The sequence below is a fragment of the Cnephaeus nilssonii genome (genome assembly GCF_951640355.1).
Source record: "Cnephaeus nilssonii genome assembly, chromosome: X".
Classification (NCBI taxonomy): domain Eukaryota; kingdom Metazoa; phylum Chordata; class Mammalia; order Chiroptera; family Vespertilionidae; genus Cnephaeus; species Cnephaeus nilssonii.
This window is the reverse complement of record NC_137071.1, coordinates 93,041,720-93,102,667: the sequence shown is the minus strand read 5'-3', so window position 1 is coordinate 93,102,667 and position 60,948 is coordinate 93,041,720. Positions and strand designations below refer to the sequence as shown.

The 60,948-nt window shown below is 39.8% G+C and overlaps 1 protein-coding gene across 1 annotated transcript; it reads left to right on the top strand.

Annotated features, from left to right (window-relative positions):
• Nucleotides 1-370: 370 nt before the first annotated feature.
• Nucleotides 371-44,573, top strand: FMR1NB (FMR1 neighbor; the record flags this gene model as incomplete). Its single annotated transcript, XM_079764592.1, has 5 exons — nucleotides 371-692; nucleotides 28,210-28,350; nucleotides 29,719-29,815; nucleotides 42,967-43,118; nucleotides 44,557-44,573. 5 exons carry the CDS (start codon nucleotides 371-373, stop codon nucleotides 44,571-44,573), a joined length of 729 nt encoding a protein of 242 aa, XP_079620718.1.
• Nucleotides 44,574-60,948: the final 16,375 nt, after the last annotated feature.

Here is a 60,948-nt window from a genome sequence, read left to right as displayed (position 1 = left end):
GTAGTGAGCAACTGTAGTGACCATAGATACTACAGTGCCTTTCATAGGACTGAATCTGAGTAGGAATTAACAGTCAAAGCTGGAGTCTGAATTCCATTTATCCATTTTGTTGATCTATGACAAACTGCCTTGATCCTGGCACAGTCATCAGGCCCTATTCATTCATTCAACAATTAACAAGCACTAGAAAGGCCAGGCCCTGAGTGGGAGAGGGGGCACAAGATATCCTGCTGGCCGTTAAAAAGGGGCGGGGCCTAAAGGCTGGCATGTGCTGCGCAGGGGGTACCACGCATGCGTCAGCGCCCAGGCGCTTGTTGCGTGGAGGGCTGTTGGGAGGGAGGCATCGTCTGAGCTAGTCAGACGCGGAGCCATGCCTTCAGAAGGGAGATGCTCGAGAGGGAAGACCAGGCCGAGGACCAAGGCTTTGAAAGGGACGCGCATAAGGCTGGTCAGATGTGATGAGTCCTATGCTGCCGAAAACCCGGTGGTGGGGTCGCATCTCAGCAGCAGCACCGATCGTGGGCGCCATCCCATCATGGCTGCCACACCTCAGCCCAGCGGGCAGGCGTCCCTGCGCGGCCTCAGAGCTGAGAGGCGCAAGTCTCTGATGAAAATGTGGGCCGAAAATCGCTTGGTCCTTTTCCTGCTCACCATCCTTCTCATGACGCTGCTGTGCTACCATTTGGGTTTCAGTGAGTAACCTCTCTGGGGAGGCCACCAGGGCAGGGGTGCCCAGGGGCCCCATAGCAGCCACCCACGAGCCTGCCCTCCCCCCTCTACTCTACAGGCCTCTCTCACCCAATCTCCCTTCATAACCATACTCACTCCCCACAGAAAGCCCTTCTGTCCTCAACTTTACCTCACCAAACACTGACCTCCCTCACTGCCCCGCCTTTTTAGAAAAATTGAGGTGAAATTTATGGAATATAAATGTAACCATTTTACAGTGGACAATTCGGTGGCTACCACCTCTCTTTGGTTCCAAAATATTTTCATAAGTCCAAATGAAAATCCACACCCATTAATAATGTGGTTCCTCCCCATTTTCAAATCCCTGGTCACCCCCAAACTCCATTCTGTCTCTATGGATTGAGCTAGTCTGTGGACATTTCATAGAAATGGTAACATATACTATTTGTCCTTTTGTGTCTGGCTTGTTTACTTAGCATACTGGTTTTGAGACTTATCCATGTTGTAGTTTGTATCAGTACTTCATCCTTTTTATGGGTGAAAAATATTCCATTGTATGGCTGTACTGCATTTTGTTTATCCATTTATCACCTAATGGACATTTGGGTTGTTTCCAGTTGTTGACTATTATGAATATTACCTCTGTGACTATTCATTTACAATTTGTGCCAACATGTTTTCAATTCTTTGAGTATATACCTAGAAGTGGAAATGCTGGGTCATATGGGAATTACATGGTGAATTTTTTTGAGGAAGTCCTAAACTGTTTACCAGTGTGAGTAAACCATTTTACATTGTCACTAATAATGTATGAGGATCCCAGTTTTATCAACATTTGCTATGACCTTCCCATTTTTTTTATTTTCACCATCCTAGCAGGTATGAAGTGGCAGCTTAAGATTTTCATTAGTAAAATGTCTCATGCTCTTGAGCATTTTTTCATGTGCTTTTGGACTTTTGTATGTCTTCTTTGGAGAAATGTGTATTCAAGTTCTTTGACCAATCCTATCTAAAAATAGAGTAACATGTAAATTACCATCACTCCGCCACGCCCACGATTGGGCGGCGGGAGGCTGAGGGGCGGGACTCGGGGTGGCCTATCCGGCCATTGAGAGGCACGGATCCGCTGCCACTGAGGGGGGCTACCCTGCTGTTGAGAGGCGTAGGGGGTGGGACTCCCACCCCCTGTGCCTCTCAACGGCCAGATCTGCGGCCCCTGAGGGGGCCTGCTGCGGACACCCAGCTGCGCCTCTTAACAGCAGGGTAGCCAGGTGTCCGCAGCAGCCCCCCTCAGCGGCCATTGAGAGGCACAGGGGGCGGGACTCCCGCCCCCTGCACCTCTCAACAGCAGGGTAGCCCCCCTCAGCTGCCGCGGACCATCAAAAGTGGGGGAGCTGGGTGCCTGTCTGTTCCGGCACCAGGCCTTTCAGAAGCCTCCGCTGAGCCGGAGGCTTCTGAAAGGCCTGGTGCACCAGTGGACAGGCACCCAGCTCCACCGCGAAAAGTGAAAGCGTGTAGGGGACCCTACACGTGCATGATTCAATCATGCACTGGGCCTCTAGTAGAATATAACATTCTATTTTTTATTTTTGTTTTTATTAAATATATTGTACTAATTCTGGTTAATAACATATAAAGTTCAGGTGAGCAACATTATGACATCTGTACACTCTATTGTGTGCTCATCTGCCAGGGCTGCATGGCAGACCCTGAATGACAGATGAATGATTACTCTGACACATGTTTCTGTGAAAGAGAAGGATAAGGGGCTGTTTTGCTTTAGGAGCAAAAAGCCCTGTTTGCCTGCCTCCTTAGGCTTTTATTGTCACAACAGCTTGAACTAAAATTAACCTCTAGATACAATCAGCAGGGTAAGCATCCTTGAGAAAGCACCTGCATCTGTAGTGTCTTTCAAACAAGGACATTTTGAAGTCTAAACATAAAGATTCTAGTAAAACACTCAGGAGTTTGGACTTGTTTGGAAAAGTCAAGGCAGGGTCTGCCACCTTTGGCAAGGTCCTCCAGAAGCCTCTGACCTTTCAGAGAATCCTCCGTACAGACTTTTCAACCAGGTCCCATGCTTTCCCACATCTCCCCCACCCCTTTTGTTTTGCTGGCTGTAGAAGACAGAGGGAGTTGGAGAATTTTCTGCTTTGGAATGTCAGGGTCCGTGAAGCATGTTTACTGCTCCCTTGAAAAGGAAACTTTAAGAAAAACTTAGCCCTCTATTCACATAAGTATATGTGTTCTAAGATTTAAAATAATATGGCTACTTTTCAGATTAATTCAGGTGCTCTATTTATCAGATTTATTATTCAGTATACAGACAGTCCTCGGGTTACCTCAGACTCGATGTACATCATTTCATGGTTACGTCGCCATCTCCCATTTATTTATAAAAAAAAAGTTCTGTCATTTCGATGTATGTACATATGTGCTTTATGTTTTTTATTATTTATTTACCACAAGTAGAGGTCAGGAATTGTTATCTTTCTTTTAAATTTTTTTTACCGTTTCACTTCATTACTGCTGTGTATGTGCTCCATGTGAGTGATGTAAGTGCTTATGTAGGTGGGTTCCAACTTAACAGCGAAAATCTCGTTATGTCGCACTGTAGGAACGGATCTCCAACGTAACCCGAGGACGTACTGTACTTATAATTCCTTCCGTGGCCCCTCCCCCCAGGTGGCCCTACCCCTGATCAGCCCCCCACCCCAATTGGGGGTAGGGCTGGCTGGCCAACCTCCTGTGTCCCTTCCCCCCTGCTGGCCTGGCCCTGATTGGTCCCCATCAGGGCAGGCCTTCCAGACCCCACCAGTGCATGAATTTGTGCACTGGGCCTCTAGTACAAAATAATATTGAATGTAAACTGTAATTTAAAAAAAAAATAAAGATTTATTTCTATGTTTTCTTTTCAGAGTTTTATGGTTTTAACCCTTATGTTTAGGTTGTTGATACATTTTGAATAATTTTTTTTTGTATGGGGTATGTTGGGGTCCAATTTCATTCTTTTGCAGATGGATATCCAGTTGTCTCAGTACCATTTGTTGAAACATTCCCCATTCTCCACTGAATAGTCTTGGTACCCTTGTTGAAAGCAATTGACCATAGGTTTATGTGTTTATTTCTGGACCTTAAGTTCTATTCTGTTGGTCTATATGTTTATCCCTACATCACTACCATACTATTTTGATTACTGTAGCTTTGTAGCAAGTTGAGAATTTGGGACATGTGAGTCCTCCAGTTTTGTTCTTTATTCATACTGTTTTGAGTAGTCAAGACCCCTTGCAATTTCTTATAAATTTGAGGATCAGATTTTCTATTTATGTAAAAAGGCCATTGGAGGTTTTTTTTGGGGGGATTGCATTGAATCTGCTGATCACTGGGAAGTACTGGCATCTTAACAATATTAAGTCTTTCAGTACAGAATATGGGATGCATTGTGTCCTGAATTGGTAGTGTGGTTTTGTGCAGTAGGTGTCCTGAATTGGTAGCATGGTTTTGTGTAGTAGGTGTCCTGAATTGGTAGTGTGGTTTTGTGTATTAGGTGTCCTGTAGGCTCAGTGGTTCAGCCTACTTAGTCACCTGAGCTGAGCACTCTAGTTGTGTCCCTGTGTGCACTGTTTTGCTGTAGTTGTAGTTGAGCCTTGATTGATTTTGGCATCATTGGGAGGAATTGACCTCCAGGCCAATTGGCTGTGAGGACCAGCTGTGACTACAGTGGAAGAGTTGCTGTGCAGGAGATACCCCTATGGAGCAGGACATGCTTCAGTGGGGCTTTGGTGCTCACTGAGTCTTCCCCTTGAGTGTGTCACTAGTGGATGTGTAGAGTTGTAATCTGGTATGTCCTAAAGCTGTCCATTGGATGCACTCTCTGGGGACTCTCGGGAGATGCAAAGTCAGCCACTGTCTGGGGCTACCTGACAGGAGCTACAGAGCAATCTGCAGATGGTTGCTACTTGTGTTGGGCTTGGAAGTGTCAGGTGAGGCCAAGCTGTGCAGCAAGGCAGGCTGGCGCTAGTGCCGGGTCTTGGCCTCTTATCGATAGGTATGGGGCATGCTGATGCCAGCTGCTGCTTGTCTGAGAGATTTTAGGAAAGTCTGAAGATTGAGTCAGGACAGGCCATTCATATGGAAAAGCCACTACACACAGCTTTGATGGGCTTGAAAATTGAATGGGGAAGGGTCTCAATGAATCACCAGGGCAGAACAAACAGTGTAAGCCAGGCTGATGGGAACTCAGATATGGCTGCCAGTTAGCTCTGCAATGGGGGAGGTCTCAGCATAGGAATAATGCCCCCTGAGAGCAACCCTATCTTGGATAAAGCTGCCCCCAAGTTCTTGCTCAGATGCCAGATAATCCAGTTCCTCCTAATATGTTCCTAGATCCCCCCAAACCACTGTCCCCACACTGGAGCTCAAAGGGAGTGAGTCCATGCAAGCTCATGCCATCCTTTTAGAGGAACTGCCTGGGTCTCCATGTTACTCAGCCACAGTCCCCGCTGGTTTATACAGCCTGAAGTTACGGGGACTTCTCTTTCCAGTTCTGGATCTCTGGGCTCTGATGTGGGGCTGGGACCCTTGCTCCTCATGGAAGACCTCAGAAGCTGAGAAATCCCTACTGATTAAAAACATGCAACACAGGGGTGTCAGACCAGCCCATTCAGTGCCTCTGCCCCTCCTACTAGTCTCAATGTGCTCTCTTCTTTACTTCTTTACTTGTAGGACTTCCATTCAGCCAGATTTCAGGCAATTCTGAATTATGGTTTTTCTGTATTTTAGCTGTAATTTTGATGTTGTTGTGGGAAGCGGCGAGTACTGGGTTTTACATACACCACTATCTTTGTTCTCTAGTTTTTGGAAGAATTTGAGAAGGATTAGTGTGTTAATTCTTCTTTAAATATTTGGTAGAAATAATCAGTAAAGCCATCTTCACCTGGACTTTTCTTTGTTAGGAGGTTTTGATTTACTTGTTAGAGGTTTTCGCTGAAAGGTCTTCCCTCCCTAACCCCCTTTCATAAACTATTACTAAATCCTCTCACAAACTCTCATAAAGGCCTTTTTCTCCACTTATGAATGACTTCCCTCCCTCATTTCTCCTAAGGCCTTCTTTTCATTATCTCTCATCATATAATACTAACCTCCCTCACCTCACCACTCAGAGTACTAACTTCCATCATCTCCTCTTTTAATGCTCTTCTGCTCTAACCTTACCTTGCTAATCCGCCTTACCTCAACTGTAAAATTTGTTTCTCCATCACCTCCCTTTTTTTGTTCACTTCCCCTCACAAAGGTCTTCCCTTTTTTTCATGGATGCCTTCCCTGTATCCTCTGCCCTCACAATTGACTTCCCTCTTTAAATTCCTCCCTGAAAGGCCTCCTTCCGTCAACTCATCTACTCACTCACCTCTGTTCTCAAAGAACTAGCCTCATTTATTTATGTTCACAAATGCCTTCCCTTTGTCACTGTACTTCACAAATACCTTCTCTCTCTTACCCTTGAATGCCTTCCCTCCCTAATCAATACTCCAGAAGTTCTTCTTAATCTTCAGTCAAGGTTTCTTCATTCTTTACATCCCCACAATGACTGTCCTTTGCTCACATTACAGGCATTGTCTCCAGTTACTCAAAAGCCTTCTTCCTTATCTCACAAAACCCTTTACTCCCCTCACTCAAAAGTTTCCACTCCCTCATGTTCCCTTAAAAATGTCTTCATTCTCTTTCCTTCTCTCACTAACTTATCTTCACCAAAGCCTTCCCTCCCTCAGTGAAAATCCTTCCTTATTTACCCTTTTCTAGGCCTTCACTCACCTCCTTTCAGTTTCCTCTTTCAGCCCTATAAAGGTTCCCCTTCTTCACACTCACAGGTTTCTCCTCCCTTACTATTAAAAGATACTCTTTGCTTTTCCCAAAAAAGTTTTTTCCTCCTTCTGTTCAATGGTTTTGTTGCCTCATTGTCTTCACTCAAAGTCTTTCCCAACTCCTCCTACAACTCTTTCTTGCCCATCCCCCAAGAAATACTTTTCCTTTCCTTGCTCTCCTTAGCTTCAAGATGGCATTCTAAAAAGGGCCTACTCTACCTTACCTCTGCCTTATAGCCTGTCCTCCCTCTGAACCCCCTCGTAATGGTATTCTATCCCTGCATCTGCTTAAAATCCTTGGCTTTCTCAGTCTTCCTCACTCGAAACTCCAACCTCAAGCCCAAAGACATTCCATCATCTCCACTTGTGACTCAGTGACTTCTCTCTCCCTGTTCTCCCAAGAGGTCTTCCATCCCCCATCCAAGGTACTCCCACAGTCAAAGAAGGAGGCAAAAATTGGGCAGAGGAATTATAAGTAAAAGAAACAGAAATCTCTATATACTATATCACAACTATTTGGGTTTATAACTTTTTGTGAGGGGTGGAATTGAAAGTTAAATAAAGTATATGCTATGTATTATTTTATTCAACCAAATTAAATGAGTTAGAAAATATGATTTCTTCTCTTCAAAAATATTTTTAAGAAACATCTAAATGAACATTTACAAACCATATTACTTTAAATTAAATTCAGATTTTTCTACTATTCATCTAAAATACCAAAATATTTCTGAATTACTTTTACTATATTTGTAAATATTAGTTACAAATACAATTGAGAGCCTTACAAACAGAGCTTTCTCATTCTCTAAAAATGTAAGTTAAAATATGAATCTATAAATTATACATTATTTATTTTAGTACATGAATTTTTCATTTTATACTTCTAGTTTAAATAGAACTCTTACAAAAAGAGGATACTGTTATTCAGTAAGATTTATTTACATGAGAATTTTTTCAATATAAGTTTAACATTTCTCCCCCACCCAGAAATAATCCATGATTCATTCTCTATATTGTCAGATTTCCTAAATTATCAGGAGTTAATACATGACTGGATGAATTACATTTCATTTTTCATATAAAATGATAACTTATGGTGTTATGGGTTGAGTTGTGTCCCCCACAAAAAATTGTAGTTTTAACCCCCAGTACCTCAGAATATGACCTTATTTGGAGATTAGACCTTTATAGTGGTAATCAAGTTAAAATGAGGTGGGACCTAATCCAATATGGCTGGTATTCTTATAAAACGATATGAGTGGTATTCTTATAAAAGGGGGAAAGTTGGATACAGAGGTTGATATTTATATGCATAGACACAGGGAGAAGATAGTCATCTTTAGGCCAAGGAAGGAAGCGTTCCTTCATAGCCTTCAAAAGCTAACCAACCTGTTGACATCCTTATTTTGGATTTATAGATTACAGAATTGTGAGACAATACATTTCTGTTGCTTTAAGGAAACCAGTTTATGGTGCTTTGTTATAACAAGCTTAACATACTAACATACACTGAGAGATAAGATAATTTGGCCATGACCCTGGTGAAAGCAGGGATATAGTCCTAGAGCTAAAGTTCCCTTTCTCTTTCCTAGACTCTTCTGAGTTCTTTTAGATTTAATGTCACCAAGGTGAGTTGAGGTTGAGGGACCTGAGGTAACTCTGAGATAGCTTCAGTTTGTATTGTCATTTGGACTACCAAGCCACATTGCTTTTCAGCTTATATTTACCCAGAAGACATATAGACTAGTGGCACATGGGATGAGGAAATGAGCAGACTGGGAACTGGGAGTTTGATCTACCTTCTCCACCAATTCTCTGTAGCCTATTGGGTCAGTCTTTATTGCATATCTTTTTCGAGGAGATTTTTAAAAAAGGAGAAATAAAGATCGACTAATAGGTAATATTTTCAGAATGCTTTGGCTTTATGGAAAAACCAGATGACTAGTTTCTGTATCATTATATTAGAACACTTTATTTATGTCTTATCTCTGGAGAATGAATGAGGCAGTAAACATAGATAGGTCTGCCTGCCTTCCATGTACCTCATTAAGCACTAAGCTTGCTCTTGCTTTAGTCATTTTTGTATTTGGTGTAGTTGAAGGAGCCCTGAACTAACAGTTAGGGGACCCAAGTTGTCTTGATTCTGCTTCTGACTTTATGTGTGTGTGTAACCTTTTATAAGTCACTTTACCTCTTCAGGCTTCAATTGCCATATCTAAAAATTGAGGAGATTTCACTAGATGGATCTTTCCCCTGCCTCAGTCATTTGTATAACACTTTCACGACTCTTGGTTATCTTAATGCTACTGGTTATTCATATTTTTAAAAAACTGCCTCACATTTTTATATAAATATTTATCTTAAAAGGAAACTGTAGCAAAGTTATAAGTGGAAAACGAGTCATATTTGCTATTAAGAGAATTATTTATAAAAGTAAATATTCTGGGAACAAAGTAATGTTATTAAATTTAAAAACTTACAAACAATAAAACAAAAAAACCTCACAGGATAGAGAGGAGATTAAAAGTAGAAATGTCTTGGTATATTTGATCATAAAATTCCAAGTAATGCTTTGGGAATAAAAATGAAAATTAAATGCCTACAAAATAAACAATGAAAGATATGTGACAAATATTTACTTCTTTTACATTATACTAAGCACTTCATGTATGACTTCATTTAATCCTTACAATACTCCAAAATAAATATTATCCCCAATTTGCAGATGAGTAAACTGAGGTAGAGAACTTTACTGAGTTGTCCAAGTTCACCAGCTAGCATGTAGCAGAGCCAGGATGCAAATTAAAGTCTATTAAAGGCCAAAGCTCAGAAATGGTAGAGTCCAGGTAGACCTTCAACTTACTAAAGCCCCAGCAGACTCATTTCCAAGCTGATAACATTAGCCATTACTCCCATCTGTCTCCTACCCTTTCTTTAATACTGTTCTTCCTCTAAGAGACCTTGCTACAGATCAGGGTTGGCAGCATAATTTGCAAAATGGAAATGCTGGGTTTCTTGTACAAAATTTGTTAAGAATCTCAAGAATATTAAAGCAAATTTGGGGCCCTTCTAGGAACCAGACTCAGCAGATTGCACAGGTCTCATATCCATGAAAGCTGCAAATTTCAGTCTTTTTTTCCTCTTTGAAATGTAGTTAGATTTTCAGTCTTTACTTAAAAAAAAAATTATTAGGGTAACATTGGTCAACATTAGCATGTAGGTTTCAGGTGTGGGTTTCTATGTTACAAGATCTATATATTGCACTGTGTTCCCACTGCCCAAAGTCATATCTTCTCCCATCATCATATATTAAAACTCCCTTCTCCCTCCCGACCCCTTCACTCTACTAATCACCATACTGTTACCTGTGTTTATGAGTTTCAGTTTTATATCCCACATATGAGTGAACTCATATGGTTCTTAGCTTTTTTGGACTGATTTCACTTACCATAATGTGCTCAAGGTCCATCCATGTTGTAGCAAATGGTGCTATTTCATTATTTCTTATGGCAGATTAGAATTCCATTGTGTATATGTACCGCATCTTTATCTAGTCCTCTATTGCAGGACACTTTTGTTGTTTCCATGTCTTGGCCACTGTGAATAATGCTGCAGTGAACATAGTGGTGCATATATCTTTGTGAATACATGGTTTCAAGGTTTTAGGATATATACCCAAGAGAGGGATTGCTGGGTCATATGGTAGCTCTATTTAAAAAAAAATTTTTTTTTAAATTTCTTTATTGATTAAGGTGTTCCATATGTGTCCTTATTCCCCCATTACCCTCCCATCCCCCCACTCATGCCCTCACCCCCCTGTTGTCCGTGTCCATTGGTTAGGCTTATATGCATGCATACAAGTCCTTTGGTTGATCGCTCCCCCTTACACCCACCCTCCCCTACCTTCCCTCTGAGGTTTGATGGTTTGATCAATGTTTCTCTATCTTTGGATCTGTTTTTGTTCATCAGTTTATGTTGTTCATTATATTCCACAAATGAGTGAGATCATGTGATATTTATCTTTCTCTGACTGGCTTATTTAACTTAGCATAATGCTCTCCCATTGCACCCATGCTATTGCAAATGGTAAGAACTCCTTGTTTACCACAGTGTAGTATTACATTGTGTAGATGTACCACTGTTTTTTAATCCACTCATCTGCTGATGGGCACTTAGACTGTTTCCAAATCTTAGCTATGGTGAATTGTGCTGCTATGAACATAGGGGTGCATATATCCTTTCTGATTCGTGTTTTTAGTTTCTTGGGACATATTCCTAGAAGTAGGATCACTGGGTCAAATGGGAGTTCATTTTTAGTTTTTTGAGGAAACTCCATACTGTTCTCCACAGTGACTGCACCAGTCTGCATTCCCACCAGCAGTGCACGAGGGTTCCTTTTTCTCCGCATTCTCACCAACACTTGTCATTTGTAGATTTGTTGATGATAGCCATTCTGACAGGTGTGAGATGGTATCGCATTGTCATTTTGATTTGCATCTCTCGGATGATTAGTGACTTTGAGCATGTTTTCATATGCCTTTTGGCCTTCCTTCTGTCTTCTTTCGAAAAGTATCTATTTAGGTCTGTTGCCCATTTTTTGATTGGGTCGTTTATCTTTCTTTTGTTAAGTTGTATGAGTTCCCTGTAAATGTTGGAGATTAAACACTTATCGGTGATAACATTGGCAAATATGTTCTCCCATGCAGTGGGCTTTCTTATTGCTTTGTTGATGGTTTCTTTTGCTGTGCAAAAGCTTTTTATTTTGATGTAGTTCCATTTGTTTATTTTCTCTTTAATTTCCATTGCCATAGGAGCAGTATTGGTGAAGAAATTGCTTCGGCATATGTCTGAGATTTCGCTGCCTGTGGATTCCTCTAGTACTTTTATGGTTTCCCATCTTATGTTTAAGTCTTTTATCCATTTTGATTTTATTTTTGTGTATGGTGTAAGTTGGTGGTCTAGTTTCATTTTTTTTGCATGTATCTGTCCAATTTTCCCAACATCATTTATTGAAGAGACTGTTTTGACTCCATTGTATGTTCATGCCTCCTTTTTCGAATATTAATTGAGCATAATGGCTTGGGTCAATTTCTGGGTTCTCTATTCTATTACATTGATGTATATGTCAGTTCTTGTGCCAGTACCAGGCTGTTTTGAGAACAGTGGCCTGTAATACAGCTTGAAATCTGGTATGGAGATCCCACCCACTTTGTTCTTCTTTCTCAGAATTACTGCAGCTATTTGGGGTCTTTTTTTATTCCAGATGAATTTTTGGAGAGTTTGTTTTAGATCTTTGAAATATGCCGTTGGTATTTTAATGGAGAGTGCATTGAATCAATAGATTTCTTTGGGTAGTATGGATATTTTAATGATGTTGATTCCACCAATCCATGAACACAGTATGTTCTACCATCTGTTTATGTCTTCCTCTATCTCTTTTTTCAGTGTCCTGTAGTTTTCCGCGTATAGGTCTTTTACTTCCTTAGTTAAGTTTATTCCTAGGTATCTTAATTTTTTTGGTGTGATGGTAAATGGGATTGCTTTTTTAGTCTCTCTTTCTGTAAGTTCATTATTGGTGTATAGAAATGCCATAGATTTCTTGGCATTAATTTTGTATCTTGCTACATTGCCAAATTCATTTATTAAGTCATAATTTTTTGATGGAGTCTTTAGGGTTTTCTGTGTACAGTATCATGTCATCTGTGAATAAGGACAGTTTTACTTCTTCTTTTCCAATTTGGATGCCTTTTATTTCTTCTTCTTGTCTGATTGCAATGGCTAGTATTTCCAGTACTATGTTGAAGAGGAGTGGTGAGAGTGGGCATCCCTGTCTTGTTCCTGTTCTTAGGGGAAATGGTTTTAGTTTTTGCTCATTGAGTATGATGTTGGCTGTGGGTTTGTCACATTATGTTTGTCATATTATGTTTTATTATGTTGAGGTATGATCCTTCTATTCCCACCTTGCTGAGTTTTTATCAAGAAAGGGTGTTGGATTTTGTCAAATGCTTTTTCTGCGTCAATTGATATGAGTATGTGATTTTTATCTCTCAATTTGTTTATGTGATGTATCACGTTTCTTTTTTTTTTTTTTTAATCAATAAATACTTTATTTATTTTTTTTTCAATTTTTTTATTAAGGTATTATATGTGTACATATCTTACCATTGCCCTCCCCACACCCCACTCCCATATATGCCCCCACCCCCCAGAGTTTTGCATCCATTGGTTATGCTTATATGCATGCATACAAGTCCTTTGATTGATCTCTTATCTCCCCCACCTCTCCCTAACCTTCCCCTTGTAATTTGACAGTCTGTTTGATGCTTTACTGTCTCTGTATCTATCTTTTTGTTCAAGTTTATAATGTTCTTTATTATCCATAAATGAGTGAGATCATGTGGTATTTTTCTTTCATTGACTGACTTATTTCACTTAACATAATGTTCTCCAATTCTTCCCAGGTTGCTGCAAATGATGAGAATTCCTTCTTTTTTATGGCAGCATAGTATTCCATTGTGTAGATGTACCACAGTTTTCTGATCCAGTCATCTGCTGACGGGCACCTAGGCTGTTTCCAAATCTTAGCTATGGTGAATTGCGCTGCTATGAACATAGGGGTGCATATATCCTTTCTAATTGGTGTTTCTAGTTTCTTCGGATATATTCCCAGGAGTGGGATTACTGGGTCAAATGGGAGTTCCATTTTCAGTTTTTTGAGGAAACTCCATACTGTTCTCCACAGTGGCTGCACCAGTCTGCAATCCCACCAGCAGTGCACGAGGGTTCCTTTTTCTCCGCATCCTCGCCAACACTTGTCGTTTGTTGATTTGTTGATGATAGCCATTCTGACAGGTGTGAGATGGTACCGCATTGTTGTTTTGATTTGCATCTCTCGGATAATTAGTGACGTTGAGCATGTTTTCATGTGTCTCTTGGCCTTCCTTCTGTCTTCTTTTGAAAAGATTCTATTTAGGTCTGTTGCCCATTTTTTTATTGGATCATTTATCTTCCTTTTATTAAGTTGTATAAGCTGCCTGTAGATGTTGGAGATTAAACCTTTATCAGTGATGCCATTTGCAAATATGTTCTCCCATGCAGTGGGCCTTCTTGTTGTTTTGTTGATGGTTTCTTTTGCTGTGAAAAAGCTTTTTATTTTGATGTAGTCCCATTTGTTAATTTTCTCTTTAGCTTCCATTGCCCTAGGGGAAGTGTCAGTGAAGAATTTCTTTTGGCATATGTCTGACATTTTGCTGCCTGTGGATTGCTCTAGTATTTTTATGGTTTCCCGTCTTATGTTTAATTCCTGTATCCATTTTGAGTTTATTTTTGTGTATGGCGTAAGTTGGTGATCAAGCTTCATTTTTTTGCATGTATCTGTCCAATTTTCCCAACACCATTTATTGAAGAGACTGTCTTTATTCCATTGTATGTTCATGCCTCCTTTGTCAAATATTAATTGAGCATAGTGGTTTGGGTCAATATCTGGATTCTCTATTCTGTTCCATTGATCTATATGTCTGTTCTTGTGCCAGTACCAGGCTGTTTTGAGAACAGTGGCTTTGTAATACAGCTTGAAATCTGGTATTGAGATCCCTCCTACTTTATTCTTCTTTCTCAGGATTGCTGTGGCTATTCGGGGTCTTTTTTTATTCCAGATGAATTTTTGGAGAGTTCTTTCAAGGTCTGTGAAATATGCCGTTGGTATTTTAATGGGGAGTGCATTGAATCTGTAGATTGCTTTGGGTAGTATGGACATTTTAATGATGTTGATTCTACCAATCCATGAACATGGTATGTTCTTCCATCTGTTTACGTCTTCCTCTATCTCTTTTTTCAGTGTCCTGTAGTTTTCCGTGTATAGGTCTTTTACCTCCTTAGTTAAGTTTATTCCTAGGTATCTTAATTTTTTTTGGTGCGATGGTAAATGGGATTGCCTTTTTAGTCTCTCTGTCTGTAAGTTCACTATTGGTGTATAGAAAGGCCATAGATTTCTTGGCGTTAATTTTGTATCCTGCTACATTGCCGAATTCATTTATTAAGTCTATGAGTTTTTTGACGGAGTCTTTCGGATTTTTTATGTACAATATCATGTCATCTGCAAATAAAGACAGCTTTACTTGTTCTTTTCCAATCTGGATGCCTTTTATTTCTTCTTCTTGTCTAATTGCAATGGCTAATACTTCCAGTACTATGTCAAACAGGAGTGGTGAGAGTGGGCATCCCTGTCTTGTTCCTGTTCTTAGGGGAAATGTCTTTAGTTTTTGTCCATTGAGTATGATGTTTGCTGTGGGTTTATCATATATAGCTTTTATTATGTTGAGGTATGAGCCATCTATTCCCACCTTGTTGAGAGCTTTTATCAAGAAAGGGTGTTGGATTTTGTCAAATGCTTTTTCTGCATCAATTGATATGACTATGTGATTTTTATCTTTCAATTTGTTTATGTGATGTATCACGTTTATTGATTTGCGGATATTGTACCATCCTTGCATTCCTGGGATAAATCCTACTTGGTCATGGTGTATGATCTTTCTGATGTACTGCTGGAGCCGATTTGCTAGAATTTTGTTGAGGATTTTGGCATCTATGTTCATGAGGGATATTGGTCTGTAATTCTCTTTCATTGTGTTGTCTTTATCTGGTTTTGGTATTAGGGTGATGCTGGCTTCATAGAAGGAGCTTGGAAGTGTTCCTTCCACTTGAATTTTTTGGAATAGTCTGAGGAGGATAGGTTTTAGTTCTTCCTTGAATGTTTGGTAAAACTCTCCTGTGAAGCCATCAGGCCCCGGGCTTTTGTTTGCTGGAAGCTTTTTGATGACTGCTTCAATTTCGTCCATAGTTATTGGCCTATTGAGCTGTTTAGATTCTTCTTGATTGATTTTTGGAAGGTCATATTTTTCTAGGAATATGTCCATTTCCTCCAGATTGTCCAGTTTGTTGGAATAGAGTTGTCCATAGTATTTTGTAACAATCCTTTGTATCTCAGCGGGGTCTGTTGTTATTTCACCTCTTTCATTTCTGATTTTGTTTATTTGGGTCCTCTCTCTTTGCTTCTTGGTGAGCCTGGCTAGAGGTCCATCAATCTTGTTTATCCTTTCAAAGAACCAGCTCTTGGTTTTGTTGATCTTATGTATTGTTTCTTTGGTCTCTATGTCATTTATCTCCGCTCTGATCTTTGTTATTTCCTTCCTTCTGGTTACACTGGGCTTTTCTTGCTGCTCTTTTTCTAGCTCTTTGAGTTGTAGGGTTAAGTAATTTATTACCATTGTTTCTTGTTTTTTGAAATAGGCCTGTAGAGCTATGAACTTCCCTCTCAAGACTGCTTTCGCTGTGTCCCATAGATTTTGGATTGTTGTGTTTTCATTGTCATTTGTTGCCATGATGTTTTTTATTTCTTCCTTGATCTCTCTGGTGACCCAGTCCTTGTTTAATAGCATGCTGTTTAGTCTCCATGTGTTTGATTTCTTTGGATTGTATTTATTGTAGTTGATTTCCAGTTTTATGCCACTGTGATCTGAGAAGATGCTTGATATAATTTCTATCTTCTTGAATTTGAAGAGACTTTGCCTGTGACCCAGCATATGGTCTATCTTTGAAAATGACCCATGTGCACTTGAGAAGAATGTATATTCTGTGGCTTTGGGGTGAAATATTCTGAAGATGTCAATTAATTCCATCTGGTCTAGTGAGTCATTTAGGATTGCTGTTTCTTTGCTGATTTTTTGTTTAGAGGATTTGTCCAGTGGTGATAGTGGGGTATTAAAGTCTCCTACTATGATTGTGTTGCTATTAATCTCTCCCTTGATATCCTCCAGGAGTTTTTTTTATGTATTTGGGTGCTCCTATATTGGGAGCGTATATGTTTACCAGAATTATTTCTTCTTGTTGGATTTCTCCCTTTAGTATTATGAAGTGGCCTTCCTTATCTCTTGTTATGGCATTTACTTTGAGGTCTATTTTGTCAGATATAAGTATTGCTACCCCAGCTTTTTTTTCATTTCCATTTGCCTGAAAGATATTTTTCCATCCCTTCACTTTCAATCTGTGTGAGTCTCTTGTTCTGAGGTGGGTCTCTTGTAGACAGCATATATATGGGTCGTGTTTTTTTATCCATTCAGCTACTCGATGTCTTTTGATTGGAGCATTTAGTCCGTTTACATTTAAAGTTATTACTGAAAGGTATTTGTTTGCAGTCATATCTATTTTTGTGTCTGTATTCCTTCTTACCTGTTTATTTCTTCTTTTTACAGTATTCCCTTTAGCAATTCTTGCATTGCTGGTTTGGTGGTAATAAACTCCCTGAGGCTTTTTTTGTCTGCAAAGCTCCTGATTTCCCCTTCAATTTTGATTGATAGTCTTGCTGGATATAGTATTCTTGGATTCAGTCCTTTGCTTTGCAACACTTTGTATACCTCCTTCCATTCACTTCTAGCTTGTTGTGTTTCTGATGAGTAATCATTTGACAATCTGATGGGTGTTCCTTTGTAGGTAACTCTCTGTCTCTCTCTTGCCGCCTTTAGGATTCTCTCTTTATCATTTATATTTGCCATTGAAATTATGACATGTCTTGGTGTGGGTCTTTTGGGGTTGATCCTGCTTGGGACTCTCTTTACTTGCGTAACTTTTATCTTTCCCATATCCGGGAAGTTTTCTGTCATTATTTCTTCAAATAGATTTTCTAATCCCTGCTGCTCTTCTTGTCCTTCTGGCAGCCCTATTATACGCATGTTACTTCGTTTCATGTTGTCCCGAAGCTCCCTTAGGCTTTCCTCCTGCTTTTTAATTTTTTTCTCCAATTGCTGTTCAGCTTGAGCTTGTTTCTGTACCTGATCTTCTAACTCACTAATTCGGTCCTCTGCTTCTTGTAATCTACTGTTGAAACTTTCCATGGTGTTTTTGATTGTAGCTATATCACTTTTCATTTCTTCCTGATTCTTGCATAAGTTGTTGATTTTCTCATCCATCCGATGTATAAATTCCATGACCATTACTCTGAACTCCTTTTCGGTCATGTTGCAAGCTTCATTTTCACTAATTTCCTTTCTTGGCGACTCCACATTTTCTTTCCTCTGTGAGTTATTTCGTTTCCCCATTCTGGCTATTACCAGAAAGCTCAAGCTTCTGTTTGCGTGGACCTGGGCCGTGTGCTGTGGGGACTTCGCTCCACCCTAGTTTCACTGAAGTGCTCTGACACTAGGACGTGTGACTGTCTTTGGTTGGTGGGAACCAAACTTGCCCAGGATCAGTGTCCCCAGTGTTCCGTGTGGTCTCGTGTGCACATTTAGAATCAGGGGCCCTGTCTGCACCACACTGTTGGTATGTGCCGAGAATGAGATCCTTAGCATGTGCCAGGAGTCAGAGTTTCCCTGTGTCTGCACCAAGACTCGAGTGTCAAAGTCTCTGTTGCCTTGTGCGGTTTCTCGTTGAGAATCAGGGTTCCTGTGTGTGCACGCACCAACAATTGGGGTCGCTGGCTCTTAGTGTGAATGCGCTGTGAGTCAGGGATCCTAGGCAGCTGTGTCCAGCGTGCCAAATTCCCTGAAGTGGGGCTGCGTCCTGTGTGTGCTCTCTCTACTGAGCCAAACCGGCTAGAGCGCACATTCTTAAAAACCTGAAGGTGAGCCGGCTCAGTGCACTCTCCCAAAGTCCCAGAAGGGGGGCGGAGTCCGTCCTGCGCGCCAAATTCCCCAAAGGGAAGCCCCTCAGTGCACGCTTTTAAGAATCTCCGAAGGGGGAGCTGTGCCCCGCGAGCCAAATTCCCCCAAATTCCCCGAAGGGGAGCCCTCTGTGCGCACTGACAGATTTCCCCGACGGGGAGCTGCTTCTGTCCCTTGCGCGAGCGCGCGCCAAATTCCCTAAGAGGGAGCGCGTCCCTGCGCAAAGCTCGGCAGCTTGGGCCAGGGGCGGATCTATCAGTTACTATGGCGCTGTCTGTGCGCGCGCCTGTGAGCAGCTTGGGCGAGGGGCGCGTCTATCAGTTACTATGGCGCTTTCCGCACGCCTGTGGGCGCTCAGCAGCTTGGGGGAGGGGCGGGTCTATCAGTTACTATGGCGCTATCAGCGCCTGCAAGGAGGGGGATAGGCTCTTTGACTCACGGAAATCTGCCGGGAAGTCTGGATTCTTGTTTGTTTGTCTGAAGCTGTGATAGCAGTTCTCTGTCCCCAGTGGCTGCAGGGTCCTGGTTTGTGTCGGAAGCCAGGATCCGAGTCTCGGGCAGCTCTGTTTCCCAAGATGGCGTGGTCTCTGCGTCCGCACCAGCCGCCGAGAAGTGTCCGCTTTGTGCGCGGGGCTCCGCCGTCTAGGGCTGCCCTGTTCGGGAGCCCCTTGGAAGACCTGCAGAATCTAACTGACCCTAGCTCATATACACACACACACACCACACACATCTACACTCTCCTCTATGGGTTCCTCACTCACACTCTCTCTCTCCCTACCTTCCTGCTGGTCGCCATCTTTTTTTCTCTGTATCACGTTTCTTGATTTGCGGATATTGTACCATCCTTGCATACCAGGGATAAATCCTACTTGGTCATGGTGTATGATCTGTCTGATGTACTGCTGGATCTGATTTGCTAGAATTTTGTTGAAGATTTTGCCATCTATGTTCATGAGAGGTATTGGCCTGTAATTCTCTTTCATTGTGTTGTCTTTATCTGGTTTTGCTCTATTCTTAATTTTTTGAGGAATCGCAGACTGCTTTCCATAGTGGTTGTATCAGTCTACATTTCCACCAGCAGTGAATGAGGATTCCCTTTTCCCCCCCCCAAAATACCTCTCCAACACTTGTTATTTCTTGTCTTGTTAATAATGGCCACTCTAATGGGTGTGAAGTGGTATCTCATTATAGTTTTGATTTGTATTTTCCTAATTGCCATTGAGTTTGAACATCTTTTCATAAATCTATTGACTATTCATATGTCTTCTTGGGAGAGGTCTATTTTTAGGTTCTTTGCCCACTTTTTGATTGGGTTGTTTGTGTGTTTGTTGTTGAGTTTTATGAGTTCTTTTTGTATCTTGGAAATTAAACCTTTGTCAAAGCTACTTTTGCAAATATCATCTTCTATCTAGTTGGCTGTCTCTTTGTTTTGTCAGTTTATTTTGCTGTGCAGAAGCTTTTTAATTTGATATAGTCCCATTCATTTATTTTTGCCTTTACTTCCCTTGCCTTTGGCGTCAAGTTCATAAAATGTTCTCTATTACCAAGGTCCATAAGTTTGGTACCTATATTTTCTTCTATGTAACTTATTGTATTGGTTCTTATATGTAGTTTTTTGATCCATTTTGAATTATTTTTTACACATGAAGACAAAATTATTTTTTACACATTTAAGCCAGAAGCCAAGTTACTTAAAGAGGAAACACTAGTACATTTCCTTTAAAGGCACTATTAACTCGAGTGTGCTCATCTCCATAGCTATTGATAAACATAGTTTCAGAAGTTTTAAGCAATGCAATGAGAGAAGAAAACAAAATAAGCTGTTAATATTGGAAAGAAAGGAGACAAAACCATTTCTATTTAGTGATAATATGATTATACTAGAGGCCTGGTGCACGGATTCGTGCACATTGAAAGGAAATTAATTAGAAGGTGGCTGGCAGGGTGGGACTGGGTGAGATGGGCTGGACATGCCCTGGAGCCATCCTCCTTCAGTCCTTCCCCAGCCAGCTGCACCTGGGGTGGCACCAGGGCTCAAAGGGCACCTGTGGAGTGAGCGGGTCCCTCCAGCAGGTGGGGTCCTTCAGCCTGGCCTGCGGGGATCAGGCTCAAACTGGCAGTCTGACATCCCCCAAGGGGTCCCAGAGTGCGAGAGGGCACTCATCAAAGTTGCTGTTGCTCGGCAGCTCCTGCATTGAGCATCTGTCCCCTGGTGGTCAGTGTGCATCATACCTATCAGCTGGTCAGCCAGTTGGCTGTCGCTTAGTCTTTTATATATATGGATGGATCTAGAATGAAACTGAAGAACAGTTAGTGCTATCAAAAGTTAAATAAGATAGTAAGCTAGAAAATACATGAACCCAAACCAGTAGTTTTCTTATATACCAGCAGGAATCAGCTAGAAACTGTGGTGAAATAGATCATATTCACATAACAACAAAATATATATGTCATATGAGAATAATCATAATAAGAAAGGTACAGGGCCTGTATGAATGCAACTATAAAACTTATTCAAGGAGAAACAAACCTACTCTTGGGTGAGAAAATTTTGTACAGTTATCAAAGGTCTCCAAATGAATCTACATTTAACTGAATTTGTGCCTAGCACATGAGACATACAATAAATGTGTTTTGAATGAATGTTAAACAAGTGAACATAATTACAATAACATATTACTAAGATTTTTTTGACTTGACAAAATGATTCTAAGGTCCATCTAAAAGATTTTTCAGAGTTGAGAATAAAATTTTGACAATAAAGACTAATGAAATGATTTCAGATAAGTTATTAAAATATGTAACAGTATAAGATAAATTATAATAGTGATATTGGCGTATGAACAGACTGATTAGTGGAACAGAATAGAAAGTCAAGAAACAGAATATGATGGTGATATCATAAGTAGGAAAGAATGGAATTAATAAATGTTACTAGGACAACTGCAAAACAATGTATTCCTACTTCATAACACACTTCAAAATACATTTTAGGTGGATTAAAATGTAAATTTAAAAAGTGAAAATATAAGGAAACATTAAGGTATGGAATGTTTCTAAACATGACTCAAAAGAAGGAAATAGTAAAGGAAGATATTTAGACAGTTGATTGCATAAAACATTTTAAACTTCCAAAAACACCATAAAAATATAAAGGTTTCTGACTGTCTTAAAAATATTTGGAATATATTTAGCAGATTAATGTTTAAATTCTCTACTCTGCAACAAATGTATGAAACATGTAAACTCACTGATGACAAAAAGTGTAAATTAAAACAAAAGAGACAGTTTTATTTGCCCATCAAACTGGCAAACAACAAAAAAGTGAGGGTGCAAGAATACTGGTACTCCCATCCAAGTACTAACCAGGCCTGACCCTGCTTAGCTTCTGAGATCAGACAAGATTGGGCATGTTAAGGGCGGCATAACTAAGATTTGGAAACAGCCTAAGTACCCATCAGCAGATGAGTGAATTAAAAAACTGTGGTACACCTACACAATTGAACACTATGTTGCTGTAAAAAAAGAAGGATCTCTTACCATTTGCAACAGCATGGATGGACCTGGAGGGCATTACTAGTATGCTAAGGGAAATAAGTCAGTTGGAGAAAGATAAATATCATATGATTTGTAGAATATAATGAACAACATAAACTGATGAACAAAAATAAATCCAGAGACAGAGAAGCATCGAACAGACTGTCAAACTTCAGAGGGAAGGCAGCGGGGGATGGGGGGGTGGGTAAGAGATCAATCAAAGGACTTGTATGCATGCATATAAGCATAACCAATGGACACAGACACTAGGGAGGGGGCGGGTGGCCAGGGAGAGGGCAATGGGGAAAAAAGGAGACGTATGTAATACTTTAAACAATAAAGAATTAAAAAAAAAGAATACTGGTAACTGGTACTTGTTCACACTACTAGTAGAAGTGTATCTAGGGGCAGCCTTGATGGAGTGTAATGTGGTTAAGCTCAAGAGTCATTCCTTAAGAATTTAACCTAAGGAATTTTTCGTGAATATTTAAAAATATATTGCTCCAGTGATAATCATTGCATTTTTTTTTTCAAAATTGAGGTGTAATTGACATATATAGCATATTAGTTTCAGGTGTACAACATAATTTGATTTGATATTTGTATATATTGTGAAATGATCACCACAATAAGCCTAGTTAACATTCATTACCATACATAGTTATGAATGTTTTTCTTGTGATTAAAATTTTTAAGATTTATATTTTAGCAACTTTCAAATATGCAATACAATATTGTTAACTATAGTCACCATGCTGTACATCACATGATGATTTTATAATCAAAAGTTTGTTCCTTTTAGCTCCCTTCATCCATTTCTCCCCCCACCAACCCCTCACCTCTGGCAAACACCAATCTGTTCTTTGTAGTTGTGAGTTCTATGCAGTGTTCTTTATAATACCAATAAATGTTAAGCAACCTAAATCCTTTTCTTTAGGGGAATGTTTTACTTAGTTGTAGTAGAGCCATATAATGAAATACTGTGAAGTTATTAAAGATAGCATTGGAGAATATTTAATGATATGGACAAATCCATGTATGGGAACAAAGGTAGATATCATTTCCTCTAATATGGGAGGGAATCATGCAAATGAAACTAAAAGCAGGTTGTTTGAAGTAGTGAGAAAGAAGGATAGGAAGGTTTTGCAGTGTCTCCTCAGGCCTTTATTTTTATCAGTAAATAAAGAAGCCAACATGGTTTCCAAGAGTTTCTGTGATGGGGTCTGATTTAGTTAGAAAAAATACTGTTTACAAATAGTTAATTGATTGGACCTCTGAATGTCAGTGCTGTTTGTGAGTTAAGTTCACTGTTGTAAATCATTTTATAACACAACAATGGAATATGTTGGCCTATAGTTTAAACATTGTGATGTTATAAGTATTTATAGTACCTAAGCTATTATGAGGTGTAAGTACAATATCTATTAGCTCTTATATTTTCCATTATTAACTTTGGGGGCCAAAGAGAGTTATAGATACTTTATATGCTGGGATTAATAATTTCACTTTTTTATTAAGGATTCTCAAATTCTGTGAATGAAAGCGAGTATATTATGTGGAGCAGTGAAAATCCTAATGGACAATCTCTGGAAAATATTTCTGCACAGAGAGCTCTGATAAGTTTCTTCTTTCCCACAAGTAAGTTCTTGGTTGATTTTTCCCCCCTACGGTCCTTGTTTTGAAAATAGTATTTAAATGTTTAGGAGGCTGTATGGTCTATTGGTATTGGAGTGGGATAGACCTGAGTTTTCATCCTGACTCTGCCTATTGTCTTAGGCAAGATCACCTCTTTGAAATTCAGTGTCTTCATCTTTACAATGAAAATATTTACCACAAAGAATTGCAAGGAAGAACTGAGGCCATATTTTACAGGAACTCCATATGTTTCTTTTTCTTTATAAAATACTTTTCCTTCACAATTGTCTAAACCTTTTACAATTTACCTTAATGACTGCCTGAAATTTAGTCCCTGACCCAGTTTTGTGAAATCAATATCTTTTGTGGCATTAATCGGAGTGCTGTGTAGCTCTAACGTACGGAATATACCAGATGTTTTCCCATCTGTTTTAATGATAAAAAGTTCAGGTTTCAAGTCACATTGCCTTTTTGTGATTCTGTATATAATGTGTTTATCAAGCACATGATGACCCCTGAGAATTATTAACCACAAATAAACAACTTTTCATTTTGTACAGCATGTGGTGCCCTTTCAAGGAGAAGCTTAAAATAAATTGACATATATGAATTACAAAGATGAAGCTTTCATTAAAAATCATGCAGACTTTATTCTAATAATATTTGATGTACATATATAAGAAAAAATAATTTCCATTGTTTAATTCCAGACTCTAGCACTGAATTCTTCTGTGACCTTGCATAAATCTCTTCATGTTTCTCTATACTGGTTTCATGAAATACAAAACAGGCATTACAATACCTACCACCAATGAAAATAGCAAAATAAACAAGCTCCATAAATAAATTAAAAATACTGCCATGGTCAAGATGAGAGGAGAAAGAGAAATCTGAGAAGGTGGTATGTTGTAAAGCTAAAAGAATGGTTCAGTGAGTGCTAAAGTTTATCATAAACAACAACAAATGATAATTTGTTTCCATAGTTACCTATAATTATATTATACAAACACTGAAGCCACCTTTAAAAAATCTAAATAGGATACCTATCTGTATTTCTAAAATATTTCCCCAGCCTGGCACAGTAACTTGAGTCAAAACCAAGTGTATGAAATGTTTTGCCCAATAAAATCAAACTGTTCTATTATAAGGGAAACATATGACCTAGGTTAATTCAAATATTTCAAAAACAGTGATTATATGTATATACACTGCCTTCTTTGAAAAGAGTAACTACAAGTTCATAAAATGTGAAATAATTTTAACAAATTTATTTCCTCCCTTTTATAATTGAATTATGAACATTCTGCCCACTTAAGCACTAAAACAAAAGTCTGTTGTTTTGTCATTAGGCTGTTGTTTGTAAAAGATTCATGTCTTATAGATTAAAATGATAACCTTGAGACAGACTGGCATGGAAGCTTGAGAGGTCACATGATTCTTCCCTCTTTGGAGAAAATTATATACTTAAACCTGATAAAAATTGTTCTACCATTTTTATTCTTCAAAATTGCAAGTGTCTCTTAGTAATTTGAGTCTGAAAGTTAAATTTAGTAACTGGCATAAAGTTCATCAGATGCCATCTATCTATAATAATAAAAGAATAATATGTTAATTAGACTGGACAGCTGAATGATCTTCCAGACATCATTCCAGACGTCCTTCTGGATGAAGCCGCCATGGCGGGGGCCGAAGCAGAGATGGTTAGGGGCACTGAGGCAGGCAGGCGAGCAGTTAGGGGCATCAGGCAGGCAGGCAGAGTTGGCTAGAGGCATCAGGCAGGCAGGCAGAGTGGTTAGGGGTGATGAGGCAGGCAGACGAGCAGTTAGGGGCGATCAGGCAGGCAGGCATAGTGGTTAGGGGTGATCAGGCAGACAGGCAAACAGGGGTGATCAGGCAGGCAGGCGTGTGGTTAGGAGCAATCAGGCAGGCAGGCAGGCAGAGGGGTTAAGGGCGATCAGGCAGGCAAGCTGAGTGGTTAAGGGCGATGAGGCAGGCAGGCAGGTGAGTGGTTAGGAGCTAGCATCCCCAGATTGCAAGAGGGATGTCCGACTGCCAGTTTAGGCCCAATGCAGGTATCGGGCCTAAACCAGCAGTCAGACATCCCCTGAGGGGTCCTGGCTTGCAAGAGGGTGCAGGTTGGGCTGAGGGACACCCCTCCCATGCACAAATTTTGTGCACCAGGCCTCTAGTTTAAGTATAAAATAATAGAAACTCAGCATCAGAAGGGACCTTAGGGATTATCTAGTCTATTCTCTTCTATGATTTAAAATCTCTTCTATGATTTCCATTCCTTGAAAATGGTCTTTGAACAATGCCAATAGTGAGAAACTCAGTACACAGGAAGTCCATCCCATCTCTGACCAGGCCCTGACTATTGTCACTCTTTTCTGGGTGTGTAATGCCCAGCCTGAACATGGTATTTCACATGCAGTCCAACTTGGGGAGTAGAGTCACTCTGGCTCTGGCAGAATTAAAGAAATAATAGCTTAGCATATACAACAACAAAGTAGGCAAACTCTTACATGTCTAAAATGCTTGGGAAATCAATATCCAGGCCAATTGGTAATGCATTAAATTTGTGACTTTGCACAAGTTATCGTGATCCTTGATGTTATTAATTAATTAATTAATTAATTAATTTTAATCCTCACCTGAGGATAGGATATGTTTTTATTGACTTTAGAGAGGAAGGAGGAGAGAGAGAGACATTGATGTAAGAGAGAAACATGGATCAGTTGCTTCCTGTATGTGCCCCAACCAGGGATTGAATCTGCAACCTAGGTATGTGCCCTGATTGGGAATAGAATCCGCAATTTTGTGGTGTATGGGATGATGCTCCAACCGAGCCACCTGGCGAGGGCTATGTGTTTATTTTTTTAGATGCAGGTTGTAAAACTCATTTTGAGAGTTTTTTGTGAAGATTTACAAATGATGTTTGTAAAGCAAGGTAACTTGCCCAGTGGGGTCCCTTGGCCTGGCCTGTGGGATTGGGTCGAAACTGGCTCTCTGATATCCTCCAAGGGGTCCCAGACTGCGAGAGGGCACAGGCCGGGCTGAGGGAAGCCCCCCGCCCCCCAGTGCACCAATGTCATGCATCGGGCCTCTAGTTTTTTTTTTTTTTTATAATGTCAAAACATTTATTTGTATACATACCAATGAAGAAAAGCAGTCTTCTGTCAAATGTAGAAGATTAAAATTCTTAAGTATCTGATTTTGGGACCTACGACAATGGGAAGACTTGCTTTATTGTCTTCAGATGTTAGGTCTATTTACAGGCTTTTTAAATGGGTCTTCCTCCTCCTGGGGCCTGCTTTTCCAATTCCCAATAATATACAAGCTGGTATTCCAAGTAGTTTTTGTTCTTTTGTTCATCCAGGTACATTCCCATGAAGCATAAGACATCTTATTCATTGTTGGCAGACGCTATGGTCTTCAGGTCTAGCAGGAGATTGGTTAACTGGTTCTCTAACTCCAGAGCAGAGTCTAGAGCTTGTATGCCAGTTTGCCAGTTATCTATCTCAAGCCTCTTAATCACTGGAAGGAAGATTTTACTCTCACATCCTCTTAGATATCTTAGGAATTGCTTCCCATATTCCCTCTTCACCTCAGCTTAATTTTCAAACAATGTGGCAAAAACGAGGTTCTCCTGGGTCTTCAATGTAATAACAGGCCATAGATAAATAAGCATCACTGATGTGCAGCTCAAAGATGCCAAGTGATTAATAGCAAACCCTACACTCTTCAGAGAGGAGCTACTGGGCTGCCATCTCAGCTTTAGAAAAAAACAGGCATAAACAGTACTCTGAATGGTAGGTATTATTTTTACCATAGCTTCAGAAATTGACAGTCTTTAAAGAAGAAGAACATAATAAAATAAACCATGAAGTAAAAATATGCTTTTAATCATTATGTTGTTATTTGCTTATGTTGAGTAACTTTAAAGTCATCATAAAACATCAGTGTAGTTGTTGATGGTATTGGAGATTGAACCTAATCTAAGCTGGCCTTAAGCAATACTGTGGAGATTTTCTTTTTGAGAAACAATCTGTTATCTGCCTTTTTAGTTGTCATTGTTTCTCTTCTAAAGCAGGTTGTTAAAAAATCAGCTATTTGAACTCATTAGTCTTATAGATTCAAACATGCATGGCTTTATTGCAGTTGCATGAATCTTGGCATTCATGCCATAAATCATTGAATATTCAAAATTATAGAGTCATAACTTAAGTTCAAAAGGAAGAATCTTAAAATATGTAGTAGTGCCAATATGACAAGTGTTCACAGAAAATAGGTTAGTCCCAATAGTATCACTTACCTTACTCTCTAGCAATAAACTGTGTGAATTTTATTTATGTTCATTTTCACTGATGCATTCAATGAGTTTCTGTAGTTTAATAAAAATGAATGAAAGAGGAGGAGGGCAGGGTCTGGGTGGAGGGAGGCAAAGGGGGAAATGAGAGACATTTGTAATGTCAAAAATAAAAATAAACTATAAAATAAAATGGAATAAAATAAATGTGTGAGAGGATATCTGTTGCATTAAAAAGATGTTATTTTAAGGACATTTTTGGCCTATACTTGTTCATTTATTTTTGTTCATTTTCTGCATTTCATTTAGAATAGAAAGTGTGATGTTAAATAACCTTGTGGTAATTTTTAGTTTAATTCTTATTTTTTCAGCATTCATTGCTATTTGTATGTCATTCAAACTTTTCATTAAATGTACCAGCTTAAATGTTTGTTTGTTTTCTCTCTCACTCATTATTTTAATTCAGGAAAATAATAATTAATCACACTGAATTCTTTTTCTTGGATTTTGTTTCTAAAAGCATGCATTGTAAAGGAGAATCAGGAGGTGAAGGTTTGCAATAATCTGCCAAATCTTAACAAGAGTGCATGTTTGGAATACAGATGCTGTTATTCATCATTTGGGACCAAGAACTTCCGCTGTTTTGCCCCATTAAGCAATAGTAAGTTCATCCTTTTATGTTTATTGTATTTCTATTTTTTTAAAAATTGAATAACCAGGTCACAATGGTATACATTTAAATTTGGCTTTCCCAACTTCACACTTAAATGGGGCTCCCATCTCTAGAGATAAATTATCTGTATAATGTCCTGAGGTGACCAGGCCATCTCATTCATGAGCAGTTTCTGCTTAGCCGCTTAGCCAATAGATGTGACTATGGAAGTTCAAAATGAGTCTCTTCTTTTGCATTAGTCACTATCTATCTTGTTCCAAAGATTCCGGACTCTCTGAGAGGTAACTCGCAATGCCTGGGAGAATGCACCAATCAGAGACATTCCTTAGCTTACTTTTCTCTCCCCATTTACTTTTCCTGAGCAGACTTTTTCCCATTTATCTTATCTTCTGCACCTCATTATGTGACAGTGGACTTAAATATTTCTTATTAAGGTCTTTGTATTCATTTCTCTTGGTTTTATTGTTTTTGAATTAGGTTCTTCTATTAAATTTTTTTTTCTTTTCAACGTTTTGAGAACTAGACAATCTCTTTTTGCTCCTTCATTTGGATAGCAGGGACATGTTACCAGTGAGTCCCATGATGAATATATTTGATATGATTAAACACTAACAGATACTACAAAAAGGATGCATGCAAAGCAATGTCTTAGGTTAATATAGCCCGTATTCAATTTACAGCTCTTTGTTGAACATCTAGTATTAATAATGGGAGCTGAAATCTGATCATGAATATAGAATTACAATTTTAATACTGTCATGCAGTGTTTATAATTTATTCATTGGTTTAGTCTTTATATTATGTGAGAAGAGACATTTGGTTCTTGTAAAGGGAAAATTTGAACCGTGACTTACAATTCCCCAATCATATTAGAATGTATTTCCAAACAAAATATACTTATTCATCTGCAAATTCTTGATATTTATTTAATTAAAGTTTATAATTTGGAAGTAAACATTTAAGAAGTCATTCCTTTATCAAGTTAACTACTCATAGATTAATTTACTCTCTTAGTTCTCTAAGATGTATAACATTTGGCCAAAGAAAAACATACTGAGACCATAGGAAGAATTATGAATCATAATAATATGTTAACAGAAACAGTAGGATCATTTTGTTAAGACTTCCATTGGGAGACACGCATTTAAAGTGTCGACTTTAGTTGTGTTTCAAGAACATTTCATAAACTCTTGCAATTATAAAGTAGCAAATATATTTACCTATCATATATGAATACCCCCTTTTATAACTGATACTTTTACTTTAATAACTGATACTTTTTATAAAGACTTTATGAAAGAGTTCATATTGCTTCTCTTAATTCATTAAAATAACAAGATATAATTAAATCAACAGAACCTTTGCAGATATTCCGGATGTTTGGATTTGGTGTGTTTAGCATGATCATCCTAGGATGTCTGCCCATTTATTGCTTTTCTCTTCGCTGGAGAAGGTAGGCAAACATAAACTTTCATTTGTTGAATACTGTGTATACTTGGATATTTCTGTTTAGGCACATTTATTCATACATTCCAGAAACATGGGGATTATGTTTGGGTCCCTTTTGTTTAAAAAAAGGGTGCTCAGTAAAAATCTAAAAGTAAAATTGCCATAATATTTAAAAATACATGTTATTTTATTTTTCCATAAATTTAAGATATCTTCTTACATAGTCTGCACATTGTCTCATCAAACAAAATACCAATTGGAAGAAAACTTAAGTCAGTGAGCTGACTGGGGGTTGTTGAGTGGAAATAGTTTTTAACAGCAAATCAGAAGGATTCCAGCAAGAGTTAGTCTAAATAGATGGTCATCTACCATTGTGTCTTAAAGCCTTGGTCTGTCTTCAAGCTGATTTTTTTCCGATTTCCTCTTAGCATCTTATACAAACTTCCAGTGCATTATTGGCATAATGCTTTTAGTTTATTTTTTAACTAGAGGCCTGGTGCATGGATTCATGCACCAGTGGGGTCCCTTGGCTTGGCCTGCAGGGATCGGGCTGAAACCAGCTCTTCAATATCCCTTGAGGGGTCCCATATTGCAATAGGGCAGTTCTCCAGTGGCACACCCTGGAATCAGGCTCCCTCCTCTCTGGTTCTGGGTGCGTCACCTGAGAACCGCAGCTGCCAAGTCACTACAGCTTGGCAGCTCCTGCATTGAGCATCTGCCCTGGTGGTCATTGCATGTCATAGCTACTGGTCGGATGGTCGAACATTCGGACGGTTGCTTAAGCTCTAATATATATAGATAATCCCCCAGCTACTGGGGATAGAGTGGGTGCGGAAGGAGAGAGCAGGTCCAGGACTAGGGAGAGGTGAGTGAGGCACTTGGAGCACAAAATCTAAGAAGGCACTCACTGTGAGGTTTGTGCAAATGCAGAGTTGGCACTAATATGACTCTGAGAGTAAGTACCTCCTTATATCTTATGGTAAAGAAAATGTGCCTGTGGAAGATTAAACATCTTTGATATTTTCATTCACTTTAATGAGAAAGTGATATTTAGGTTACAAAAACCGATTAGATTTTACTGGAGGATTTAGACTTATACACATGTTACCTTATTTTTTGTAAAGATCATTAAGTCTTTTCTTATCTTTTCCTTAAGTCTGATGAAGGTGTCATTGTATATATAGTTCATAGCAAGGTGCCTCACATTAGTGGAAGCTTAATATATTTTATTGAATAAATGAATGGTTCAACAAATAAAGAAATACAGTGGATGGAGTTGGCTAGCCTGGAAGGCAGTCCTATAGTAATTTAAACTTTCTCATTGCTCACATCACTTTCTTAGAACACTCTGAAGATACTATTGGGTCACAGTCTTTCAAATCTTCAGTTTTCATATGACAATATATTATTTTCTCAGTTTTTACTTAGTTGACTATACTGAGTGGGTAATCTCTATTCCTTGGCTGCTCTCATTTTCTTTCCTTTCCCAGGGAATAGGAATGGACTTTCTGATTCCTTCCTTCCCTCCCCCCCCAAAGCTTGATTTCATATACTAGTAAAATATAATCCATAAATAAAAATGAAATTATATTTGCTAGAAACTGGTGGCTAGAATTATGCTGTACTATTTAGTCTCTTATATGATAGGACTGATATAATATTTCATTATGGCATCTTTATTGTGCCTCTGCCAAAGAGTTTTATGGGGATGTTCAGGTACACTAGATTTTTCTCTGAAATAAATTCCAAAGCATTATTCCTGATAAGAATATATTTTCTTCTTTTTTACACAATAAGAACTGTTTAAGAGACTAGAACAATGTGAAGAGTATATACATATTTAACACCATACATTTTGGTTTACTATGATTAATTAATTAACTTACTTTACTGTTTTGTATAAGAGTGGTATGTACTAGCATGTTCCTTCAGTAATCCTGAGCTGCTTGTTGAACCCCAGAGCAGGTGTCAGTTTCATCTTGCTGCTTAGCTGAATTTCTAGGAACAGTGGATGGTTGAGGGTAGATGGGCCACTGTCAGCTTTTCCTAGCAAGCTGGTTTTAGCAGCAAGTGAAATAATTGTGTTAGAACAAAGACCCTGTCCTTGATACCAAACAAGGAGCTAAAATAGAGTTCAAAGATTGCCAACCTCCCCCCCCCCTTTTTAGGGAAAGATATTTCTTTAGAACTATCCCCTTAACTTACTTCCTCTTCTTCATTTCAAAGAATAAAGAGATAGATAAAATATTCCAGTTGGTAAAACAAATGTTTGCATAAAAAGAAAATAGATGCATCAGGAAAAGAAATATGTAGTGGTTTAAAAAAGAAAAAGAAAGAAGCCAATCACAGTTTGTCTAAATCAGAAGGGCTAAAAGCAAAATCCAAATCTGCAGTAACATGATCTGGGCCTCTTTGCTGGAAGAACTCTTGAGAAATTGGAAGATACTCTTAAACTCCTCCTGCTGTATCCTGTCCTATAAGTCAAATATGCATTCCTTCAGGAAAAAGCTGTTGTAGCTTTCCTCTCTTGACCTTCAGTGGTAAACCAAAGTAAATTATGTCTTGACATTCCCCTTAACTACTTGTCATTTCTAAGCAGAGGTGGCTGAACTTTGCCCCTGGGATAATCTATAACTGAATCTCTAGTTTACTTCCACTTGACTTGAGTTTAGGTGTGATATGAGAACTCAAGCGAGCTTAAACTAAGTGTATATTATAAAAATGGGAGCAGAGAGCATTAATAAAAAGCTTTCTAAGATTTGCTACTAATAGCCTTATTAAACTCCTATATAAGATATGTTTTGAAATTTGGTACATCTTCAAGGTTACTTAAGTTCTATTTTTATTCTCATTAATAAGGATCAGAAGCCTCATTAGGTTTAAGTGTCACTGGTAGGCTTAAGATTTATGTAGATATGAAGGAAAAGATCAGGTGGATAGGGACAAAAGGAAGCATGGGAGGGGGTCTTTTATGGGGGAGAGGAATAGAGAGATAGTAATATCAATGAGAGAGAGAAACATCATTGATTGGCTGCCTCCTACATGCCTCCTGAAGGGGATCAAGCCCACAACCTGGGCATGTTCCCTTAACAGGAATCAAACCGGCAACCACTTGATTACTGGGTTGATGCTCAACCACAGAGCTACACTGGCCGGGCATAGTCTGTGCTTTTCTGGATGAATGACTCTTAAATCTGAATCCTGAAATTTTTAACTCTACCTTTTCCATATTTCTACCTGCCCTCACGAATTAGATATTCTGTTAGCACTTTGAATGCAACACGTGTAAAACTAAAATTATCTTCTTTTTCTTCCAAATCATCTCCCCTTGTCAGCTCTGAATTTCTCAGTGATTTCTTTAGTCTCCTAGACTAGAAGTCTTGGAATCATCTGTGACTCTTTATTTCATCCTTAATATGTAATCTGTTCTCTTAGTCTCCCTGTTATTTTTGTTGTTTCCTTTGGAATGAATCTGAAATTTGCCTCTTATCCCATTTTATTGTCACATCTTAGTCCAGGCCTTGTCATGCTTTCAACTGCTATCCTGGGTAAGTGATTTCAGGAGAGGGGCAAAAGGGAACCAAGTTGTGTTCATCTTCTAGGGCTGCTATAACAAATTACCACAGATGGGATGGCTTAAACAATAGACGTTTATTTTCTCACAGTTCTTCAGGCTAGAAGTCCATGATAAAGTTGCCAGCTGATTTGGTTTCCGGTGAGTGTTCTCTTCCTGGCTTGCAGGTGGCCACCTTCTTGATGTATTTTCACATGGCCTTTCCTTGGTGCATGCAAGAGTGGGGAGAGAGAGAAAGGACAAGCTCTCTGGTTTTTAGAAGAAAAAAAAACACACCTAAAATTTTAGTTTTTATAATGACACTAATTTTACCAATTGGGGCTCCACCCTTATGACCTTATTTAACCTTAATAACTTTTTTTTGGAGGCCCCATGTGCAAACACAACCAAACTGGGAGTTAGGGTTTCAAATATGAATTTTAGGGACACAACCAATCAGTTCAAAACACAAGGCTAGTTAGCATATAAGATCAAAGTCAGGATTGAGGACTGAGGAAGACATCAGCATGAGATGTCTAATCCAAAGAGTTCATATAAGAGTGACAGTAACTGGGATGGGGCTGAAAATGGTGTTTATGAGATAGCTAGGAATTGAGTCTTAGAAAAATTTTCTGGAACTTCAATAAGAATGTATTACAGCTATGATATTAGGAAGGAGGTAAAAAATACAGATGCTTTTCAACTCAGTTTGGACATATAGTTGGACTCCTACTCTAATTTCTTTCTATTTCAACATGTAAGGTTCTGCCAGACTATCTTTCTAAAATAGTATTATTTCACCCTAGCTAGTTTAGCTCAGTGGATAGAGCATCAGCCTGCGGAATGAAGTGTCCAGGGTTTGATTCTGGTCAAAGGCACGTGCCCAGGTTGCTGTTTCAATCCCCAGTGTTGGTTTTACAGGAGGCAGCTGATCAATGATTCTCTCTCATCGTTGATGTTTCTCTCTCTCTCCCTCTCTCTTCCTCTCTGAAACAAATAAAAATATATTAAAAAATAAAATAGTATTGTTTCATTTCTATATACCATTCAGGAATTTCTGGATTCTAGGCCTTGTGCTAGATGCTATGAAGGATAAAATGCTTAATCAGATCATGTTCTGTGCTCTCAAGTGACACATCTATACTAATAAAAGGGTAATATGTTTAATTAGACCAGATAGACCAGACGTCTTCTGGACGTCATTCCAGACCTTCCTGACAAAGCCAGCTCCCAGGTGGCCGGGTGCCTGCAGCTGCCTAGGGTCCCAGGTGCCTGCGGCTGGCCAGAGAGAGGGAAGCCTGGGTCCTGGGTGTGGGGGCCGAGGCAGAGGTGGTTAGGGGTGATCAGGCAGGCTAGTGGTTAGGAGCCAGCGGTCCCAGATTACAAGAGGGTGCAGGCCAGGCTGAGAGACCCCTCCACATGCACGAATTTCGTGCACCAGGCCTCTAGTAGTCTAATAAAGTATATATACAAGTATATAAGGTAGAAAGTCTCACACCATAAAAAAAGGTATGGATAAAAACAATTAGCATGTTTGGCTTTTTCCAGTTTATGTTAATTTTTCATACACATTGTCTTATGTGACCTTAAAAACAGAGGTGCAGGGCCCTGGCTGATGTTGCTAAGTTGGTTGTAGTGTCATCCCATGCATTGGAAGGTAGAAGGTTTGATTCCTGTTCAGGGAACATACCTAGGTTGTGGGTTTAATCCTTGGTCAGGGCACATATGAGCAACCGAGCAATGTATCTTTCTCACATCAGTTTCCAGTTTATGTTAAGTTTTCATACACATTGTCTTTCATACACTTTCTCTCCCTCTTTCCCTTTCCCTCTTCCTTCCTCTCTGGAATCAATAAAATAAAATTTAAAAAATTAAAAAAAACACACCATAGAGGTGCAGGGAGATTTGTCCTCTTGCTTAAGATTACATAGTGAAAGAACAAGGCTTCCAATCTGTCTTCTGAGTTTGTTACTTTTTCTACTATAGGAAATAGCAAGAATAGAAATGTAAATAAAATAACACAGTGCATCTTATTGCTTTTGATTTACTCAAAGGGTTTTAGGTTTCAAAGTTATCTATATTGGACTCATCCTATAATTCCAATAATCTTAGAACATTCCATGAACCATTTGCTCCAACCAGGGAACTATCTTTATATTCCTTGGCATAGCCCAGCATTTATTCTTTCCTCTGCTTTTTACTTTTCCCATGTTGCTCCCCAATCTTGGGATTGTTCTTTATCCTCTTTACTTACTTTAATTCTTTCTATTTATTTTTTAAAATATATTTTATTGATTTTTCACAGAGAGGAAGAGAGAGGGATAGAGAGTTAGAAACATCGATGATAGAGAAACATCGATCAGCTGCCTCTTGCAAACCCCTACTGGGGAAGTGCCCGCAACCAAGGTACATGCCCTTGACTGGAATTGAACCTGGGACCTTCCAGTCCGCAGGCCGACGCTCTATCCACTGAGTCAAACTGGTTTCGGCGTTACTTTAATTCTTTCTGACCTTCAAATTGCACCTGCTTCAATTCTCCCATGAAGTGTTCTTCAACTGCTCCAGGTCCCAGTGTTTTCTTTTTTCTTGGAACCTTTTTTCTGCACTTGTAGTCTTATCCACACAATCTATATATATAAAAGGCTAATATGCAAAGTGTCCCCTTATGAGTTCAACTGGGAGACTAGGAGTTTGATCACTCGCTATGACATGCACTGACCTCCAGGGTGCAGCGCGGAACAAAGGAAGGCCCCTGCTGGCAGCTGGCAGCTGGGGAAGGGAGGCCCTGGACCGCAGCCACAAGGTCCCTATCTGCCCTGATCGCTGGCCAGGCCTAGGGATCTTACCGATGCATGAATTTCATGCACTGGGCCTCTAGTCCTATATAATAAAAGCCTAATATGCAAATTGTCCCCTTGACTGGAGTTCTGCTGGGAGTTCTACAGCTTGACCAGTCGCTATGTGCACTGACCACCAGGGGGCAGACATCCCAACCGATAAGTTAGCTTGCTGCAGGTACTGGTGGGCTGGACTGGAAGGTGAGGTGTGAGGTGAGAGCCCTCAGGAAGCTCCCAGGGTTTGGCCCAAGCCTCGGATGGAGGCAGGCAGGGGCAGGAACCAGGAGTGACCAGGTGGCATGGGAGGCTGCTACACGTGATCCCAGAGACATGGACTGCACAGCCCTCCGCAGCCTGAGGTGTTCTCAGTGCACAATTTATAATCTTCAGAGCTGCTTCTTTTTATTTGTTAAGTTTCACTAACTACTCCAGGAGAGTGGTAGCACCATTACGGCGGGGGTGGGGTGGGGGGGTGGGACAGGCTAGACGTGCCTGCTGAAGGCCAAGGGGAGGCCTTGGGCTCTCGGGGATGCAGCAGAGAAGGGGGCAGTGCTGAGTCGGAGAAACTGAGTCCAAAACTTGAAAGGAAGCAGGAGGCAACGAGGGGCTGAGGGGGACAGTTGTGCAGGGGCCTAGAAAAGCTGCTGGGTGGGGGCAGCCGAGAAGCCGGGTGCCTCTCCCCTGAGACAGACTCCACGTCCCTCCCTCCTCCTCCTAGTGACCTGTCACCCCAGCTCTTCTCCAAGGCCCTGCCTGGGCTCACCTCGCATAGGTCAACAACACCGCATGGCTTGCACAGCCCCACCCACACTGCCTTACTCATACCGCCTCGCCTGCTCCACACAGCCCCACCCCACACAACCTTTGGGGAGCTCTGCCCTTGGAGGAGAAAGTGGGAGGCTGCAGACAGGAGGTCGCAGGAGGAGGGGGCTGAGCAGGGCCCACCAAGTTAGATGGAGGGGAGGTAGGGAGAGACCCCACAGACTGGGGACAGAGATAGGCGGTGAAGGAGGGTCATGCGGAAGCATCACCCTGGTTGAAATAGAAATCCTGACCCCATTTTACAGACGTCAGCAGAGAGTGTGTGTGTGTGGCAGGGGGCGAAGACAAAAGAGGGTGTGAGGGGACTGGATATATGGATAGTAGCGACGTTTGAATCATGGCCTATTTATTTTTAATTTTGTTAATATATTTTTATTGATTTCAGAAAGGAAGGCAGAGGGAGAGAGAGAGATAGAAACATCAATGATGAGAGAGAATCAATATACTGCCTCCTGCACGCCCCCTACTGGGGATTGAGCCTGCAACCCAGGAATGTGCCCTTGACCAGAATCAAACCCAGGACCCTTCAGTCCACAGGCCATGGCTCTATCCACTGAGCCAAACCATCTAGGGTGACCCATGGCTTATTTAAAACCGCTGCAGTAGCCTGAGCAGGGGTCTTACCACGATGGTATTACCTGATAATGAGGGTGTCTCTCCTTATGTTGGGGTAATTGGAACTGCAGTGAAGTAAAGGCACACCCATGGAGCCTGCAAAGGGTTTCCATGCACACGATGCAATTTACTTCATGTGGCAGCTGAAGGGGGTAAGCAGAACCTTGGAAGGACATGAGGTTTCCAAGACCAGGGGCTGGAGGGAAAGTGCGTGCCAAGCATTCCGCGCCTTGAGTTACAATCTATACTAATAAAAGCCTAGGTGGTCCTCGCTTGCAACATCGTCACAAGATGGCCACCACAAGATAGCCATGCGCACAGTGGAGGCAGGGCCTAGTGGCCGCTCCATGCGGTGAGGCCTGGGGGTCCTGCGGCTCTGCACGGCATGGAGGAGGCTGATTGGCTCCGATCGCCGGCCAGGTGGAGGGACCCCACTCGTGCACGAATTTCGTGCACCGGGCCTCTAGTTTAACATAATTATCCTTTTTGTTATTAGTTTTCTTTCTCTTACTAAATTGGAACTCCCTTGAGGATAAGCAACCAAGCTTCTGTACTCCTTTGAGTTTAGAGCTGTGGTTTCCAAAATGGGTCCCTGTACCAGTATCATCTGCTTCCTTGATGATAAGGTCCAACCACAGATCTACAAAATCAGAAATTCTGGGTTTAAATCCAGAAATTTGTCTTTTAATCAAGTCCAACAAGTGATTCTCATGTACATCCAGGTTTGAGAACCACTGGCCTCTAGACCATGTGGTAGGCAACTCAGTAAATAATGATTGGAATAATCTAGTTATTCATTCTCTTGATTTGCTATCTTTGTGATGTTGCAAATGATAACTTAAACTTATAAAGTTTTGTATCTATAAAATTGATGTTATGTTTTTAACTGCCTTAAAAATATATATTTATATAATGAATTAGAGTTTGCTAAGAAACATGGGAAAATCAACCTTCTAGACTAGTGTTTCTCAAATTCTGATATTTAGATAGCTTCTATGGAAGTAACCTTGGGAATCCTATATAATAAAAGCCTAATATGCTAAGTATCCAGTCATCTGGTCATCTGTTCAACCAATCAAAGTGTAATATGCTAATGAAATGCTAAGGTTGCTCAACTGCTTGCTATGGCATGCACTGACTACCAGGGGGCAGACGCCCCGACTGGTATGTTAGCTTGCTGCTGGGGTCTGACCGATTGGGACTGAGAGAGATGGGCCAGACGTGCCCTGGAGCCCTCCCTGGTCCCTTCCCAGTTGGCCAACCTTTTGCCTCCCTCCCTGGCCCCGATCATGCACCAGTGGGGTCCTTCAGCCTGGCCTGTGCCCTCTTGCAATCTGGGATCCCTCAGGGATGTTGGAGAGCTGGTTTCGGCCCAATTCTGCAGGCATAAAAGGCTAATGTGCAAATCAACCAAACGGCAGAACGACTTGTCACTATGACACGCACTGACCAACAGGGGAAGACGCTCAACACAGGAGCTGCCCCTGGTGGTCAGTGCGCTCCCACGGGGGGAGTACTGCTCAGCAAGAAGCTGGGCTCACGGCTGGCGAGCGCAGCAGCGGTGGCAGGAGCCTCTCCAGCCTCTGCAGCAGTGCTAAGGATGTCCGACTAATGGCTTAGGCCTGCTCCCCACAGTAAGCAGGCCTAAGCCGTCAGTCGGACATTCCCTGAGGGCTCCCAGACTGCAAGAGGGCACAGGCCAGGCTGAGGGATGCCTCTACCCCGAGTGCATGATTTTAATGCACTGGGTCTCTAGTATTTAATAATACAGATTCCCAGGCTTTACCCAAAAGATTCTGATTTAAGAAGTCTGTGGTTTGGTCCTGACATCTTTAAAGCACTCCACCTAAATCTAGTATGCAGGCCATTTGGAACTATTCTAGACTCCTCAGTTCAATCATTTATTCATTATTTCTTTCTGCAAATATTTATTAAGCTTCTACTTTGGTCTAGGCACTTGCATGGCGTTGTATTATTCTCCATTGGATCATCTCTTGGGCAGCCCCACTGTCCATTATATGAGCCACCTAACCCCATACTCAGAGTTCCCTAATGTACTCAATTCTGAGGAATCTCTCCTGTATTCTGCTTTGGCCACCATTTTCATGCCCACATCCAGAACCTTAACATTCATCAAAAATTAAAACTCTGAGTCTCTGAAATCTTAAACTTCAAAACTCTACTCTTTTAACAAAGGTGAATTGTCCTCTAGGTATTTCCTGTCTTTATCCTTGCAATACCTGTACTCATTGAGACCTCCAGGCTCTTTAATTCTCTGTATTTCCCTAGTCTTCTATATTTTTAACATCTGATTTCTTTAACTAGCCTAGATCCTTTTGCCTGATACTTTAATTAATCCATTCTTTCCACCCCCTTTATTTCATTGCAACTGAATCCACACACCACTTCTTTGCTCCTAGATCTAGGCTCCTAGGAATTCCTAGAGAAAGGAATTCTCACAACTATATAGATCTGTATCACTAGAAATTCGCAGTGGGCCAATTTAGTGTTTCCAGGCACACCAATCCACTTGATGTTAACAAACAACATGCTGCCTCACCATCTGAGCTTTTTACACAGTGCATTTACCCATTGATTGAAATGCTCTTATATATTCCCCCTTCTTCCTCTCCTTTATTTGGTCCACTCCACTCAGAATGTAGGCCTCAGCTTAGATGTCACCTGCCCTAGAAAGTATACACCAAACCTCCTGCCCAGACTGGGACAGGCTTCTTCCTGTTTAACTCCTACCAGTCTTTGCTTACCTCTTTTGGATTATCTCAGTGTGATATATTTATCAGCCTATATATCTGTCTTCTACATTTCATGCTCCTTGAGGGCAGGTCCCATGCCTTATTCATCTTTACCTCTGTAATATTTAGAATAGTGCTTATTTCATAAATGAGCAAATGTGTCAGTGAATGAATGGATATGGGATAAGTTGATCTGTACATTTAAAGTATGAGTATATTGGCCACAATATATGGCATTTTACATGAAAAAAAGAAAAACTCTTCTAGACACTTTCATTCCTACTTTCCACCTTGGGCATTCTCATTACATATTGGCTAGAATATCTAACTTTGGATTTCAGTAATACATGTTAGAAGGCTGAATCTAAAACCAAGTCCTCTGCACCTAGACCAGTGCAGTGGGTTTTGAAACAATAAAGCTGCATTACATTTTTTTTTGTTAACTAAGGTGAAATGCAAACCACTAAATTTAAAATAAAATTTATGGATAAAGAAAACATAGAGTCATTTTCATCATGTGAAGTAAGACATATTAAATACATGGCATTAAGAAAAAGTATAAGTCCCCAATTTTTATCTAAAATTCTGAAATTCAAATAGTTCTGCAAACCTAAAGCTTTTTTTTCTAACTCATTTGGCAACAAACCTTGATGTGATCTTACCTAATATACTTTCTAGTTGTTATTTAATGCTTAGAGTAAATATTCATATATTTTGTTGTAGAAATATTACTGTACTTAATCATGATCCCAAGACCCCATGGAAATGTCATGTATATTCATTATGTCATGCCATATTGCTTTTTAAAAATCCAAAATATTCTGTCAGGTCAGTACTAGACTATTAGGAGGAACACTTCATAAGTTATGTAAATGTCTAACCACTGTGTTGTACACCTGAAACTAATTTAATATAGAATGTCAGCTGTAGTTGAAAAAATAAAAAAATTCAAAATATTCTGCATTCTGAAACATATACATAGTTGCTTCAGTTATTATTTTTTGTGACTGTAGTTAGCAACACTACAATATACAGAGGCTACAGATAAATCATATAAATATAAATTTGGCCTTCACCCAGTATTTCATTTATGCCTGGAGACTATTTTTTATGATTAATTGAGAAAAAGATATGTATTTGCTCCGTATCTGTCTTACCTAGTGGAGCTCAGTGACACCCAGTAATGAAGTTTTAGTGGAGAAAAGTGAGTATTACCTTCAAAGTCATCATTTCAAAGGCAGGCTTATCTATCTCTGGGCCCTGTATGCTCAGAACCTGGTTGCTCCTATTTCATGCATTGAGCTGAAGATAGGAATGTATTTGTTATTAACTTTTAATAATATTACATGCAAATCTTTCTTATTTTATTTCTCTTATGGATTTCCATCCTTATCTATGCTTTGAGCATTCCTTTTTTTCTCCTTCACTTGTGTTTAGAAAGTGAAAACTCTATAAACATGTAAATCAACATAGTTTCTGAACCCTCTTTGGTTTCCAGGCTCTGTAGGTTATATAAAGTTACAAGGTAAAGCTTTAGCCTGAAGTTATTTCCAAACTCCAAGGGGAAAAAGAGATAGGCTAGCATAGTAGGTGAGAGATTGTCCTTTAGATCTAGGCAGGTCTGTATTTGAATCCTGGCTTCACTACTGGGTAATCTGGTAACCTCGGGCAAGTTACTTTCCTTCTTGGTGCCTCAGTTTCCTCATCTGAAAATGTAAATTATGAAAGAAGTAGTTGTCTCATAAATCTTAATGAAGATTAAATAAGATCTTGCACATATAGTACTTATACACAAACCTTGGCACACACTTCTCATTACTAGTCATTATTCACTAATGTTGCAGTGTGGTCTAATGGAAAGAGTATGCACTTTAGTCAGGCAGTCCTAGCATTTCCATTTACCACTCTTGTGTGACCTTGGATGAGTTATCTAACCTCTTTAATCCCCAGTTTAATCACTTGCAAAATAGGAAATACAATATTCACCTTCTAGGGTTGTTGTGAGGATTAAATGAGATAAATTATATAAAGCATCTGGCCAAGTTCTTGGCCTATCATAGCCTCTCAAGGGCCCCCCTCCACCTACTGTCCACACAAATGCAAGGAAGTATAGGACTGAATACCAGAGATAGCAATAGTTTGTGAAAGTGAAAATTTATAAAATTATAGGTAATAATATAATGTGAACTATTACTATTTAGTATTGAAGTTCATAAAAGGAAGGGATCCTTGTAGGTTAGTGAAAAGGGAAGAATTCTTAGAGAAATAATATGTAAGCTGAGCCTTGAAATGTGGGTGATGTTGTCAACAGAGGGAAATAAGACAGCATTACTGTTGAAGAGGATGAAATGATCAAAGACACCTAATAGATTAATAATAATGGTTATAATGAAAAATATGAGTGGGCCAAGTGTAATATTTTCTATTAGATTTTTAAATTCAGTGAGTTAAACAATCAGGTTGGAATGTGTAGAGAGTTATGTGGGCAAATGGCCTTTTCCTTATAACATGCCAGTAGTTATTATTCTATCACTGTTGAGAAACAAGGTTTCACTTGGAACTTTTAATATTACAGCAAATGGGCCAACCCTTTACGAAGGAAAGCTAACAGGATTTTCAAGAGGTTGAAGAAACAAAGAAACAAACTAAAGAGGGATGCTGAAATGTTAAGGGCAGCAATTGAAAATGAGGAAGGATTAAGTGAGGGAAAGGAACAAGAGGATGAAGGTAATGACAATAGAATATAAAGTTGAAGCCTTAATATTTTATTCTTGTTACCATCATCTTGGTTCATTTAATGTTTACTTTTTACCACAGATGTTAGGACCACAGGAGTATCAACTTCTGAAGTGATGATATCACTAGGGATATTTGGATGGTTGGAAGGTGGACAAAAAATGTTTAAAGTTATTTGGGTGCCACATTATTGGTACACATTGCTCAACCCTTCATGGGAAACAAATAAATGGAATCTGGCCTCTCTGACTCTGAGACTCCATGATGGATACATAGACACTCTTGCAAAATAATAATGGCCATAGTCCCCCATAGACCACACCACATATCTAGAGGACAGAGCATATAGCCTCAGGAGTCTGACAGATCTGGGATTGAATCAGCTATCTGCTCCCCAAACTTATCCAATGCATTATTAGAAGAGGCTGAGAGAGGGGATTACAAAATAATACACTAGGGATGACCTGGGCCTCACTTGCACATGGTTATATATCCTTTACCCTTGTCCCGGGTCTCCTCTTACAATAATTGTGAAGAGCGAAGTAAGAATAAAATGGTTGGTGAGAAAAGAGGTATACTTCATGGAATAGAGTACTGGACTTGGAGTCAGGAAACTTAGGCCATTAACTTGTGGCGTTTCCATAGGCAAGTAACTTAAACTTTCAGCTCCTTAATACCATCAGCTGAGGTTTTTGTGTCACTTAACCAATATAATGCATGCACGAATGCTTTGAAAATTGCAACATGTAACTCAAATTTAAGGTGTTCATTTCTAACCCCACTCACAAAGAAGCAGAAGAGTGGAGTAACAAACCATTGAATTTAGTGTCAGGAGACTCTGGCTCTAGTCCCAGTTATGCTATTATTTACAGTGGGAGCTTGGCTAAGTCTCTTAACTTTCCTGGGCCTCAGTTTACCAAATTGTGAAATGAGAGGTTTGGATTAGATGAGTAGGAAAATTGACTTATCTCAGAAGAAACAAAAGGAAATCTTTATACAAAGTATTACGTATATGATACTATTTATATAAGGTAATATAATAAGTATATATAATAATAATACATGCATAGTATTACACATACCTATATATTACTTTGCATAAAGTTTAATGAAATACATAATGCATATATGTATATAGACACATGCACATATATATTACATTATAGCTAGATTAACAATACAAACTGTGGCTATTCACTGGGGCATAGAAGTTAACTTTTTTATTACAAAATCATCATTGTGAGATAGCATATTTTGTCTGTATGTCTCACAGTAATATAAGATGATATATTGGTAAACTGAAAATGCATGCTAATCATAAATTTCAATATGAGAACTTTGTTGCAGTCATTTCCTTTTATAACGAACTGTGATGTATATATGGTAGTCCTTTCAAGTTGTTTAACTCTGCTTTACTTTTCTCCTGTAGCATTATTTTTCCATTGAGAAGAATGCAAACCATTCAGAGAAGAGGAGACTTAACCTGATGGAGCATTTTAGAAGGATAAAAATTAGTCCTTAATTTTGTCATGTTTATTTCTTAAAATAAAGTTGATAGTTCTGTTTCTGTGCATCAAACCAGAATCTGAGTTCTCTTCATTAAAAATAAATTCAACAGAATTTAAAAAAACATATAAAAAGCACTCCTGGCATTTGAGGTCCTAGATAGTAATAGCAGAGATTTCATATTGTTATTCACCTTTTAGTGGGTTAAAAAACAACAACCAGTGATCATATTTCACTGTAAATGATACTCTGTTTATTTCAAGGAAAATATGTAAAAATATTTTGTAGTAGGGTTCTTCTTTTTATTTTATAACATAACATTTTTTTCACCATTAAAGTAAGGCATACTCGTTATAGAAAATTTGGTAAATAAGGTTATGTAGAAGAAAGAAAAAATTTCCCACCTCACAGAGATGAACATTGTCATTCTCATATATTTTCTTTACTTTTTTAAAAAAACAGTTGTATTCTGTGACATACATAAATTGATATTTTAAAAGTTTATATCTTATTTTATGATTCACTTTGCCTTTTGAAATGTTTGGGGCTCAAGTTTACCTGGGCTTGTTGTTCATTCATTCAATGAACATGAATTGAGTTCTTGCTATGGGCCATGAACTTTCTATGTGCTAGGGATATAGTCATGAGCAAGATAGACTAGGCCTTTCCTTCATGGAGCTCTACAGTCCAGCTTTGGAGGAAGCTAGGTAAAGAAGTAATGACAGGGCTATAATAGGAGTACCAAGTTCCATGAGAGCACATAGCAGGAGCACATAGCCAGACTTCAAGAAGACACATAAAATTAAAAGGAGAATCAACAGGTGTTTGCCATGTAATCACTGTGTGGTAGGCGGAATGTCTCAGGTACAAAGGCCCAAGTGCATGGAGTATCTAGATCACTGCAAGTTTTTTCAGGATGGCAGCAACTCGAGTTAAATATTAGATCAGAATATAATGCACATTAAAAAGTTGGGTTTTGTCCTCTGGACAGAAGGGACCCAATGAAGGGTTTTAAGCAAAGGAATGATATTCTAAAGTCTATATCATTAGATATCACTCTGACTGTTGTTTAGAGAATTGGAAGAGAGCAATACTAGTGTCAAAGGAACCAGTTGTGAGGCTGTTGTATTAATATGGTGTGTGGGGGGAAAATTGAGGGGGTTTAAAAAGGAGTATGATTTTCCGGCTTCTAAATGATGGGCCAACTGTAAAAATAGTGGTACTATTGACTAAGATGGGACACTTGAGGAGAAGGGCTGGTTTGGCAGGGGAATATTAGTCATATTTGGATAGGGTTTTTGAAGTGCCTATGGGCCATCTAGGGAGGGATGACTAGTTGGCAGATATATGTGTCTGGAGCTCAGGAAAAGGTCTGTTTTGATAGTTTAGGAGTCATCGACATCCTATCTAATAAAAAAGTAATATGAAAATTAACCATCACTCTGCTACACCCATAAGCCACGCCCACCAGCCAATCAGGAATGAGTATACAAATTAACCCAACCAAGATGGCTGCAGCCATGGAAAGAGCAGGGGGCTTGGGTTTCCCCGGCAATGGAGGAAGCCAAGCTTTCTGCACACCCTGGCTGACCCAGGCCTCCACTCAAGGCTACAAAGTTTCAATTATAGAAGATAAATAAATCCCAACAAAAATGGCGGCAGCCACGGAGCTGGAGAGAACAGGAGGCTTGAGTTGCCCCTGGTGATGGAGGAAGCCAAGCTTCTTCAGCCCTGGCATGCCTTGGCCTCCACTAGAGGCTACAAAGTTTCAATTATAGAAGATAAATAAATCCTAGATACCAGGGCCTCCACTTTGGTCGCCGGGGGGTGTGGCCAGCCTGCAAACCACCACAGGCCCCTTGCCCAGGCCACCTCATGCCCTAAGGGAACCCCCACCCTGATCTGGGACACCCTTCAGGGCAAACTAGCCAGACCCCACCCGTGCACCAGGCCTCTATCCTATCTAATAAAAGAGTAATATGCAAATTGACCATCACTCCAACACACAAGATGGCTGCCCCTATGTAGTCAAGGATCCAGCCCCCATGTGGACACAAGATGGCCACCACAAGATGGCCAGAGGGGAGGGCAGTTGGGAGGGATCAGGCCTGCAGGGGAGGGAAGTTGTGGGCGATCAGGCCAGCAGGGGAAGGCAGTTGGGAGGTACCAGGCCTGCAAGGGAGGGCAGTTGGGGGTGACCAAGCCTGCAGGGAAGGGCAGTTAAAGGTGACCAGGCTGGCAGAGGAGGGAAATTTGGGGCGACTGGGCCTGCAGGGAAGGGCAGTTAGGGGGGACCCAGGCCTGCAGGGGAGAGCAGTTGGGGGGGACCAGGCCTGCAGGGGAGGGCAGTTGGGGCAAATAGGCTGGCAGGGGAGCAGTTAGGCAAATAGGCTGGTACCTCCCAACTGCCAAATAGGCTGGCAGGGGAGTGGTTAAGGGGTGATCAGGCTGGCAGGCAGAAGCGGTTAGGGGCAATCAGGAAGGCAGGCAGGTGAGCAGTTGGGAGCCAGCAGTCCTGGATTGTGAGAGGGATGTCTGACTGCCCGTTTAGGCCCGATCCTCCTGGGATTGGACCTAAACAGGCAGTTGGACATCCCTTGAGGGGTCCTAGATTGGAGAGGTTGCAGGCTGGGCTGAGGGACACACCCCCTGTGCACGAATTTTGTGCACCAGGTCTCTAGTATAGATGATAATTGAAGGCACAGTGAATGATTGATTTAAACCAGAAAGAATATGAAAAAAGGAAGTTAGTGGAATATAATGTAGAGAACAAACGCATTAAAAGGATGGTCAGAAGTAGTGTAGCTGTCAGTGGAAAATTGAGAGGGATGAGGATAAGAAGGAGAGATCAGTAAAATGAAATCCAAGAGGAAGCATGATTCAAGGTGGAGGGAGTGTGATCAACAGTACCAAAATGCGGTTTCATTTCCACTGGATTTAGTAACATAGAAGTAATTGGTGCATTTGGCAATAGCAGTTTCAGTGGAAAGGTAGGAGCAGAAAGTAGATACTGAGTTGCTGTGACAGAGAGGTGAGAAAGTGAAAGCAGAGAGTGTAAACAACCTGTTGAAGAAGTTTCCCTGTGAAGGGAATCTGAAATAATGGTGCAGTAATTGATTGGTAGTATAGAATGGAGACAATAATTTTTTTTGATAGAAGAGTAGAGAAACAGTGAGTGAAAAGGCCTGGGTTGTAGGGAAGTTTCAACCTGCCCTCCTGATCCCCAACTTTCCCTGCTGTTTTTTTTTTTTCCATAACATTTTTATATGCTCTTGCTTGCTTTGTCAAATATTATTTGACTATAAGGGCATGTGTTTATTTCCAGGCTCTTTGTTCTGTTCCATTGATCTACTATATGCCTGTTGTTGTTCCAGTACCAGGCTGTTTTAATTACAATAGATATGTAGCATAGTTTCATATCGGTTATTGTGATCCCTCCAACTTTGTTCTTCTTTCTCAAGATTGCTGAGGCTTTTCCTGTTTTTTATTATTATTACTAGGGGCCCGTTGCACGAAATTCGTGCACTGGGGAGGGGTCCCTCAGACCAGCCTGCCCCCTCTCACATACTGGGAGCCCTCAGGGGAAGTCTTATGGACCTAAGCCGCAGTCTGGCTTCCCTTTGCTTGAGGCTACCAGGCTGATCAGGGGAAGGCGCCCGCCCCATCACCCCTCTGCTACAGCCACTGTCAGTCACCGCAGCCGCCAAGGTATTTTCATCAACACAGACCCCAGTCCCTTCACCATGAAAAAATGACAAATTTCTTTAAGCATTTTCAAGATGTGTCTTTCATAGAATATGACATTTCTTTATTTTTCTTTTTATCCTCACCTAAGGATATGTTTTCATTGATTTTTTTCCTCTTCCCTCTGATCCCAAGCTCAGCCCCTTCCCAAGCCTAAAGCCTCCTCCCCAGGTTTAGGCTTGGGAAGGGGTCCCCCCCAGCACCTCCCCAAGCCTAAAGCCTCCACCCCAGGCTTTAGGCTTGGGAAGGGGTCCCTGCCCCCCTGCACCTCTGATAATAGGCTTGGCCCTTCCCTAAGCCTAAAGCCTCCACCCCAAGCTTTAGGCTTGGGAAGGTTTTCCCCCAGCACCCCCCCAAGCCTAAAGCCTCCACCCCAGGCTTTAGGCTTGGGAAGGGGTTCGCCCCCCCACCTCTGATCGCAGGCTCGGCCCCTTCGCAAGCCTAAAGCCTATGCCCCAGATTTAGGCTTGGGAAGGAGTTCCCCTCTGCCTGGAACCTCCAATCGCAGGCTCAGCCCTTTCCCAAGCCTAAAGTGTCTGCCCCAGGTTTAGGCTTGGGAAGGGGTTCCCCCAGCACTTCCCCAAGCCTAAAGCCTCCTCCCCAGGTTTATGCTTGGGAAGGGGTCCTCCTCCCCCAACGCACCTCTGATAATAGGCTTGGCCCCTTCCTAAGTCTAAAGCCTCCACCCCAGGTTTAGGCTTGGGAAGGAGTTACCCCCACCTGGTACCTCCGATCGCAGGCTCAGCCCCTTCCCAAGCCTAAAGCCTCTGCCCCAGGCTTTAGGCTTGGGAAGGTGTCCCCCCCCCCCCCGCACCTCTGATCATAGGCTTGAACCCTTCCTAAGCCTAAAGCCACCGCCCCAGGTTTAGGCTTGGGAAGGAGTTGTCCTCCCCCCCCCACCCCCACCTCCGATCGCAGGCTTGGCCCCTTCCCAAGCCTAAAGCCTCTGCCCCAGGTTTAGGCTTGGGAAGTGGTCCCCCCCACCCCCCGCCACTCCCATCGCAGGCTCGGCCCCTTCCCAAGCCTAAAGCCTCCGCCCCAGGCTTTAGGCTTTGGAAGGGGACCCCCGCCCCTCCGATGGCAGGCTGGGCCCCTTCCCAAGACTAAAGCCTCTGCCTGATGGCCGGCTGGGAGTGACCTGGGTGCCGAAGAGGTTCCCCAGAACCAGGTATGTATGCAAACTAACCGCCATCTTGGTTGGGTTAATTTGCATACTCGCCCTGATTGGCTGGTGGGTGTGGCTTGGGCGTAGCGAAGGTGCAGTCAATTTGCATATTACTCTTTTATTAGGTAGGATTATTTTATTTTTTTGGGGGGAGGTCCATATAAATTTTGGGAATATTTGTTCTAGTTCTGTGAAATATACTATTGATATTTTATTATTTTTCTTTTGTTTGAATTTAAATTCTCTATTGTTTAAAGTATTACATAACTCTCCTTTTCCCCCATTGACCTCTCCCCAGCCACTCCCACCCCATAGAAAATGCCCTCACCCCCCTACTGTCTGTGTCCATTGGTTATGCTCATATGCATGCATACAAGTCCTTTGGTTGATCTCTTACCCCATGCCCTGTCCCCATCCACCCACTTTCCCTCTTATGTTGGATGGTCTGTTCAATGCTTCTATAATCCTGGTTCTATTTATGTACATCAGTTTAGGTTGTTCATTATATTCCACAAATGAGTGAGATCATGTGATATTTATCTTTCTCTAACTGGCTTATTTCGCTTAGCATAATGTTCTCCAGTTCTATACATGCTTTTGCAAATGGTAAGAGTGACTTCTCTTTTACAGCAGCATAATATTCCATTGTGGAGATGTACCACTGTTTTTTAATTCATTCATCTTCTGATGAGCACTCAGGCTGTTTCCAAATCTTAGGTACTGTAAATTGTGCTGCTATGAACATAGGAGTGCATCCTTTTTGATTGGTGTTTCTGGTTTCTTGGGATATAGTCCTAGAAGTGGGATTACTGGGTCAAATGGAAGTTCCATTTGTAATTTTTTGAGAAAATGCTATACTGTTTTCCACGGTGGCTGTAACAGTCTACATATCCACCAGCAGTGTACGAGTGTTCCTTTTTCTCCACATCCTAACCAGCACTGGTCATTTGTTGATTTGTTGAAGACAGCCATTCTGACAGGTGTGAACTGGTACCTCATTGTCATTTTGATTTGCATCTATTGGATGATTAGTTACTTTGAGCATGTTTTCATATGTCTCTTGGCTTTCTGTATGTCCTCTTTTGAAAATTGTCTATTTAGGTCCTTTGCCCATTTTTTGATTGGATTGTTTAGCTTCCTTTTGTTAAGGTGTATGAGTTCCCTGTCAATTTTGGAGATTAAACCCTTATCAGAGAAAACATGGGCAAATATGTTCTTCCATGCAGAGGGGTTTCTTGTTGTTTTGTTGATGGTTTCTTTTGCTGTGCAGAAGCTTTTTATTTTGATGGAGTCCCATTTGTTTGCTTTCTCCTTAGTTTCCATTGTCCTAGGAACTGTATCGGTAAAGATTTTGCTGCGACATATGTCTGCTATTTTTGTGCCTACGGATTCTTCTAAGATTTTTACGGTTGCCCATCTTACGTTAAACTCCTTTATTTATTTTGTTTTTATTTTTGTGTATGGTGTAAGTTGGTGGTCTAGTTTCAATTTTTTGCATGTATCTGTCAAATTTTCCCAACACCATTTATTGAAGAGACTCTCTTGACCCCATTGTATACTCTTGCCTCCTTTGTCAATATTAATTGAGCATAATGGCTTGGGTCAATTTCCGGGTTCTCTGTTCTGTTCCATTGGTCTGTATGTCTGTTCTTGTGCCAGTACCAGGCAGTTTTGAGAACAGTGGCTTTGTAATATAGCTTATATCTGGTATTGTGATCCCTCTAACTTTATTCTTCTTTCTTAAGATTGCTACGGATATTCAAGGTCTTTTCTTATTCCATATGAATTTTTGGAGTTTGTTCTAGGTCTGGGAAATATGCCATTGGTATCTTAATGGGGATTGCATTGAATCTGTAGACTGCCTTGGGTAGTATGGACATTTTAATGATGTTGATCCTGCCAATCCATAAACACACTATATTCTTTCACTTGATTATGTCTTCCTCTATCTCTTTTTTCAATGTCCTGTAGTTTTCTGTTTACAGGTCCTTTACCTCCTTAGTTAAGTTTATTCCTACATATCTTAATTTATTTTGTTACAATGGTAAATGGTATTGTTTTTTTTTTGTTTGTTTTTTTAGTTTCTATTTCTGTGAGTTCATCATTGGTGTATAAAAAAGCGATAGATTTCTTGGTGTTAATTTTATATCCTGCTACATTGCCACATTAATTTATTAAGTCTAATAGTTTTTTTGATGTAGTCTTTAGGGTTTTCTATGTATAATATCATGTCATCTGCAATTAATGACAGCTTTGCTTCTTCTTTTCCAATTTGGATGCCTTTTATTTCTTCTTTTCTGATGGTTATGGCTAGCACTTCCAGTACTATGTCAAACATGATTATTGAAAGTGGGCATTCCTGTCTTGTTCCTGTTCTTAGGGGAAATGGATTTCATTTTTGCTCATTGAGTATGATGTTGGCTGTAGGTTGAGGTATGATCCCTGTATTCCCCAGAAGTGATGTTGGATTTTGTCAAATGCTATTTTTTTTGCATTGATTGATATGATTATGTGATTTTTGTCTCTCAATTTGTTTATGTGATGTATCATGTTTATTGATTTGAGGATATTGTACCAACCTTGCATCCCCATAATAAATCCTACTTGGTCATGGTGTATTATCTTTCTTTTTTTTTAAATTTCTTTATGGCTAAGGTGTTACATATGTGTCCTTATATGGTGTATGATCTTTCTAATGTAATGCTGAATCGGATTTGCTGAAATTTTGTTGAAAATTTTAGCATCTATGTTCATTAGGGATATTGGCCTAAATTCTCTTTCTTTGTAGTTTCTTTATCTGGTTTTGTGATTAGGGTAATGCTGGCTTCATAGAAAGAGCTTGGATGTGTGCCTTCCTCTTGAATTTTTTTGGAATAGTCTAAGGAGGATAGGTGTTAGTTCTTTGAATGTTTGGTAATACTCCCCTGTGATGCTGACTGGTCCAGGGCTTTTGTTTGCTGGAAGTTTTTGATTACTGTTTCAATTTCATCAGCAGTTACGGGCTTATTCAGGATTTTTTATTCTTCCTGATTGAGTTTTGGAAGATTGTATTTTTCTAGGCATATGTCCGTTTCGTCTAGCTTGTCCAGTTTGTTGGATAGAGTTGTTCTTATTATTTTTTATAATGCTTCGTATGCACGTGGGGTTGGTTGTTATTTCACCTCTTTCATTTATGATTTTGTTTATTTGGGTCCTCTCTCTTTGTTTCTTGGTGAACCTGGCTAGAGGTTCATCAATCTTGTTTATTCTTTCAAATTACCAGCTCTTGTTTTTATTGATATTTTGTATTTTTTTAAATCTCTATGTCATTTATTTCTGCTCTGATCTTTATTATTTCCTCCCTTCTGCTTTCTCTGGGATTTTCTTGCTGCTCTCCTTCTAACTTTTTGAGTTGTAGGATTAGATAATTTATTACCATTGTTTATTATTTTTTGAGGTAGGCCTGTAGAGCTATGAACTTCCCTCTCACGACTGCTTTCACTGTGTCCCATAGATTTTGGATTGTTGTGTTTTCATTGTCGTTTGTTGCCATGGTATTTTTCTTTTTTAATTTTTCTTTGATCTCTTTGGTAACCCAATCATTGTTTAATAGCATGCTATTTAGCCTCTAAGTGTTTGATGTTTTTTCATTGCTTACATTGTAGTTTATTTCTAATTTTATGCCATTGTGATCTGAGAAGATGCTTGATATGAATTCTATCCTCTTGAAATTGAAGAGACTTTGTGTCCCAATATGTGTTCTATCTTTGAAAATGTCCCATGTGCACTAGAAAAGAATGTATATTATGTAGCTTTGTGGTGAAATGTTCGGAAGATGTCAATTAAGTCTATCTGATCTAAGATTGACATTTAAGATTGCTGTTTATTTACTGATTTTTTTGTTCAGAGGATTTATCCAGTGGTGTCAATGGGGTATTTAAGTCCCCTGCTATGATTTAATTGCTGTCAATATCTCTCTTGAGATCTTCCAGAAGTTGTTTTATGTATTTGGGTGCTCCTGTATTGGGTGCATATATGTTTGTAGGAGTTATATCTTCTTGTTGAATTGCTCCCTTTAGTATTATGAAGTGGTCCTCCTTTTCTCTTGTTATGTTCTTCACTTTGAGGTCTAATTTGTAAGAAATAACTATTGCTACCCCAGATTTTTTCTCATTCCCTTTTGCCTGAAAAACAATTTTTTCCATCCCTTCACTATCAGTCTGTGTGTGTCCTTTGTTCTTAGGTGGGTCTCTTTTAGAGAGCAAATATATAGGTCATGTTTTCTTATCCATTCAGCTACCCTAAGTCTTTTGATTAGAGCATGTAATCCTTTTATGTTTATGGTTATTATTGATAGGTTCTTTTTGTCGCCATTTTTATTCTTTATGCCTGTGTTCCTTCTTCCCTGTCTATTACTTTGTTTTACAGCAGTGCCTTTAGCACTTCTTGCATTGCTGGTTTGGTGGTAATAAACTCTCTTAACCCTTTTTTTGTCTGTGAAGCTCCTGATTTTACCTTCAATTTTGAATGATAGCCTTGCTGGTTATAGTATTCTTGGATTCAGTCCCTTGCTTTGCATCACTTTGTGTATTTCATTCCATTCCCTTCTGGCCTGATGTGTTTCTGTTGATAAATCAGTTGATTGTCTGATGGGAGATTCCTTGTAGGTAACTTTCTGTCTCTCTCTGGCCGCCTTTAAGGGTATTACCTTATTGTTGATGTTTGCCAATTTAATTATGTGTCTTGGTGTGGGTCTTTTTAGGTTCATCTTGTTTGTTACTCTGTGTGCTTCTTGGACTTGTGTGGGTTTTTTCTTCCCAACATCAGGGAAGTTTTCTGTCATTATTTATTCAAACAGGTTTTCTATTCCTTGCTCTGCTTCCTCTCCTTCTGGCACTCCAATTATGCAGATGTTGTTTTGTTTCGTGTTATTCCAAAGCTCCCTTATGCTCTCCTCCTGCTTTTACGTTTTCTTTCCAGTTGCTGCTGTGCTTGGGTGTTTTTTTTTTCTACCTTGTCTTCTAACTCACTGATGCAGTCCTCAGCTTCATCTAGTCTACTGTAGAAGCTTTCCATTGATTTTATTTTAGCTATATCAGTCTTCATTTCTTCTTGTTTCTTCTTCATTTCCTCTTGATTCTTACACATGTTGTTGAATTTGTCTTCCATCCTTTACAGCAGTGATGGGCAACCTTTTGAACTTGGTGTGTCAAACTTCGCCAAAAAACTGAGCATAACTTGGGTAGTGTGTCACTTTGAGGAAAAAACATTATTTCGCAAATGTTTCATCCTCAGGAGCAGCAAATGTTTCATCTTCGGCATGTGGCTGCCTCAGCGGCCACGTATCATCAGAAATGGCTATGCGTGTCAGTGCTGACACGCGTGTCATAGGTTTGCCATCACTGCTTTACAGCTTCCTTATATCCATTGCTATGAATTCTTTCTCTGACAAATTGCCTGCCTCAATTTCATTTATTTCCTTTTCTGGTGATTCCTCCTTTTCTTTCAAATGGACGTTGTTTCTTTGTCTTCCCATTTCTGCTGTTCCTTTGTGATTGTTTCTATGTATTCAATCAAACTGCTATGCCACCCAGGTTTTTTTAGTTTGTATTATATAGTAGATGTTTTGTGAGACCCAGTGGTCCAATCTCTCTGGTCTTCTGGGATGGGTAATCTTGGGATGATCCCTAATTGGGATATTTGTATTCTCTTGGTGTAGTTGGGTCTTGAGTGTTATTGTCTCATTTGTGGATGGAGTCTCCTCTCAGGGTGTCTGGTTAAGGGGCTTTCTCTCTTTCACATTGATAGAACAGCACATAATACAACTTGACAAGACATGACACAAAGGGAACAAATCATGAATATACTCACGACATCAAAAACCCCAATATAAGTGACCACCAGAGAAAAGAAAATTAAAAGAGAGTAAAAATGTTATATAGAAAATAAAGAAGGTAATAGAGAAAAGAAAAAGAAGAAAAAGGAATAAAAAATGTATGAGGGAAAAACACCACAGATAAACAAACAAACAAACAAAAATGCAAACAACGCACACACCCCCAAAAAAGGGTGGCAGAATCTGTAGAGGCAGAGCTTATATACAGATAGTAAGGTTAAGGAATTGAATGAATAGGAGGAGGACCTTGGTTCAGTATAGAGGAGGTAGGAAGAGAATGAGTGGATAAGAAGAAAAGAAAGAAAAAAATAAAATAAAAATAAAGTAAAATAAAATAACAATAAAAATAGAATGAATAAAAAATAATATGAAAAAATTAAAAAATAAAGGAAATAAAGAAAAAAAATTAAAAAAATAAAGTAAAATGAAATAAAAAAAGTGAACTCTTGTTTGTTTCAGTGGAGTTTTAATGCCCCATGGGTGTTGGTTTAAGATCCAACTCTTCTGTTCTGTCTGCCACTACTCAGTTTCATGTTAGGTAGTCAGAACTGTGTTGAAGTTCCAAGTGATCTACCGCTTCTCTGTTTGTTTCTATCTCCACAGCCTTGACTACAAGCAGGCAGGAGCAATCTCCCTACTTAGCCTGTCTGCCAGCTATAAATCTTAATTTCTCAAGAGGCTATTTCTGACAGGGGTATAGGTAGGTAGGGTGCTGTATTGCTTTCTGGGACTGATCGGCCTCTCTTCAACCCAGTCCCTGGGGGCTCTTAGAGGTTATTCAGATTTTTTCTGCCTTTTGTACCATACAGGTTATAGTCTGGGTGTGGCTGTATTAGCAGCCTCGAGGCTGCTGGGATGGGCTGGTTCTTCAGGAGAAAAATGGCTCCTTAGGTCTAGAGGGTCAGGAATGTCTCAGTGCCAGACTCCTGGTCACCTCTCCCTGGCCTGCTTTCCTCCACAGCTTCTCCCCAAACTCCACAAGTCTGCATCTCCACCTGCACCTCAGCCACTTGTGAATGTTTGTATTTGAAAGGTCCTATGAACTGGGTTTAGTGAATAAAAACAAAGCCCAAACTGAGGCAAAACAACCACATGGCTGCTAGTTTCTCTTCCCCTTGCACCATGAGGTTTGGGCAGTTCTTCAGGCTTCCCCTCTGATCTCAGCCTCTCATGGCTGTGCACTTAGATCTATAATCCCCTGCCGCCAGCAGCCCTGTGGACTTCCTTTCCACAGTCGTATGTTACTCCTGTCCCCAAAGGATGTGGACTTGTTGCCATGTAGCTTCTTTCCGACCCTCTTGTCCTGGTGGTCTCATGACTCTCTCCAGCCCAGATCCCTGATCCTACTGTTCTCCAGGCATCCTCTGCCCTTCCCAGCTGCAAATTTTCTCACTTGCTATGTTTACTTTTCCAATTCTAGGTGGGTGTTATTTGATTTAGATGCTTTTTCTATCTGCCTCAGGATAAGGCTTTGGACACATCTGCCAATTTGGCCACAAATTTTTTCTCTCTGATCTCCACCTATGCTATTGGTATTTGTTGTGTTTTTGTTTTATTTTAGTTTATCTTTCTGTGAGTTCATTGTTGGTATATAAAAAAGCCATTGATTTCTGGGTGTTAATTTTGTATCCTGCTACATTGCTGAATTCATTTATTAGGTCTAGCAGTTTTTTGATGGCATTTTTGGGGTTTTCTATATACAGTATCAGGTCATCTGTGAATAAGGACAGTTTTACTTCTTTTCCAATTTGGATGCCTTTTATTTCTTCTTCTTGTCTGATAGCTATGGCTATTACTTCCAGTACTATATGAACAAGACTTGTGAAAATGGGCATCCCTGTTTTGTTCCTGTTCTTGGGGGAAATATGTTTAGTTTTTACCCATTGAATATGATGTTGGCTGTAGGTTTGAAATATAATGCTTTTATTATGTTGAGGTAAGATCCCTCTATTCCCACTTTGCTGAGAGTTTTTATCAAGAAAGGTGTTGGATTTTGTCAAATGCTTTTTCTGCATCGATTGATATGATTATGTGATTATTGTCTCTCAATTTGTTTATGTGATGTATTGATTTGCGGGTATTGTACCATCCTTGTATCCCCGGAATAAATCCCACTTGGTCATGGTGTATGATCTTTCCAATGTAATGCTGGAACCTATTTGCTAGAATTTTGTTGAGGATTGTAGCATCTGTATTCATCAAGGATATTGTCCTGTAGTTCGCATTTTTTTGTGGTGTCTTTATCTGGTTTTGTTATTAGGGTAATGCTGGCTTCATAGAAAGAGGTTGGAAGAGTGCTTTCCTCTTGAATTTTTTGGAATAGTCTGAGGAGGATAGGTTTTAGTTCTTTGAATGCATGGTATAATTCCCCTGTAAAGCTGTCTGAAACAGGGCTTTTGTTTGCTGGAAGATTTTTGATCACTGCTTCAATTTCTTCAGTAGTTATCGGCCTATTCAGATTTTTTTATTCTTCCTGGTTGAGTTTTGGGAGCTTTTATTTTTCTAAGAATATGTCCATTTCTTCTAGATTGTCCATTTTGTTAGAATAGAGTTGTTTATAGAATTTTTTCATAATCTCTTATATTTTTGTGGGATCAGTTGTTACTTCCCCTCTTTCATTTCTGATTTCTTTTTTGGGTCCTCTCTGTTTCTTGGTGATCCTGGCTACAGGTTCACCAATCTTTTTTTACCTTTCAAAGATGCAGCTCTTGTTTTTTTTATTTTTATCTTTTGTAATGTTTTATTTTTATTTTTAATTTTTTTATTTCCTTCCTTCTCCTTATGCTGGGTGTTTCTTGTTGCTCTCTTTCTAACTCTTTGTGTTGTAGGATTTGATAATTTATTACCATTTTTTCTTGTTTTTTTAAAATATATTTTATTGATTTTTTACAGAGAAGAAGGGAGAGGGATAGAGAGTTAGAAACATCGATGAGTGAGAAACATCGATCAGCTGCCTCCTGCACACCCCTTAATGGGGATGTGCCCGCAACCAAGGTACATGCCCTTGACCGGAATCGAACCTGGAACCTTGCAGTCCGCAGGCCGACGCTCTATCCACTAATCCAAACCAATTTCAGCTTTTCTTGTTTTTTTTGAGGTAGGCCTGTAGAGCTATGAACTTCCCTCTCACAACTGCTTTCACTGTGTCCCATAGATTTTGGATTGTTGTGTTTTCATTGTCGTTTGTTGCCATGATATTTTTCTTTTTTAATTTTTCTTTGATCTCTTTGGTAACCCAATTATTGTTTAATAGCATACTATTTAGCCTCCAAGTTTTGATTTTTTTCAATGTTTTTATTGTAGTTGATTTCTAATTTTATGCCATTGTGATCTGAGAAGATGCTTGATATGATTTCCATCTTCTTGAATTTGAAGAGACTTTGCCTGTGACCTAATATATGGTCTATCATTGAAAATGACCCATGTGCACTTGAGAAGACCGTATATTCTGTGGCTTTGGGGTGAAATGTTCTGAAGATGTCAATTAATCCCATCCAATCTAGTGAGTCATTTAGGATTGGTGTTTCTTTGCTGATTTTTTGTTTAGAGGATTTTTCCAGTGGTGTTAGTGGGGCATTAAAGTCCCCTGCTAGGGCTGTATTGCTGTCAATGTCTCCCTTGACATCTTCCAGAAGTTTTTAAATGTATTTAGGTGCTCCTGTATTGGGTGCATATATGTTTACCAGAGTTATATCTTCTTATTGAATTGCTCCCTTTAGTATTATGAAATAGCCCTCCTTTTTTCTTGTTATGGCCTTCACTTTGAGGTCTAATTTGTCAGATATAATTATTGGAACCATAGCTTTTATTTTCATTTCCATTCACCCAAAAATTTTTTTCCATCCCTCCACTATCAATCTGTATGAGTCCTTTTTTCTGAGGTGGGTTTCCTGTAGACCGCAGATATATGGGTCATGTTTTCTTATCCATTGAGCTACCCTATGCTTTTTTATTGGGGCATTTAATCCATTTACATTTAAAGTTATTATTGATAAGTACTTGTTTGTCACAATTTTTATTGTTTATGCCTGTGTTCCTTCTTCCCTTCCTATTTTTTCTTTTTACAGCAGACCCTTTAGCATTTCTTGCATTCCTGGTTTGGTGGTAATAAACTTCCTTAGTCCTTTTTTGTCTGTGAAGCTCCTGATTTCACCTTCTATTTTGATTGATAGCCTTGCTGGGTATAGTGTCCTTGGATTCAGACCCTTGCTTTGCATGACTTTGTATATTTCATTCAAATCCCTTCTGGCCTGTTGTTTTTCTGTTGATAAGTCAGTTGTTTGATGGGAGATTCCTTGTAGGTAACTTTCTGTGTCTCTCTGGAAGGCTTTAAAATTCTTATTTTGTTGTTGGTGTTTGCCAATTTAATTATAATGTGTCCTGGTGTTGTTCTTTTTGGCTCTTCTTGTTTGGGACTCTGTGCATTTCTTGAACTTGTGTGAGTTTTTCTTCCCAATATCAGGGAAGATTTCTGCTATTATTTCTTCAGATAGGTTTTCTATTCCTTGCTGAGCTTCCTCTCCTTCTGGCACCCTTATTACCCAGGTGTTGTTCTGATTCATGTTGTCCCAAATTTCTCTTAGGTTCTCCTTTTGTTTTTTAAGTTTTTTTTTTTTCAGTTGTTGCTCTGCTTGGGTGGTTTTTTAAAAATATTTTTTATTGATTTTTTACAGAGAAGAAGGGAGAGGGATAGAGAGTTAGAATCATCGATGAGAGAGAAACATTAATCAGCTGCTTCTTGCACACCCCCTACTGGGGATGTGCCCACAACCAAGGTACATGCCCTTGACCAGAATCGAACGTGGGACCCTTCAGTCCACAGGCCAATGCTCTATCCACTGAGCCAAACTGGATAGGGCAACTTGGGTGTTTTTTGCTACCTTGTGTTCTAGCTTACTGATGTGGTCCTCTGCTTCTTCTAGTCTACTGTTGATGCTTTCTCTTGTGTTCTTTATTGCAGGGATGTCATTCTTCATTTCTTCTTGGTTCTTATTTATTTCCTCTTGGTTCTTATACTTGTTGAATTTGTCTTCCATCCTTTTCAACATCCATATGACCATTGCTCTGAATTATTTCTGACATATTGCTTGCCTCCATTTCATTTATTACTTTTCCATTGATTCCTCCTTTTCTTTCATGTGGGGCTGTTTCTTTATTTCCCCATGTTTGCTCCTCTCAGGGTGTTTGGTTATATAGCCCTGTCTCTCCTGCATTGACTTAAAGGCACAAAATACATCACAATAAGACACAACACACAGGGCGCCAAGTACAAATGTATTCATGATACAAATAACCCCAAATAAAAGTACCCACCAGAGAAAAGAGAATTAGATGAGAGAAAAGAGTGCAAAAATGATATTGAGAAAAGGAAAATATGTAGGAGGGAAAAGAAAGAGAAGAAAAGAGATGGGGTAAAAATATATGTATATGGGGAGAACACTCCACAAAACCAACAACTAATCCAAAAAATGCAAACAACAAACATCCAGAAAAGAAGGAGAAAAGCTGAATTTGAAGATAGTTTATTTCTA